The 55,710-nt window shown below is 44.3% G+C and overlaps 5 non-coding genes across 5 annotated transcripts; 2 read left to right on the forward strand and 3 right to left on the reverse strand.

The window, feature by feature from the left end:
- Nucleotides 1-1,159: 1,159 nt before the first annotated feature.
- trnad-guc (transfer RNA aspartic acid (anticodon GUC)) lies at nucleotides 1,160-1,231 on the forward strand. Its single transcript has one exon. It is a non-coding gene; the product is annotated as a tRNA-Asp (tRNA).
- Nucleotides 1,232-22,101: 20,870 nt separating this feature from the next.
- trnaw-cca (transfer RNA tryptophan (anticodon CCA)) lies at nucleotides 22,102-22,173 on the reverse strand. Its single transcript has one exon. It is a non-coding gene; the product is annotated as a tRNA-Trp (tRNA).
- Nucleotides 22,174-22,399: 226 nt separating this feature from the next.
- trnas-gcu (transfer RNA serine (anticodon GCU)) lies at nucleotides 22,400-22,481 on the forward strand. The gene has a single exon. It is a non-coding gene; the product is annotated as a tRNA-Ser (tRNA).
- A 24,788-nt stretch (nucleotides 22,482-47,269) lies between these two features.
- On the reverse strand, nucleotides 47,270-47,351 carry trnas-cga (transfer RNA serine (anticodon CGA)). The gene has a single exon. It is a non-coding gene; the product is annotated as a tRNA-Ser (tRNA).
- Nucleotides 47,352-50,415: 3,064 nt separating this feature from the next.
- trnam-cau (transfer RNA methionine (anticodon CAU)) lies at nucleotides 50,416-50,487 on the reverse strand. The gene has a single exon. It is a non-coding gene; the product is annotated as a tRNA-Met (tRNA).
- Between the last annotated feature and the right edge of the window lie 5,223 nt (nucleotides 50,488-55,710).

A 55,710-nucleotide genomic window follows, 5' to 3' on the forward strand; every position in this document is an offset into this window, starting at 1 on the left:
AACGCCAGATGTCACGTACCAACCGACTCACGAACAGCTCATTCGCTGCTGCTGTCAGCCTTTTGAATGGACTTACCTTGCATTAAGTTGGCCTTTCTCTACATCCTATCTATGACTGGAACACTACATTCTGCACTCTCTCGTTTTCTTCTCTATTAACGGTATGTTTTGTTTGTAGAGCGCGCAAGAATCAATATTTTTCACTGTATGGCTAATGCATGTGACAAAAATAAATCAAATCAAATCAAATCAAATGAAACAACTGATCAGATCACATCAGACTCTGGCGAGTGGCTTGCTTTTGCGCTGCAGGGATTACGTGGTTCGATGTTGCAGACACTGCTTGGAAATCTGTTTGATTATCGAATCCGTGGCCGAACCATGGACAGCAGAGCCTCAATTGAGCTTCTTAAAATTATCATCTGAGATACAGAATAATTAACCTTCAACTTCATGAATTCAGAAACGGTTTGTAAACTTGGTTCATTTTCCAGTGGCTCACGAGATATGCACCAATAAGATTTTAACTGAGGCAGCTTTTATCAAATGAATCGAAATCAAACAACTGATGAGATGATAATAGCCACAGAAATAATTTTTCCATGATTATGTGAGAGTGGGAATGATATTGTCTGTCTTTGCTCAATCTGCACCTATCCCTCGGGCAATGCAAAAGACAATATAATTGAAGAAAAGCATCTCAGCTGTAAAGCACTTTGGAACTTCCAGCGGTTTGGAAATAAAAACGCAGTTCCAGACAAGATAAAAGCAAAATACTGCCGATGCTGGAATCTGAAACAACAAATGAAAATGCTGGGACATCTCAGCAGGTCTGACATCATCTGTGGAGAGAGACCAGCTGAGATGGTCCAGCATGTTCAGATTTCAAGACACGCCGTTTTTCCTCCAAAATTAAAAAGAACATTCAGTTTGAAATGAACGGTAAATGCGCCTTTCTGTCTCCACCTGGTTCTTGTTCTTTTTCATACATCCATCTCATTGTCTTTCCTGCCAATCCAAAAGTCTTTATTTGTTGGTTAAAGCCGCTGTTTGCTGCATTAAATGGTACTCCGTCTTGGGGAAAAGAACTGATCTCGTCAGAACTCAGTTGCCGCTCTGCAAGTGTAAGTGGCAAGTGTACAATGCATCAAGCATCGCTTCCTCGTTAGTATAGTGGTTAGTATCCCCGCCTGTCACGCGGGAGACCGGGGTTCAATTCCCCGACGGGGAGCATGTTGCAATTTTATTTTGTCAAATTGTTCCTGAGTTGTTCTCCAAGATTGAAAACAAAACCCTCACCTGAGATCAACCCTAACCTGAGATCAACGCTCGTTCGATTCCTCAGCATTTTGGCTCATCTTTGATGTGGCGATGCCAATGTTTGGGTGGGATGGACACAGTAAGAAGTCTCACAACACCAGGTTAAAGTTCAACAAGTTTATTTGGAATCACGAGCGCTTGGTGCGCTGCTCCTTCATCAGGTGAGTGGAGGTTGGTTCACAAACAGGGCATCGACAGGCAAAAACACAATTGCAAGGTAATTTCAATTTGGAATGTGAACAATAGTTCGAATGCGAGTCTTTACAAAGAATCAAGTCTTTAAAGGTACAGACAGTGCGACTGGAGGGAGGGATAAACATAAGTTAAAGAGGTGTGAATTGTCGTAAGTCAGGACAATTAGTAGGATTTTGCAAACCCAGAAAGTATGTTGGGGGTTATGTGTCATGTGAACTGAACCCAAGATCCTGGTTGAGGCCTTCCTCATGCATGCGGAACTTGCCTGTCAGTTTCTGCTCGGCGATTCTGCGTTGTCGTGTGTCTTGAAGGCCACCTTGCAGATAGCTGACCCGAAGATCAGAAGCTGAATGCCCTTGACAGCTGAAGTGTTCACCGACTAGAAGGTAGCTCTCCTTCCTGGTGATGCCTCTGTTGTCATGTACGCCCTGATGGTCTCGTGGTTGGGATTCGACGCTTTTACCGCCACAGCTCTGGTTTGATTCCCAGTCTCGGAAACAACTTTTCATTCCCAGAACAACAACATCGGACTCTGGCGGAGAATTTTTTTCATCACTTATTTATTTCACGACAAGCACTCTATTGTACAATATTTCAAATGTTTGCAAAGTTACCAAGAGTATATGGGAAGTCAGGCAAAACTGCGAAGTGTCCCACGTATCAGCGTCGATGTTATTGGCCTCCGTCAGTGGTAGTGCAGAGCAAGATGGTGAAATGATGAAAGTTCCGTCCTTACTCGATGGGACGAATGGTTTGATTTTGCGCTGCAGAGATTCCGTGGTTCTAGTAATCACTGCTAGTCATGAAATAAATAAGTGATAAAAAAGAATTCTCCGCCAGAGACCGATGTGATCTCATCAGTTGTTTTGGGAAGGAAAAATAACTTTCTTAACCGGGAATCGAACCCGAATTAGCATTTTTACCGTGCTTATCCTCCTGACACAAATGGGCATTTTCGCATGATCAATGGTGCTACTACAGCCGATTCGGGAAAGACAAAATCTGCCACAAGTCATGCAAATGAAACTGGCATCTTCTTTTGAGCTTCTGAAACCACATGTTTTCATGGAGGCAAACTCCTGCCTCAAGCTGGTATCCTGATTTGAATCGATTGTCAGCTTGAGTTTTTCATTGGATTAGAAATATGGGAATATGGAATGTTGCTGGTCGATTCACCCCTCAAGCCTGTTGGTCCAAACTTCATCTTGTTTCCGTGAACCTCGACACATTAACTGAACGAATAATCAGTTCACCCTCAATGCGGAGGCAGAGCAAAATCATCACCAACGAAGATGGGATTCAAACCCACGTGTATAAAGCATAGTAGAGGAGCAGTTATATCGTCTTCACCACTCGGCCACCGCGTCATGCTAAAGGTAGCACCAAAGCAACTCTTGTGTTTTTCACGCCCGGAACAAAAACATATTTCTCCCGCAGGATTATGTTGTGTTTCTGCTCTCTCGTTAATCTTGTTTCACTGTTACTCTTCCATTCGATGTAAATCCACAGAAGGCTAAAAAGGAAGACAGTTCTCGTGGCGCAACGGTAGCGTTCTGACTCCAGGTTGGAAAGTTGCGTGTTCCAATCGCGTCAGGTTCACGGAACGGTTCTGCAGTTGGTCTTTAGATTTTGAGTCTTGGTAAAGTTGATCGTTTGCAAATGTTCCCAAAATTATGAATTTCTAAATTTTGATAGAAATGATATTTTAGGGATGCTTCCTGTTCACATGCTCAGTTTATATTTTTGTTTGCACAGTTTTACATCCAGACAAGGTGTCAGGGACGTGATGTGTCTATGGCTTGTAAAATTACAGCAAGATCCACATTCCCAGATATTTCTTTGGGTCGTCGAAGACGAGAACTGACTGGTGGTGATTTATCCGGAGGATAAACACCTCAGGCGAGTAGCAAGGCTAAGAAGGCGGGGCCTTCGTGAATAATCTCAACCAATACAGGAAATGATCCCGAGCTGTTGGCGCAATGAACTGTCTAGCCAACTTGGACAAATGCACAGTTCCACCCACTGTAATAGAGATCAAGTTAATGAGGCAAATTTAATGCTGAGAAATTCAGGATATGCCAGTGGGCAGCGGCCGATCCATCGACCTTTGGGTTGTGGGCCCAGCACGCTTTCGCCGCGCCACTCTGCTCCATACGTCGAAGCCCTCCTGCCTATTACCGTTGCGCGGGAGCCAAAAAAACGATTCACTGTCTCTTTTTATTTAAAAAAAAGACCCACGTGTTGGGAAGCTCACCCTCGTTGGACAATAATACGTAACATCAACCCGAATGTAGCAGACAGAGAAAGACACACAGAAAAGCAGTCAGAGACCATCAGGACACACACACAATGCAGACAGAAAAGATGCGGAGCAAACAAGCAAGATACTGAGCTGGTCAGCTGATTATTTATGAAAAGCTGTTTCCTGTTACACAAAGGTAGGCCCTGTTTTGAAATGTATTTCCTGTTGTGTAACTGTGCTCTCTGCTGCGAAACGGCTCTCTCTGTTGTGGAACTGGGACTCTGCCGCTGACAAATCCTAACTGTGGTTGTTTCAAATTCTTACCTGCTGTGTAAATGTGTTCCCGGTTGTGTAAACATCATCCGCCTTGTGCAGAAGTTTTCTCTGTTCTATAAATGTGTTACCTGTTGCGTGAAATGTTTTCAGTTGTTCTGCGAAGATGTTTTCTGTGGGAAAGCAATGGAAGGGAATTTCAAGGCCGCTGCTGTTGAAGCTAGCTTTCAATTACAGAATTATTTAGGCCGAATAGACTACTTCTGTTTCTGTTTGCTCTCCATGTTTCTATGTATTAAATCAGCGAATTTAAATTTCGCCAACTGCAGTGGTGAGATTTACTCCGTATCCCCAAAGGTCAATACGGCCTCTGGATTACCAGCCCAGTGACGTAACCTTTCATCCGTGTAAACAAAAACAGTCAATTCAGCTACTATTAATCCTCTTCCTGAGGAGATTAGGATTTCCTCTACATAATTTCAATCAACCGATTGATTCAAATTTTGTTCGACTTTTGAACATCAATAATATATCCAGATCAAACAGACATTGTGGAATTGTTCGGACCTAAAAATACCGACATTACTGAGAACTTAATGGGCAAAATTAAAAGGAAATACATTCTGAGAAAGAGCCTTGCAACGTTTGGAAGAAAAAGTGGATTTCAGATGATGAGCGAGAACTCAGTTCCCAGCAAATAACACAGATGCTATATAAAGTGACTGCGTCAGGACACGAACCTGCAATCTTTCGTTACCACGAAATCATTGGCAAGATGGAAGCCAGATACTTTATCCATCATACCACGTAGTCAACACCCGACAACTGCCCTGATATTAGCATACTGTCAATAAATACTGTGATTTTATATTTTTTCAGTTCTATTTTTGGTTGATCCACTGATTCCCAGATCCCCGAAAATACAAAAGAAACCTCCAGCTGCCGCACATTGTGTTTTTCAATCTTGGAAAAACCTTTGAGTCTGTGAGTTGTGAAGATTCATGCAGCGTGATGGATGGAGTATTAATGAATGACTGTAAGAGCAGGAAGGTTCAGATCGAGCTGGACCAAATTTTGGTGACGCCACATCACCACAAACCACGACAGTAAGGATTTGATTGCTCTGGAGTGGGTGCAGTGGCCATTTACCAGATCGTTTCCTGGGATGGAGAATTTGAGCGATGAAGAGATACTGGATTGTGTCAGGTTGTTTTATTTCAATCTGTGAAGGCTGAGTGGAGACCTGATTGAGGTGTATGCGATTGTTAGACTATGCACAGAGTGAATAGGAAGTTGCTGCTGCCTCATAGCACTGGGGATCCGGGTTTGTGTCACTGTCTGTGTGGAGTCTCCACGTTCTCCCGTATTTGCGTGGATTTTCTCTTGGTGAACAAAGAACAAAGAAAATTTCTGCACAGGAACCGGCCCTTCGGCCTTCCAAGCCTGCACCGACCATGCTGCCCGACTTAACTCATCCCCCCTACCATCCCGGGGACCATATCCCTCTATTCCCATCCTATTCATGTATTTGTCAAGACGCCCCTGAAAAGTCACTGTCGCATCCACTTGCACTACCTCCCATGGCAATGAGTTCCGGGCACCCTCCACCCTGTGTGTACAAAATCTGCCTCGTACATCTCCTTTAAATCTTGCCCGTCACACCTTAAACCTGTGCCCCCTTGTAATTGATTCTTCCACCCTTGGAAAAATCTTCTGACTATCCACTCTGTCCATGCCTCTCATAATCTTGTAGACTTGTAGCAGGTCGCTCCTCAAACTCCGTCGTTACAGTGAGAACAAATCAAGTTTCTCCAATCTGTCCTCATAGCTAATACCCTCCATACCAGGCGACATCCTGGTAAATCTTTTTTGTACCCTCTCCAAAGCCTCTACATCCTTCTGGTAGTGTGGACACAAGAATTGAACACTGTATTCCAAGTGAGGCCTAACTAAGGTTCTATAAAGCTGCAACATGACTTGCCAATTTTTAAACTCAATGCCCTGGCCGATGAAGGTGAGCATGCCGTATGCCTTCTTGACTACCTTCTCCACCTGCACTGCCACTTTCAGTGACCTGTGTACCTGTGCACCCAGATACCTTTGCCTATCAATACTCTTAAGGGTTCTACCATTTACTGTGTATTTCCTATCTGTATTAGACATTCCAAAATGCATCACCTCACATTTGTCCGGATGAAACTCCATCTGCCATCTCTCTGTCCAAGTCTCCAACTGATCTATGTCCTGCTGTATCCTCTGATGGTCCTCATCAATATCCACAAATCCACCAACCTCTGTGTCGTCCACAAACTTACTAATCATACCAGTTACATTTTCCTCCAACTCATTTATATAATATTGCAGCAGCAAAGGTCCCAGCCCTGATCCCCGGGGATCGCCCACTTGTCACAGCTCTCCATTCAGAAACTCGATGAAGTTCGTGAGACACGGCCTCCCTTTTACAAAACCATGTTGCCTCTCACGAGTACGTCCATTCATTTCCATGTGGGAATATATCCAATCTCGAAGAATCCTCTCCAATAATTTCACTAGCACTGATGTAAGGCTCACCGGCCTGTAATTACCTGGATTATACTGGCTACCCTTCTTAAACAAAGGAACAACATTGGCGATTCTCCAATGATCTGGGACCTCCCCTGTCGCCAGTGCGGATACAAAGATTTCTCTCAAGGCTCCAATAATTCCCTTCCTTGCCTCTCTCAATATTCTGGAGTATATCCCATCAGGCCCACTTTGTCGACCTTAATTTTTCTCAACAATACCAATACTTCCTCCTTTTTGATCTCAACATGACTGATGCTGTCTGCACGTCCTTTCCCAGACTCATCATCAACCTAGTCCTTCTCTTTGGTGAAAACTGACGCAAAGTATTCATTTAATACCTCACCCAATTCCTCTACTTCCACGCAGAGATTCCCTCCCTTGTCCTTGAGTGGGCCAACCCTCTCCCTGGCTACCCTCTTGCTCTTTACGTATGCATAAAAAACTTTGGGATTTTCCTTAATCCTGCTGGCCAACGCTTTTTCGTGACCACTTTTAGCCCATTGTTAATGATATTTTCTACATCCCTCATCATACAAGGAGCCCTGGTTGTGGTTCCCCTCCCTTTCACCCAAATTCAAATGTACCGAATCTTTGCCTGAAACATGTCCTCCTGAAAGATCACCCATTGTTCTGTTACAGTTTTTCCTGCAAGATTTTGGGTCCATTTGACTCTGGCTCATCCCAGCTCCTCCCATTGAAGTTAGTTCTCTTCCAATTCAGATTGTTTCTTCAGATTGTTTCGTGCTAATGACAAGCTTGTGATACAATGATCACTGTTACCCAAGTGACCACCCACTGACACTTGGTTCATGTGGTCAACCTTCCTGTCAGTCTGTGAGCACAGTAAGTAGTCTCACAAAACCAGGTTAAAGTCCAACAGGTTTATTCGGTAGCACGAGCATTCGGAGCGCCTTCATCAGATAGCTCGTGCTACCAAATAAACCTGTCGGACTTTAACCTGGTGTTGTGAGACTACTTAATGTGCCTACCCAGTCCAACGCCGGCAACTCCACGTCAGTCTGTGAGAGAATGTAATTAATTCTGTATCTGTCATCCATGATCTGCATACAGATTTGCTCCTCTATCTCTTTCTCACCACACCTCTCTTTTTTCCTTCTCTATCACTCCTGTTCACATTGTATTGAATAGTAATTGCCCGGTGTTCTCCATTTCTGAACCGCATTTTCATCATTGCCATTCTCATGTATTCCTGTGTGGAGTTTTGTGCTTCTAACTCACCAACCGTATTCACCACCCTCTGTGTGATTACACGCATGCTTTCTAAACCTGTCCTTGTATTCCTCTTAGATTCCATCTTCATCCACTCCGATCTTATATGGTCCTATTTCCTTCTCTGGATATTCCTCCTGTCTAATTCTATCTACTGTTGCCCATCCCCCTGCCAGTTTAATTCAAACCCTCCTCATCCACACAAGTGACCCTCCCCATGAGGACAGAGGCATTGAGTACAGAATCATGCACGTTTCGCTGAGCCTTTAGAAAGCTCTGATTGGACCACAGCTGGAGTATTGAGTCCAGTTCTGCTCAGCATCCTTGAGGAAACGTGTGAGGATCATTCAGTGGGTGCAGAGGCGATTTGCCAGAATGGTTTCAGCAATGAGGGCTTTTAACCACAAGATTGGGTTGGAGAAGCTGGGGTTGACCTTTTTGGAGCACAGCAGATTGACGGGGAGATCTGAGAGAGGTGGACAGGATTATGGCAGGTGTGGATCAGGTCGACAAAGAAAAGCTGTTCCCATTCTCTGATAGTACAAGGACGAGGGCGCACAAGTTGACGGTTTTGGGAAGACACAGAGAAGGCACGTGTGGAAATAATTTTCATGCAGTGAGTAACAACCTGGAAGTTGGTGCCTCTGAGTGTAGAAGCAGAGACGTTGAAAAATTTCAAAGAGGAATTGCGATTGACATTTGAGGGAAGTAAGCGTACAGGGCTATGGGGATAGTGCAGGGGAATGGGACTGACTGGATTGTTGCACGGAGAGCCACCATGGACTGGATGTGTTTCCTGAGATACAGTTGCAATACCACAATCAGTCAGAGGTGGAGAGACAGACATTGTTTCCATGTCACTCCAACTCAGTACCACTGACAGGTAGATACATAAATCTCCGTCCAAATTTTCACCCACGATCAGGTTGTCAGTGTGTCAGTCCTGCAATGTTGCAGCATTAGCTGCAATTAAATTAAATACCAAATAAGACTGAATAATAGTATAACCCGAGACACAAATGTGATTATTAAAATAAGAATACAAATAAATTTGATGAGTACAGCCAGAGATACAGATTACATACCCAACCTAATGCCTCATACAGTGTATGGCAGATATTATATTCTAACAGTGAAAACTAAGCTCAACATCCAAGTATAAAGTTCTTACAACCAGAGTGAATCATGAAAGCATCAATTTGATTAATAAAAATTGAATAACACTTTCTTTCACTTTGCAACGATTGTGAGATGAAAAGATACATGGTCCTTCCCAATTGTGTTCAAATAGAAAGTGATTTAATACTAGGCCAAGTTCTCAATCATTTCATTAAAACCCACATTAGTGGTTTGTTTCTGTCCTGAAATTTCAATGTGGAATGAACTCAGATTGTTAAACAGTCCCAGAGCCTGAGGTTCTGTAATGTATACCACACTGTTAGAGTAGCAGAACTGACAGATCGAGAACCATTCTCGAGCACATGTCCATTACCAGACACTGACAGTTACAGACTGTTACTGAACTCATTGACAGCAACTGAACTCATCCTCAATGACACTAATCAATCTGAAACACAGATATGGAACCACTCACAAAGTCAGAAATCATCACAAATCCACAGATACTGATGAATGTGCCCACACACTACACACTCCATATTAAAGAATGAGAGTTACAGACCCACATTTTCATACAGGTTTTCCACATTCCCAGGGAGGATCACTGAACTATAATAAAATAATGCCATACTCATACCCAGCATCAGATCCTGGCAGACACAGAATGAATTCCACATTCACATAGAGCACCAGAATCTGGTATGTGTATTCAACATAGTCAAGTACACAGAGACACACTTCTTACACCACTGAAAGAGGATTTTTGGCCTGTCAAGTCCTGGCTGTCCAAGCGAGTAACACACCTAGTGCCACTCTCCCCACATCTCTGCACATTCTTCCATTTCAGGCAATGATCCGATTCTTTCTTGAATGCCTCGATTTGAAGCAACCTCTCGCAAACTGTTTGGACCCACATCTCAGCTCATAATCACTCGCTGAATCAAAACGTTTCCCATCATGTATCCATTCCTTCTTTTCCCAATTCCCTTAAATCTGTTCTCTCTGCTTCTCAATCCTTCCAGCAATGGGAACAGTTTTTCTCTGTCTACCCTGTCCAGACTCCTCGTGATTCTGAATACTGTTATCAAATCTCCTCTCAATCTCGTCTGCTCCAAGGAAAGTGGTCCCAACTTCCCCAGTTTATCTCAATAACTAAAGTTTCTCATCCTTTTCAATGTGATTCACTTACACATGCTTGAGGCTACGCATATTTATATACAAGGTCCGAACAATTGATCCCAATCTCACGCACAGCACCACCGACTGACAGAATTAATCCTACTCTCACAAACAGCGCTGAAGATAAACAGATAGAGAATTGGTGTCAAGGATGCTCAGATTTTGAGAATGATTCCCACATTCCCATTCATTGCGATAAGCTGACGGATACATGTTGAATTCCAATATCAAATTGAGCAGAGAGCACACTCGGTGCCCCAGACTGAAAGGGGGTTTTAGTTCAGATGGGCAGCATGGTCGGTGCAGGCTTGGAGGGCCGAAGGGCCTGTTCCGATGCTGTAATTTTATTTGTTCTCTGATAGCCAAAGAATACACAGTGATTTGCACTGCCAGAGACTGACAATTAGAGGATGGTTCCCACAGAGAGTTGCAGAGATTGATAGGTAAAGAATAAACCCAGCCCCCTCATGGAGTGGCCGAGAAGGACAGTTAAAACATTAATCCCAAACTGGCATAGCATCCCAGGGAGAGAATGAATCCCGCACTCACTCTCAGCCCCCACTAACTTGCAAACACACAATGAGTCTCCAACACAACCAGAGGCAGAATGACTCCATCAGCCACATAGTGCCCGAGACTGTTAGATACAGAATGATCGTCACCTTCACACACTAACAGAGAGTGAGTAAATCCCACACTCTCACGATATCAGCGAGTAGTAAATCCCACACACACACTGTACCAAAGTGTCAGGGACCCAGGTTCAATTCCACCTTCGGTGATTGTGTGGTGTTTCCACGTCCTCCCCTTGTTTGCATTTCGGTGGATTGACCATGCTAAATTGCCCCTTGGTGTCCCAAATATATTGGTTAGCGGTATTAGCAGGATAAATATGTGGGGTTACCAGGATAGGTTCTGGGTGAGATGCTGTGTCAGAGAATCGGTGCAGACTCGATGGGCCAAATGTCGTCCATCTGCATGGTAAGGATTATCTGACAGTTAAGGCTGAAACAGACAAACTTTGGTTTCTCAGAGAATCAAGGAATAAAATGGAGGTGAAACCGAAGATCTGAAACTCTACAAGCAGTTGGCACGCCCACATCTGGAGTCTGCACCCACAGTTTGGAATCCACACTTTCAAAGAAAAATACAGCTCATGGAGAGAGTGCGAAGATGTGTTACCAGGAAAATGGAAGGCATGCAGGACTACTTTATGAGGGATTTAAGAGTTATTGGATTGCAATCTTTAGAGAAGGCTGATTCATGGTTCAGTTCAAGTTTATAAATTGATATATTTTAATTTGACATGGAAGTATTCTATGACAGGTCTGACACTGGGAAGTTCTGAAGAACAAAGGGACCTTCGCGTGTTTGTCCATAGATCTCTGCAGGCGGAAAGGCAGGTTAAGAGGATGGTGGAAAAGGCATATGGCACACTCGCCTTTATCAATCGGGGTATAGATTGCAATACAGAGGGGTCAGGATGGAGTTGTATAGAGCTTTGGTGAGGCCACAGCTGGAATACTGTGTGCAGTTCTGGTCGCCACATTATAGGAAGGACGTGAACGCACTGCAGGATGTGCACAGGAGATTTACCAGGATGCTGCCTGGGGTGGAACATATAATTCATGAAGACATCTTGGATAGGCTTGGCTTGTTTTCGTTGGAGCCTAGAAGACTGAGGGCGACCTGATTGATGTGATCAAGATTATGAGGGGCATGGACAGGGTGAATAAGAAGCAGCTAGCCCCCTTAGTTGAAGGGTCAGCTACGAGGGGACAAAAGTTAAAAGTGGGTGGTGCGACGTTTAGGGGGGATTTGAGGAAAAACGATTTTACTCAGAGGAGGTGACGGTCAGGAATGTGCTGTCTGGGAAAGTGGTAGAGGACGGGTGCCTCATATCCTTTAGAAGTTACTTGGATGAGTATTTGGCACACCATAACATTCAATGCTATGGGCCGAGTGCTGGCAAGTGGGATTAGGTGTGCAGGCCAGGGCATTTCGTGCATCGGCCTCTTCTACACTGTCGTATTCTGTGATTCTATGATACATGGCCTTACTACACAAGCTTGAAAAGTTAATTATCCATAGATAAAGTATTTTGTGTGGGCGTCAGTCTAAACTACAGAAAATTGATTCACAGTTAATAGTCACAGTTTTTTTCCCCGCATAGAATTGTTGATATGCTTTTCCTGATTTTTTGTGAATGCTGAAAAGTGTCGTGACTTTTAGAACACTTGTCAGAAACATAGAGTGTTTTCTATCTATGTATTGTCTGATGTTGTTGTTGCTGTTCTTGTTTTTAATACTGTCACTGTGTTTTTCACTGTCTGGCAATAAATAAACAAAATAACTCTTGCTCGAATTGAATGGTGGAACAGAGTCAATGTGCCATGAGGTCAGTGTCTGTTCTTAATTGCTGTGTTCTTGTTACTGGAAGAGACGGATCCATGGATACTGAGGGAAATAAGGGTGGAAATTGCAGAGGCAATGGGTAAATTTTTTCTCACCCAGCTAGTTATATGAATGGTGCTGGAGGACTGGAGAACTGCAAATGGAAAACACACCACTTCAGAAAAGGTTGTAAGAATCAATCCTATCAGTTCAACATCAGGAAAAGCCCTACGTAATTACGAAAGGTGAATCATATTTAATGAAATTGCTCGATATTTTAATGAGGGCAATGGAAAAGGCGAGGGTTCAAATCCCATTCCTGACATTGTTTGGGAGAGGCAGTGGCATCGTGGACAAGTAATCCAGAGATCCTGGGTAATGGGGACTTGGGTTCAAAAGGGCAGTTGGTGAAATTTTAATTCAAGACAAACCTGGAATTAATTCTCGATTTGTCATAAAACCCCATGTGGTTTACGAATGCCCTTTAGGGAAGGAAATCTGCTGGGCAGGAGGAGTGTATTTGAATCAGCAAGTCCAGAGGTAACAAAAGCATGGATGAGGGTTTCAGGTACAGGTGAGTTCAGGCATTATCAACAACGTGTGAAGTTACACAGCTGGAAATAGGTGATGTTTGTGCTGAAACAGATATGTGGTCAGAATCTAAATTCCGAGTGTAATGATGTGCCAGGGACCAGGGAGTGAGATGGAATCATTGACTGGGAATGGAATTTGTGGTGGGAGCTTTGGTCTTCCAGATATTTAATGGGGAATTCTCCGCTTATCTAGTACAGGATGTCGGATAAACAGTCTAATAATTTATTAAGAGGGATTGGTTCTGAGTGGTAATGGTGAGCATGAACTGGGTGTTGTCGGCAGACATGTGAAAACGAGCACTGTTCTTCAGAAAGTGTCACTGAGGGGTAAGGTGTAGAAAAAAGAGGGAGCCAAGGATAGATCCTTGGGGGATTCGGAAGGTAACAACACAGGAGGGAAAAGATAAACCATTGCTGGTGATATTGTGCTTCTGACGAGAAAGATAAGAATAGGACGAGGCGAGTGCAGTCTTACCAAGCTGGGCAACCCTCGTCATCCCTCTCCACCTGTCCACACCTTTGACATGGTTGGCTGCACCATCATGCTCCAATATATTTCCACTGTCAGGTCACTGTTCACAGCAGATGAAGATGTTAATGTACCTGACAACCTGAGGAAACGAATGAAGAAGGAACGGCTGTGCCTCAGTGAGCGAGTGTAGAGAAGGGTGGAGTTCAGAATCATCATCATCTCGGGTGAGATCAGGCCATTCTTCCCAGTCTGGAACACCCAGACTGACTGTAAGAGAGAGAGAGGCTGTAATTAGAACCAAACAGTGAGAGAGATCCATTCAGAGAAACCAAGCTTCACCCCCAAAGCACAGGACAGGAATATCCCAGTTTCTCTCCTTGGCCTCTGCAATGTGAAATGTTCTAACCCGGTGTGGCACTGAGACCCACACACATAGCACAGGAAGATCCCAGTCTCTGTGCTGATTGGTCTGACTCTACGAGGTTTGCAGCGCCGCCACTGCCTAGACTGGGCAACTGCAGCGTGACATGTTTACACAGGAAGCTGCCATTGGAAACACTCAGCTGCGGTTTTGCAGCCAGGCGGAACGGGATCTCCGCTGCCAAAACCCTTCGCGCATCTGGAGTTCCACTGCTGACTCAGGATCCAGACATTGTCGCCAGATGCCTGATGGGCCCAGAGTAATCCCCGTCCTCTGTCCAATCACAGAAGCCGACCTGTCACCGACAGCGAACGAAACCAATCAGAAATTGAGACATTCTTGGAAACGCTTTTGCGCTGATTGATCCTGATCATCCAATCGGTGACCTCGGTCTGTCTGAAATGTGCGCGAACAATGGAAATGACGCTTCATAACGGCCGGGAGCAGAGCGACCTGCTCCGCTCAACACCCGCCCACAGTACGATTGACATCGATTTGAGCCAATTGAAGAACGCCGCTGTAACACACAAACCAATCGGATTGCGGCGCTGTTGTTCGACTCCAGCAGCGTCTCTCCCAAACCAGCGTCATGCGTCAGACCGGGATCTGCATGTTGCGATCTGTGGCCGAAGCCTCTGAGAAATCAGACAGCTGGAGACGGGTAAATAATTCTTAAAGCGGAACCGTTATGAGAATTACCATTGGACAACCATAATTCTCTTTTGGCTGTAAAAGCAACAACAGGATTGGTGAAAGTCAGAACGTGAGCGAAGTCGAACTTGGGGGAAAGAAGAGAGGAAATAAATGGAGGAAACGCGATAGAAATGGAAGAGGAGGAAAGCATGATCGAGGCAGTGAGGTTTAGAGAAGGAATTCTGGAGCTGAGTCCCAAAAAACTGGAAGCACGGCCATCACTGATGGAGTGAATCGAATCAGGGATGCTCAGAAGGCCAAAACTGGAGGAGTTCAGATACCTCAGTGGGGTGTTGGGCTGGAAATGAGAAAAAAGTTGAAAGAACTGAGGCAATTGAGGGACTTGGAAACACGGGTAAGAATTTTAAAATGCAGTCATTGCTTAACCACGAGTCAGTGTTTGTCAGTGAGCACAGAGTGAATGGGTTAACGGTATTTGGAGTGAAATCTAATCTGTGAAATGGATAGTCAAACGGAGGAGATAGTCATCCACTTCAGCAAGCAGAATGGAGGACATGCCTCCGTCTACATCAACTGTGATGAAGTGGAAATGGTCGAGTGCTTCACATTTCTAGGTGTTCAGGTCAGCAACAACCTGTCCTGCTCACTCCATGCTGATGCTATTGCTCAGAAAGCCCACCAACACCTCTACTTTATCAGAATTCTTCGGAAATTTCGCATGTCCGCTGCGACTCTCACCAGTTTTTCCCTATGCACCATAGAAAACACCCTTTCTCGATGCATCTCAGCTTGCTATGGCTTCTGCTCTGACGAAGATCACAAAAAACAACGAAGGGTTGCGAACGTAGGCCAGTGCATCACGTAAAATAGCCTCCCATCCATTAATTCCATCCACAGTTCCTCAGCAAAGCGGCCAGCATCACCACACACACCGACATACAATCTTCCACGTTTTTCATTTCGGAAAAAGGTACTAACTAAACTTACCAGCTGACTTCACAGCAACATGGGATTTAGAGCTGAATTTGCCTATTTCTGCTCCTTCGAGCCTGCTGTTCCATTGCGGCAGATCATGACAGACCTCTCCCTGGGCTCAAGAATAGCGTTCCCTGCTGTCATCAGGCTTTTGAGTGGACATACCGTTTATTAGCTTGATCTTTCCCTTTACCCTAGCTATGACTGTAACAGTATATTCTGCACCCTCCCCTTTCCTTCTCCCCTATGTACTCTATGAATGGTATACTTTATCTGTATAGCGTGCAAGAAACAATACTTTTCACTGTATCTCAATACATGAGACAATAATAAATCAAATCAAATCAAATGGTCAAAACTCACCGAGTTCAACGGAAACAGACAGGGAATAAAGAGCAGAGAACGGGATATAAATTATAAATTAGGAACTGAGTGACACCAAGCTTCAGTGTGAGAGCCTGTAGACTGCAGGTGGGGAGGATAGAGTTCAGTAGTTATTAGATGCAGAGAGAGAACAAGGAAAGATTGCTATGCATTCCAACAGAGTGAGGATATTGGGGAGGCAAACTGTCAGACTGTGTATTGGGGCTGTAGGAGGGACAAGAGAGGGATAGGCTATAGGATTCCGAGGGTGTTTGACAGAGTCGATGCAGAGAGTTTGTTTCTCCATATGGAAGAGTCGAGGACCAGATGGCATAATCTCACATAAAGGCGCTGCCTTGTTAAAAAATAGGCATTTAGCAATTTCTTCTCTCAGACATTTGCGAACCTGTCGAATTTTTACCACAGGAAGCTGTAGAAGCTGGGTCAGTAAACATGCTTAAAGCTGAAGTAGACAGATATTTTGATCATATCGGATCTATCATGATCTCACGAAGGTGGAGCAGATTCGGCGGGCTGAACAGTCATCTGTTCCCAAGTCTTCTGGTTTTATGAAATCATTTTTTCTTCATTTATTGGCTGATCTGCCGATTCTGGAAAAATAGAATCTGCCACGAGGGCCGCAAATGAAGCTGGCGTCTGCTTTGAAGCTTCTGAAACCACATGTTTTCATGGTGGCAAACTCCTGCCCAAAGCTGGTGTCCTGATTTGAATCGATCATCAGCTCGAATTTCTCCTGCGGTTAGGAATATGAAAACATGGAATAGTGCTGGACTCCTCACCATCCAAATCCGACTCGAAATTTCATTCGTGAATTCCAAAGCAAATCATTGGTTCGCCCTCAATAAGGGAACGTCTCACTGACAAGGATGAGATTCAAGGAGACTCGTGCAGAGCACAATGGACCAGTAGTCCATTGCCTTAACCACTCAGCCACCTCATCAGGAAACGCTTTACCAAAACAGCTGTTAACACCCTTCAAAAATCTGAAAGAAGGTTGGCTTTCACACAGGTCCTGACTCCGCAGCCAGATGTGAAATGTTGGAAATGTAGTTTCTGTCAGTAAATTCCATTTCCATCACAGCAGCTCTGGGGTTGTTATGAATGAACTGATGTGAAACACTTCAACATCACGTCCAACTTGTTTCCACACATTGCAAATAAAACACCGCGGAAAGACTGAAAGATACAATCGTTTGATGTAAAGGCAATTAATTTTGAATATAACCAATAATTTGGTGGTCGGCTTACTCTTGAGCCAGTGCAATCCATGTAATGTATGGACATACAGTTTGCTGTTCGGGAAGGAATTCCAGGACTGCGAGCCAGCCACAGAAACGGGCGATATTTCCTGTCAGGGTGGGCTTGAAGTAGAACTTGCAGATGGCCGTTGTTTTACTCCATCTGCTGCCCTTGGGCATCCAAGTGAAAGAGATCGTGGGTTGGATGGTGTCTCGTCAAGGGTAAAAACAGACAAGCTCAGGAAAGGGATTTGAATGCACGCCTCCAGAGAAAACTGCGACTTGATTACAGCGCCTTAGACCAGTCGACCACCGTGACACACTTGGTAATGGATATACACTCTCCGCACAAACTCTTTTGAATTCCATTTTCATCTTTGTTTTCCTGTTGTTCCCACCAAAATGAATCACTTCATTCTTCAAATGCCACATGTTCTCCCATTCCACCAACTTCCCCACATACTCTGACGTACAATCTTCCACGAGTTCTACTGGAATTTCTGCAGCTCTTTTCACAACCAGAGGACCTCCCAAACCATTTTACTGACAGTAAGGTTTTTTTGAAATGTCGTCACTGTCCAATTGCTGAACTTTTGAACTGATTGTTCAACAATGTCAGAAATTCTCATGTGGGAAATGGGTGGTGAAATAAATGCTGGAGGTGTGGCTCTAAGGTGCAACGGCTGGCATGTTGAACTTCGAATTGTTGTCTGATAAGAGATTCAAAGGCTGTGTGTTCGAATCCCAGCATGTCTTCCTTTACACAAAGTTTGAAAAAGTAGGAACAGGTTTTTCAATGTTCTCTGAAAAGTGAACTGCCGGCCCGAGCTTCATTCTGTTAAAGGCAACTCCAATCACTCCCCACTTTCCCATCAGAGCAACTTCACAGAAATAAACTCATCACAATCTCAGAACAACCATTCAACAGAAAATTCAAATCGTTCCAAAATGTTGACCAGAGTCAGTCTGCTGCTCACTCCTCGGGCAGATTGCAAACTGGACATTTACATCAGCGGGTACCTGCTCAATAGATTTTCTAGAATATTTGTGACAGACAGCTCGAAAGAAGGATGATGTGAATCTACACCACTGAACGTAAAGACCAACACGTTTATCACAGATGAAAGGAGCAGCTCCTGTTGTAGCTTTAGATCAGACAGTGGAGGATTATCGTCGGCGCTCTGTCAGACAGCATGTTCCTTCAGAAAGCTTTCCAACTGGACACATGGAATGGGCGGCTGTGCGAAGACGAGTGGTTCAGAGCGAGATTCTTCATTGACCAGACTGGAGGAAATGAAACATTTGGATGAAATATATCTCAGACACAATGTACCAGAAAATGGCAGAAAGGGAATAAATCTAACATTCACCTATAGCTCCACTGAAAATGTATCCTCACTCAAAACTCGCTCACTCGCTCAAGATCAGAATGTCTCTGACACTCTCACACAGTACTAATGACTAACAGAGACAGAGACTTGAAAATCGAGCTGGATAGGAATTTGGCCACACAGTCACAGGAGGTGAAGTTTGGACACAACGTTTGATATGCTTGAGGAGTGAATAGTAGAGCGCCATTCAATATACCCATCTTTCTAATCCTATGAGAAAGACGAGTTGGCAATTTCAGCAATTATTTGAAAAAACAAGTTCCATCAGCGAATGCAGACAGGCAGGAGGAGATACCTGTAACTCAATGCTCAGACAATGTTTGAAAGGACCTGTGTGTTCCGATGGTCAGTGTTCTGTGGGAAGCTGGGAGGGGTTTGATTTTTCCTCTTAATCTGCAATCCTTCAGTTAGTTCTTTGTGGAGCTGTTTCTGTGTGTGTTTCCGAATCAGGGATGTTGGAAATGATCTTTAGTTTTCTGAATGTTACCGACCAAGTCCTATCTGCTTCTCAGAAGGAACGCTCAGTGAGCTGAGGCTATGTTTCTGAGTTAACAACCACTCAAGCTTTCCCTGCAGCCTGGAACTCAATGACTGAAGAGAAATTGTGTCTTTCAAATGAAGAGGGTGCAGGTTGAACAATTTCCTGTCCTTCCTTTGGTAATCTCCAGAGTAAGTTGCTGGGTGACAGGTGCAGTATTGCAGTGAGGAAAATGGAAAAGAGAATTGGGGCAATGTCACAATCTTGTTTGGTTGCAGACTTCACTGAACGGGGTTTGTGTTGTTTCACTTGGTGAGGGTCACTGACTGCATGTGATTGTGGAGTAGGCAGAGGATGGTGACACATGTCAGTGAGCAGACAAGTCTGAGGATAATGGCGAGAGAGTCATGCAGTACAGAAGAGGCGCCTCAGCTCATCAAATCTGCACCGACAATCCAACATGAAACCTGCAACAATCCTACCCTCCAGCACTGGGCCCATGGTCCTGAACGTTATGACATTTCAAGTGTTCATCCACATGCTTTGTAAACTTAGTGACATTTTCCCGCCTCTACTACCTTCCCAGGGGTTGCAATCCAAGACTCTCACCAAGCATTGGATGAAAAAAAATGTTTCCCTCAAATCCCTTCTAAACTTCCTGCCCCTCACCTTAAAATTCTGCCCCTTGTTATCAATCCTGAAACTGAGAAGAACATCTGCTTCCTATCCAAAATGTCCATAACCTTCATATTCTTATACACCTCAATCAAGTCTCCCCTCAGCCTTCTCTGCTCTAAAGAAAACAACCCGAGCCTATGAAATCTCCCTTCCAGTTAACATCCGGGTGAATGGCATTAGTACCCTCGACAGTAAGATCGTATCCTTCCTATCGTGATTAGACCAGAACTGCAATCAGTACTTAAACTGTGGCCTCACCAATGTTTTGTGCCGCTCCAACATTGCCTTGCTGCTCTTATAATCATACACTCATGCTCCATTCCTGACGCTCCACGATTCTTCACGACTCACAGGGTAAAAGGCTTTTTCGACGTCGAAAAGTATTACGTACGTTGCTGGAGCTTTCCCTTGTATTTTCGGGGATCTGGGAATCTGTGGATCATCTTACAATGGAATGAAAAATAATATTGTCACGATATTGGCGGCACGGTAGCACAGTGGTTAGCACTGCTGCTTCACAGCGCCAGGGTCCCGGGTTCGATTCTCGGGTCACTGTCTGTGTGGAGTTTGCACATTCTTCTCGTGTCTGCGTGGGTTTCCTCCGGGTGCTCCGGTTTCCTACCACAGTCCAAAGATGTGCGGGTTAGGTTGATTGGCCAGGTTAAAAATTGTCCCTTAGAGTCCTGGGATGCGTAGGTTCGAGGAATTAGCGGGTAAATATGTGTGGGTAGGGCGTGGGTGGGGTTGTGGTCGGTGCAGACTCGATGGGCCGAATGGCCTCCTTCTGCACTGGAGGATTTCTATGATTTATTCACATGGTGCTCACGTCAGCTGAGGCGTACGTGCGCTGACCGCATGGCCTGACTGTGGTATTTCTTACAATGATATCAGAAATTTCCACGTTCGAGTCTTGCCGCGGCCGCTTTAAAGCGAAATCTGGTGGAACTTCCTGGGAACCGAGTTTTTTCGCGTCATATGAAGTCCACTTTTTTATTCAAACATTGCAGGTCTCTTTCTCACAATACATTTCCTTGTTATTTTGTCAATAAAATTCCCACTCATGCTAATAATTTTACCTCCGAACAATTCCACAATATCTGTTTGTTCTGGATAAATTATTCATGTTCTCAACGAGAATAAAATGCTTTGTTTCGATCGGTTTCATTAAATTCTGTGGAGGGAATTCTCATCTCCTCGGAAGAGGTTTAATCATTATCTAAATGAACTGTTTTTGTTTACAGGGATGAAAGGTTATGTCGCTGGGCTGGTAATCCAGAAACCCGCACGAATCTTTGGGGACACGGAGTAAATCTCAACGCGGCAGCTGGTGAAATTTAAATTCACTGATTTAATACATAGAAACATGGATAGAAAACAGCAACAGGAGTAGGCCATTCAGCCAATCGAAGTCTGGAATTGAAAGCAAGTCTCTGCAATGGTGGCCTTGTAATTTCCGTCGATTGTTTTCCACAGACAACATATAGAACAACTGAAAACATGTCACACAACAGGAAACACCTTTACAGAACAGAGAAAACTTCTGCTCAAGACGGATCATATATACACAACCGGGAACACATATTTACACAACAGGGAAGAATTTGACACAACCACAGTGAAGATCTGTCAACGGCAGACCCCGTTCCACAAAAGAGAGAAGAGTTACATGTCATTGTCCAGCCAGGGTGAGCTTCCCAACACGGGGGTCTTGCTTGAAATAAAAATGCAATGAACAGCTTCCTCTCTCCCGCGCACGAGGAATTGGCAGGAACCGGAAAACATTCCGGAGCAGAGTAGCATAGCGGAAGCCTGCTGGGCCTATAACCCAGAGGTCGCTGGATTGAAACCATTCTCTTGCTGTCACATTCTCACTCACTCACGTCAAATGAAACATTCGGCTGCTGCCCAATTTTCTCAACCACCTGGTCGAAAACAGATTGTGATAACTGAAGTTACCAGTCTCGTTATCCTTACTCTTTGCCTCAGTTGGCTGGACAGCTTTTTCAGCTAAAAGCTCGGGATCAATTCTTGTATCGATTGAGATTGTTCATGAAGGCCCCGGCTTCTCAGCCTTGCTCCTCGCCTGATGTGCGACTCCTTCGGTTAAATCACCACCAGTTATCTATCCCCTTTGATGACCCCGAGAAACACTTGGGACTGTGAACCTTGCTTTAACTTTACAAGCAATGCACGAATCACATCCCTGACACATTGTTCAAATATAAAAGTACTGAGCATGCGAACCGGAAGTATTCATAAAATGTAACTCCTTCCATAGTTTCGAGATCTGTCATTCCCCATGAGCCTGACGTGATTTGAACACGCAACCTTCTGATCTGGAGTCAGACGCGCTACCGTTGCGCCACAAGCTCACAGCTTTTACTATTCTTTTACATCTGGGTTATGTTCGGTGAATTCAAAACTCAAACAGGGAATTGACTCCCTCTTTTCTTTCTCGGGATTTACATCGAATGAAAGAGTAACAGCGATACAAAATTAACAAGAAGGTAAAAACACAAAATTATCCTACAGGAGAAATGTGTTCTTTGTTCCATGTGTTAAAATCACAGGAGGTGATTAGAAAAATAGCCATTGCATGACGAGGTGGCCGAGTGGTTAAGGCGATGGACTGCTAATCCATTGTGCTCTGCACGCGTGGGTTCGAATCCCATCCTCGTCGGTGGTGCATTTTCTCTTTATTGAGTGTGAACTGATGATTCGTTGGTGTTTTGAGATTCACGGAACCAAGATGAAGTTTGGACACAGAGTTGGACAATCTTGATGGGTGGATATTCCAACTCAAATCCATATTCCAGATTCCTAATCCAATGAGAAACTCGATCTGGCAATCGATTCAAATCAGGACCCCAGCTTTGGGCGGGAGATTGGCACCACGAGAACATGTGGTTTCAGAAGCCTCAAAGTAGACTCCAGCTTCATTTGCGGCCCGAGTGGCAGATTTTGTCTTTCCGGAATCGGCAGGTCAGTCTTTAAAATTCGTGCTGGATTAGCTGGATTGGCCATACTAAATTGCCCTAAATTGTGAGGTGCGACTGTAGCACGGTAAATATGTGGGGTTCCGGGGATGCGGCCTGCGTCGGATTGTTGTCGGTGCAGCTCGATGGGCCGAATGTCCTTCTTCTGCACTGTGGGGATTCTATGAAGTTCGAGGCGGCAGTTTCACTTCTCTGAGAACATTGATACGCCAGTTCCTTATTTCTACAAACTTTATCTAAAAAGCCGACTCCGATGAGATTCTGACCCACAACCTTTGAATATCTCACCAGACAATGATGAGAAGTCCAACATGTCATTCTTTGCGCCACAGAGCCGCAGCTGCAGCATTTATTCCCCATTCCCATGTGGGAATTTCTGACGTCGTTGAACAAACAGTTCAAAAATTGAGCAATTGTATAGTTTCAAAAATACTTCATTGTCATGAAAATATTTTGGGACGTCCTGTGGTTTTGAAAAGAGCTACAGAAATTTCAGTAGACCTCCGATCGGACACAGACAGGTTGGTCAAATGGGAGGACATGTGGCAGATGAAGAATTAAGTGATTCCTTTTGGTGGGAAAAACACAAAGAGACAATATAAAAGAAAGGGTATAATTACAAAACGAGGCGCAGGAACAGCGGGAAATGGGTGGGCATTTGTATAAATCATTGAAGGTGGCAGGACAGGTTGGAAGTGCCGTTAATAAAGCGGACAGTATCCGTGGCTTTATAACGAAAAGCAAGGATCTGATAACAATGTATTGCAAAGAAAATGCTGATTAGCTATTAGATAGCACTTTAGATATTCTCAGCCTTGCCTCTCGGCTGAGGTATGGTAATCCTGAGACTAAATCATCACCAGTAGACCCTCCCTGTTGAGATGGGGATCAGTGGATGGTCATTTGGGACTATGCTGACTTTAACTTTATATCTGTGTCATATTCAGACTGTGTTTTCCATTATCTGCTGCTGTGTGAGGGTTGGGACCTTTCTCATTCTGTCATGGAACTGTGCGTGTACAAGCGATTTGTTCTGACACTCAGCTCCGGGAACTGTAAAAATTAGTTTTGAATTCATTCCGTATTTGCAATCTCGAGGATTGTAAACGAGTTGATGGATCTCTTCATTTTGAATTTCCGATGCATTTTTTTCAGCGTCGCTGACAGAGCCAACATTATGTTTTTATTCATTTTGGGGCTTGGGCGTCACTGGCTGGGCAGCATTTAAGAACAAAGAACAAAGAACAATACAGCACAGAAACAGGCCCTTCAGCCCTACAAGCCCGCGCCGCTCCCTGGTCCAAACGAGACCATTCTTTTGTATCCCTCCATTCCCACTCCGTTCATGTGGCTATCTAGATAAGTCTTAAACGTTCCCAGTGTGTCCGCCTCCACCACCTTGCCCGGCAGCGCATTCCAGGCCCCTACCACCCTCTGTGTAAAATACGTCTTTCTGATATCCGTGTTAAACCTCCCCCGGCTCACCTTGAACCCATGACCCCTCATGAACGTCACCACCGACCTGGGAAAAAGCTTCCCACCGTTCACCCTATCTATGCCTTTCATAATTGTATACACCTCTATTAGGTCACCCCTCATCCTCCGTCTTTCCAGTGAGAACAACCCCAGTTAACCAATCTCTCCTCATAACTAAGCCCTTCCATACCAGGCAGCATCCTGGTAAACCTCCTCTGCACTTTCTCTAAAGCCTCCACGTCCTTCTGGTAGTGTGGCGACCAGAACTCGGCGCAGTATTCCAAATGCGGCCAAACCAACATTCTATATAACTGCAACATCAGACCCCAACTTTTATACTCTATGCCCCGTCCTATAAAGGCAAGCATGCCATATGCCTTCTTCACTACTTTCTCCACCTGTGACGTCACCTTCAAGGATCTGTGCACTTGCACCCCCAGGTCCCTCTGCGTATCTACACCCTTTATGGTTCTGCCATTTATCGTATAGCTCCCCCCTACGTTCGTCCTACCAAATGTATCACTTCGCATTCATCTGGATTGACCTCCATCTGCCATTTCTTTGCCCAAATTTCCAGCCTATCCATATCCTTCTGTAGCCTCTGACAATGTTCCTCACTATCTGCAAGTCCAGCCATTTTCGTGTCGTCCGCAAACTTACTGATCACCCCAGTTACACCTTCTTCCAGATCGTTTATATAAATCACAAACAGCAGAGGTCCCAATACAGAGCCCTGCGGAACACCACTAGTCACAGGCATCCAGCCGGAAAAAGACCCTTCCACTACCACCCTCTGTCTTCTGTGACCAAGCCAGTTCTCCACCCATCTAGCCACCTCCCCCTTTATCACATGAGATCCAACCTTGTGCACCAACCTACCTTGAGGGACTTTGTCAAACGCTTTACTAAAGTCCATATAGACGACATCCACGGCCCTTCCCTCGTCAACCATTCTCGTCACTTCTTCAAAAAACTCCACCAGGTTAGTTTATTGCTCAAACCTAGCTACCGAGGGCAGTTGAGAAGTAATCACATTGCTGTGTCTCTGGAGTCACATTTAGGCCAGACCGGGCAAGGACGGCAGATGTTGTTCCCTAAAGGGCATTACTTTACAATATAAGTTTTTCCGACGATGGTCAGTAATTTCATGGTCATCAGTACATTCTTGATCACAGATATTTTTTATTGAATTCAAACGTCACCAGCTGCAATGGCCCCAGAATATTAACTGAATTTCTGGATTAATATTCCAGCAATGATACCACAAAACCATCGCCTCCAAATTTCCCTCAAACCGAATGCTTTGGTAGGTCAACTCCAAGAGCAGCTCAGGGTGAACTACATTGCTGTGTGTCGGAAGTCACATGTCGGCCAGACCAAGAAACCCTTCCCCATAGAACATTACAGAATCAGTTTTTTTTTACGACAATCGATTCAAGGTCATTAGTGCAGATATTTTTATTGATTTCGAATTTCACCATCTGCCGTGGCAGGGGATGTATGTGTGTGTGTCTGTGTGTGTGTGTGTGCGTGTGTGTGTTTGTGTGTGCGCGAGGGAGAGAGAGAGATTGACTCATTATCAGTCTGTTTGTGAGTGTGGATTACTCCCTTCTTTTCCCTCACAAGCACAGTGCTGCTCCTGCGCTTGTCAAATCCTATGACAAAACACTTCTACCCCTGTGACCCTGGTGGGCGGGTGGGGTTGGGGAGAGGTTTGACGGCAATGCCTCAGGATGCTGAGTGTGAAAACAGCCAATTTTAAAGCATGTGTGTCAGAAGGTGAAGAGTGAACTTGTCTGTGAGAAGATCACAGAACAGCTGTGTCTGGAGCTGTGTTCGAGAGACACGTTTTGGGTTGCCAGTAAATGCACTCCTGAAATGAAGACACAAAATGAGAAACAGGAAATGCTGGAAATATTCAGCAGTTCTGAAAGCAGCTGTGGAGACATATTCCTGTTGCCAGGATCTAACTCTCCAATTGGATACTTCACGTTGCTCAGATTTTACAATCTCAAAATCTTCGTGTAAGGAACAGGTAGGACGGGAATTGGATCTTTGTTGATTTGAGCAAACAGAGCAATGCAGCAATAAGAAGCTCTTCACCCCGCCCCCCCTCCACCCGGCGGCTTCGGGAATGATGGGACTCAGATGCGGGCCTCTGGCTGGGGTTGAAAAATGGAAAAGTACATCGAATTTTAAATGAGATGACAATGAAGATGGAATTTAAATCGACTTGTGCAGACTCGGCTGTCTAACAAGGGAGTCAGGCTGGCCGAGCTGTTTAAGGCGCTGTGTTAAGGTCGCTGTCTCCTCTCGCGGCGTGAGTTCAAATTCCACGCCTGGTATTGCTTTTTCTTCCGACGCCAGGCACCATCCAAACCCGCGAAATCTTCCACCTGGAAGCACAAGGGCAGCAGATGCACAGAAAAAAACGACCATCTGCAAGTCCCACTCCGATGAACACACGCCATCCTGACTTGGAAATATATCGCCGTTTCTGTGGCTGGCTCGCAATCCTGGAACTCCCTGCCGGAAAGGTGTGCAGTGGCTCAGTACTGAATTCACTGTCAAATTCTGAGAGATAATTAATTCTGGACAATAAATGCTTCCCGGGCCAGCGAGACACATGTCCCGTATAAATGAAGTTCTAAAGAAATCATCTCCTGTCACAGGAGGAGCACATCTGAATTCAGAGCAGAAAAATGGGTGTGTGAATCACATCCTGAACATGGCTACTTTTATATCAGATATGTATCTGAACACAGTAAACGGAACCCAGCTCACGATAGGCCGCTCAATCTTTAGCCGAGTGGTTTCACTGAGTGATGTGTGTGATAATCTCTGATGGACAATGTCGGGGAAGGGCAGATTTGAAAGGTTTACTGGGAAATTGGTGCAGTCTCGATTGGCCACTGTAGGGATTCTGTATTTTTTTGACTTATGATTCTATACCCAACCCATTACATCTGTGGAGAGAGAAACAGGTCGGTCTAGTGAAAGGCCAAGATTTGAAATGTGAGCTATCTCTATTTTCACAGATACTAACACAGCTGAAATTTATTTCCGACATTCCATTGTAGTGCGACAAAGACTATCGGGTTCTGCGGCTGAGCTGGTTAAATCTCTTTCAAGTGATCTCTGCTATCGCACAAGGCCAAATATCACTTTCTTGCAAGTTAATATTGTTTTTCACTTTCCAGTAGGTGTTCTGCAGAGATACAAAATAACCACATTTCGATACTTCCCGCAAATATCTCTGCTGTTTATTTAGAGGATACAGGATTTTTCATCAGCTCTCGCTTGAAGTAAACTGCAACAAACTCACTCCTTTTAATGCTCCAAACACAGCTTTCCCCTTTCTCTTAGTGAATTTCTAACACAGTCCGTTTGCCTTAGAATCATAGAATCACAACAGTACTGAAGGAGAACGTTCCGCCCATTGAATCTGTACCGACTCTCCGACAGAGCATTCCACGCAGGCCTTATCCCCAGAGCGCCATGCATCCACCCCGCCAATCTACTTAACCTGCACATCTTGGGAAACAGAGGGGCAACCTAGCATGGCCAATCCACCCAACCTGCACATCTTTTGAATGTGGGAGGAAGTCAGAGCACCTGGTTTCCAGAGGTAACATTCCTGGGTGTCTGCATCTTGAGCAACACTACGTCTGTCTGACACAATCCAGGATAAAGCATCTAATTTCATTCGCTTCCCATCCACACACATTCACTCCCTGCACCACGGTCGCACAATGGCAGCAGTGTGCCCCATCGACACGTTGCACTGCAGAAATTCGCCAAGGCTCCTTTGACAGCACCTTCCAAGCTCGCTACCACTCCAACCTAGAAGGGAAAGCGCAGCACATACATCGGAACAACAACAGCTCTTTGCAGGACACTATTATACATAGAACATGGAACATAGAACAGTACAGCACAGAACATGCCCTTCGGCCCACGATGTTGTGCCGAGCTTTATCTGAAACCAAGATCAAGCTATCCCACTCCCTATCATCCTGGTGTGCTCCATGTGCCTATCCAATAACCGCCTAAATGTTCCTAAAGTGTCTGACTCCACTATCACTGCAGGCAGTCCATTCCACACCCCAACCACTCTCTGCGTAAAGAACCTACCTCTGATATCCTTCCTATATCTCCCACCACGAACCCTATAGTTATGCCCCCTTGTAATAGCTCCATCCACCCGAGGAAATAGTCTTTGAACGTTCACTCTATCTATCCCCTGCATCATTTTATAAACCTCTATTAAGTCTCCCCTCAGCCTGCTCCGCTCCAGAGAGAACAGCCCTCGCTCCCTCAACCTTTCCTCATAAGACCTACCCTCCAAACCAGGCAGCATCCTGGTAAATCTCCTCTGCACTCTTTCCAGCGCTTCCACATCCTTCTTATAGTGAGGTGACCAGAACTGCACACAATGTTCCAAATGTGGTCTCACCAAGGTCCTGTACAGTTGCAGCATAACCCCACGGCTCTTAAACTCCAACCCCCTGTTAATAAAAGCTAACACACTATAGGCCTTCTTCACAGCTCTATCCACTTGAGTGGCAACCTTTAGAGATCTGTGGATATGGACCCCAACATCTCTCTGTTCCTCCACAGTCTTCAGAACCCTACCTTTGACCCTGTAATCCACATTTAAATTAGTCCTACCAAAATGAATCACCTCACATTTATCAGGGTTAAACTCCATTTGCCATTTTTCAGCCCAGCTTTGCATCCTATCTATGTCTCTTTGCAGCCTACAACAGCCCTCCACCTCATCCACTACTCCACCAATCTTGGTGTCATCAGCAAATTTACTGATCCACCCTTCATGTATTTATTATTTATATTTATTTATAAATTGTTTGTTTGTGTGTGTTCCTTCATCTTCTTTAAGGTTCGTTTCGTGTAAATAAGCTAAATATCTAATTGAACAGGATGTTACAGGGTCCCAAACCAGCGTTCTCTGCTTGAACAGAGGGGAGCACAAAAGGATGAGGGCAGAATTGGCTAATGTAGTCTGGGAGCGCAGACTTGTTGGTAGGAAAGCTGAGCAACAGTGGAGGATTTTTAAGGAGATTTTCCTCAGTACTCAGCAAAAATATATTCCTGTGATAAAAAAGGAATGTAAGGAAAGGGATAACCAGCCGTGGATAACTGAGGAAATAAAGGAGAGTATTAAATTAAAAACCGATGCGTACAGTGTGGCCAAAACTAGTGGGGAATTAGATGATTGGGAAAGCTTTAAAAAACAACAAAGAACTACTAAGAAGGCGATAAAGAAAGGAAAAATAGATTATGAAACTAAACTAGCACAAAATATAAAAACTGATAGTAAAAGTTTTTACAAATACATAAAAAGGAAAAGAATAGCTAAAGTAAATGTTGGACCCTTAGAAGACGAGAAGGGGGATTTAATAATGGGAAATGAGGAAATGGCCGAGGCCTTAAACAAGTTTTTTGTGTCGTTCTTCACGGTAGAGGACACAAATAGCTTACCGAAAATTGATGGTCGTGGGACTGTCGGGGGTGAGGTCCTTAAAACGATTACTATTACTAAAGAGGTAGTGCTTGGTAGGCTAATGGGACTAAAGGTAGACAAGTCCCCGGGCCCGGATGGAATGCATCCCAGGGTACTGAAAGAAATGCTAGAAGTAACAGCGGATGCGTTGGTTGTAATTTATCAAATTTCACTGGACTCTGGGGAAGTGCCAGCTGATTGGAAAACAGCTAATGTGACGCCACTGTTTAAAAAAGGTGGACATAATGTGGGTAACTACAGGCCGGTTAGCTTAACGTCCGTAGTTGGGAAATTGCTGGAATCCATCATTAAAGAAGAAATAGCAGGACACCTGGGAAAAAATGGTTTGATCAACCAGACGCAGCATGGATTCATGAAGGGAAAGTCGTGTTTGACGAATTTACTGGATTTTTATGAAGATGTAACGAGTGCGGTTGACAGAGGGAAGCTGGTGGATGTGGTATTTTTGGATTTCCAGAAGGCGTTCGATAAGGTGCCTCACAAATGTTTGCTGCAGAAGATTAGGGGACACGGAGTTGGGGGTAAAGTGTTAGCGTGGCTTGAGGATTGGCTATCTAACAGGAAGCAGAGAGTTGGAATAAATGAGTGGTTTTCTGGTTGGCAGTTGGTGACAAGTGACGTGCCACAGGGATCGGTGCTGGGGCCTCAAGTGTTCACCATATACATAGACGATCTGGAGGAGGGGACCGAGTGTAGGGTAACAAAGTTTGCGGATGATACAAAGATGAGTGGGAAAGCGAATTGTGTGGAGGATGCGGAAGGTCTGCAGAGAGATTTGGATAGGCTAGGTGAGTGGGCGAGGATCTGGCAGATGGAGTATAACGTTCACAAGTTTGAGGTTATCCACTTTGGATGGAATAATAGTAAAATGGACTATTATTTAAATGGTGAAAAATTACAACATTCGACTGTGCAGAGGGACCCGGGGGTCCTTGCGCATGAATCGCAAAACCTCAGTTTGCAGGTGCAGCAGGTGATCAAGAAGGCAAATTGAATGTTGGCCTTTATCCCGAAGGGGATGGAGTATAAAAGCAGGGAGGTCTCGCTGCAATTGTACAAGGTACAGGTGAGGCCGCAACTGGAGTACTGTGTGCAATTTTGGTCCCCTTATTTGCGGAAGGATGTATTGGCCTTGGAGGGATTACAGAGAAGGTTCACCAGGTTGATACCGGAGATGAGGGGGTTAGCTTATGAGGAGAGATTGAGTAGATTGGGCCTGTACTCGTTGGAGTTTAGAAGGCTGAGGGGAGATCTTATAGAGACATATAAGATAATGAAGGGGCTCGACAGGGTAGAGGCAGAGAGATTCTTTCTACTTAGAAAGGAAACAAGAACTAGAGGAAATAAGGGGGAGTCAGTTTAAGACAGAGTTGAGGAGGAACGTCTTCTCTCAGAGGGTAGTGAATCTCTGGAATTCTCTGCCGTTTGAAGCAGTGGAGGTTACCTCGTTGAATATGTTTAAGTCACAGGGAGATAGATTTCTGATCAATAAGGGAATTCGGGGTTCTGGGGAGCGGGTGGGTAAGTGGAATTAATCCACTATCAGATCAGCCATGATCTTATTGAATGGCGGGGCAGTCTCGAGGGGCTAGATGGCCTACTCCTGCTCCTATTTCTCATGTTCTTATGTTCTGATGTTCTTACTGTTACTAACCGAACTGGCGAACGTTGTGCCAAACACTATTAAAGAAAAACAGGATTTGCGATTTATTCTCAAGTCCGTGGTTTTTCTGGGAACCGAGTAAACAGAAACAGCGTGGAAAGATGGCAGAGCAGAAAATGTTGCCGCAACTTTCCCTCTCTGTTGATTTGATGTATTATTGTCACATGTATTAACATACAGTGAAAAGTATTGTTTCTTGCGCGCTATACAAACAAAACATACCGTTCATAGAGAAGGAAATGAGAGAGTGCCGAATGTAGTGTTACAGTCATAGCTAGGATGGAGAGAAATATCAACTTAATGCAAGGTAAGTCCATTCAAAAGTCTGACAGCAGCAGGGAAGAAGCTGTTCTTGAGTCTGTTGGTACGTGACCTCAGACTTTTGTATCTTTTTCCCGACGGAAGAAGGTGGAAAAGAGAATGTCCGGGGTGCGTGGGGTCCTTAATTATGCTGGCTGCTATGCCGAGGCAGTCGGAAGTGCAGCCAGAGTCAATGGATGGGAGGCTGATTTGCGTGAAGGATTGGGCTACATTCACAACCGTTTGTAGTTCCTTGCGGTCTTGACAGAACAGGAGCCATACCAAGCTACGATACAACCAGAAAGAATGCTTTCTATATTGCATCTGCAAAAGTTGGTGAGGGTCGTAGCTGACATGCCAAATTTCCTTAGTCTTCTGAGAAAGTAGAGGTATGGGGGGACCAGGACAGGTTGTCAGTTATCTGGACACCTAAAAAGCTGAAGCTCTGAACCGACGACCCACCTGATCCAAAATTGGAGTTTGCTGGGATTCTAAGCCACAACCGCTTAAAAGCTGACTACCATTTAGAAGTCCAAAACACTACCCATTGGGCCACAGACTTCTACGCACGAAACTGAATTTAGAAGCTCATGTATGATTTTTGACAATGTAGAAACTCTCGGAAAGTCCAACAATCTCGTAACTACAACATCGAGAACTGTGAAGAGGAACTTCATTGATTACAAGTCGTATCAGGACATCTTATGTCTGTGAAAAGCGCTGTGCAAATACACATATTTGTGTCCTCTATAAACGAAATCTGTCCAGCACAGAATGCTGCTCCCTCTCTCTCTCTTCCTCATTCTCCTGGACAATCTCGCAGGTTTGATCGTCTGGAGCCACATTCGAGTCTGCCTGTCACAGTGCTGATCAGAAAGTGTTCCCTGTTCCAGTTAAACACCTGCACAGAAAACAGAGCAAAATAGTGTGGTTGCTGGAAATCTGAAACACAAACAGAAAATGCTGGAAACAGCTCAGCAGGTGAGGCAACACTTTTGATGAATGAAGATTTCTGTGAAACAAGTTCCTGAAGCACTGCACAGCAGCACAGTTTAAAGTTTCCTTTCATCCACATGGACGCTCCATTGTATGATTTTGAACAATTCGAATTAATAAAATTAATTGTTTTTCTAGTTGCTACAGCCTGAAAATCTCTCCCAGCATTGATATCACCCTGAGATGTGTAAATATTGAAATCCATTCTCTTTTTAAAAAAAACACTTTTGGAACTGTGTCCATCACCCGCTCAGTTCTTTGTTAAGGAGAAGAGAATTCAAGATATATTTGGATAAGACAATAAGACCAGGCATAGGAGCAACATTAGGCCACTCGGCCCATCGAGTCTGCTCCACCATTCAATCATGGCTGATATCTTTCTCATCCACATTCCCCTGCCCATTCCCAATAACCCCTGACCACCTTATTAATCAAGAACCACCCTAATTTCCCTTTGACCAAATTTGTACAGAAGCATAAAGAAGGGAATCACACACGGCACTTCATGAAACTCACCGCTAAACATTAAAAAGTGATAGTGTTTAATCATGGATGGGTCTATTTGTTCATTTATTATTCACGGAGAATAAAAAAGGTGAAGCAGTGTGCAATCTGATCAATATAACTCAGCAAGCTGAAACACAATGAGGATTGGGCAGCAGAAACCACCATTGGCAGTGGACAAAGTGGAGGTGCCAATGTTGACTGGGTTGTGTGACGGAACACGAAGACGTGGCAGGGTGAAGGTAAATAGGAAAGTGGGAACGCTAAATGTTTAATGGTCACTGTACAAATAGAATGTGCAATGTAGACTGCAGGCTGGATATTCAATGGGGTCTGAGATGGGTGAATAGGCTGTGGAATCTTGGCATGGTAAAGGTTCAATCGCGATTAGGACGGGTAAAGGTATACTCTTTATTTCGTATCACCTTTCCTCGACCTTCTGAACGAAATGTATCACCTCATACTTTTTTACATTCATTAAATTGTATCTGTCACGTAATTGCCCCATTCCGTCACCCAGTTTATACCTTCTTGACGACGATCAATTTCCTCCTTCATTCGGTGCATAATATTTTCAGGTTTTGCATCATGGAAAGTTGTTCTGAGTTTTGAGATGGGTAAATAAACTCTGGAATCTTGGTAAGGTAAAGGTGTCTCACCTGAAGAAGTGGCTTAGGGCTCCGAAAGCTTGTGTGGCTTTTGCTACCAAATAAACCTGTTCGACTTTACACTGGTGTTGTTCAACTTCTTACTTTGTTTACCCCAGTCCAACGCCGGCATCTCCACATCATGGTAAAGTTACAACATGGATTAGGAAGAGGATATCACCTCTCATCGACCTTCGGACTTCAATGTATCACTTCACACTTGTTACATAAATTAAAGTTTATTTATTAGTCACAAGTAGGCTGACATTAACACTGCAATGAAATTACTGTGAAAATCCTCAAATTAAATGTCATGTGCCATGTGTCTGCCCATTCCAAATGCCTGTCTATATCTTCTTGAAGTCGTGCAACATCCTTCTCACTCAAGTTCATTATATTCCAAGTCTTCCATCATTGGCAAATTTTGAGATTGAAATCTATACACCAAGATATAAGTCAGTAATATAAATCAAGAAAATAAAGTTTCTCTCTATATACCATCCCCAATCAAAGGTAAGTAAAGTTTACTGTGTCCGATGTTTTAATAGGTTTGCACTAATAATTAAGCTGTTGCTTAATGAAATTCCAACTATGCTAAACAGCAATGATTCAAAATGCCACTTGGTTCAAAATAAAATGCCTGCCGGTACTAACATTTTCACTTAAAAAGCATAGCCTTTGCTGATTTTTCGGGATTGAAATGATGAATACAGGGGAAAGCAGCCTATTGATAGATTTGGAAATGATAAGGCCAATGCATTTAGTATTCCTAAATTCCTCCGTCCCAGGTTCATAAGAACATAAGAATATAAGAAATAGGAGCAGGAGTAGGCCATCTAGCCCCTCGAGCCTGCCCCGCCATTCAATAAGATCATGGCTGATCTGACGTGGATCAGTACCACTTACCCGCCTGATACCCATAACCCTTAATTCCCTTACCGATCAGGAATCCATCCATCCGCGCTTTAAACATATTCAGCGAGGTAGCCTCCACCACCTCAGTGGGCAGAGAATTCCAGAGATTCACCACCCTCTGGGAGAAGAAGTTCCTCCTCAACTCTGTCTTAAACCGACCCCCCTTTATTTTGAGGCTGTGTCCTCTAGTTTTAACTTCCTTACTAAGTGGAAAGAATCTCTCCGCCTCCACCCTATCCAGCCCCCGCATTATCTTATAAGTCTCCATAAGATCCCCCTCATCCTTCTAAACGCCAACGAGTACAAACCCAATCTCCTCAGCCTCTCCTCATAATCCAAACCCCTCATCTCCGGTGTCAACCTGGTGAACCTTCTCTGCACTCCCTCCAATGCCAATATATCCTTCCTCATATAAGGGGACCAATACTGCACACAGTATTCCAGCTGCGGCCTCACCAATGCCCTGTACAGGTGCATCAAGACATCCCTGCTTTTATATTCTATCCCCTTCGCAATATAGGCCAACATCCCATTTGCCTTCTTGATCACCTGTTGTACCTGCAGACTGGGCTTTTGCGTCTCATGCACAAGGACCCCCAGGTCCCTTTGCACGGTAGCATGTTTTAATTTGTTTCCATTGAGATAGTAATCCCATTTGTTATTATTTCCTCCAAAGTGTATAACCTCGCATTTCTCAACGTTATACTCCATTTGCCATATCCTCGCCCACTCACTCAGCCTGTCCAAATCTCTCTGCAGATCTTCTCCGTCCTCCACACGATTCACTTGTCCACTTATCTTTGTGTCGTCTGCAAACTTCGTTACCCTACACTCCGTCCCCTCCTCCAGATCATCTATATAAATGGTAAACAGTTGCGGCCCGAGTACCGATCCCTGTGGCACGCCACTAGTTACCTTCCAACAACCGGAAAAACACCCATTTATTCCGACTCTTTGCTTCCTGTCGGATAGCCAGTCCCCAATCCACTTTAACACACCACCCCCAACTCCGTGTGCCCTAATCTTCTTCAGCAGCCTTTTATGGGGCACCTTATCAAACGCCTTTTGGAAATCCAAAAACACCGCATCCACCGGTTCTCCTCCATCAACCGCCCTCGTCACATCTTCATAAAAGTCCAACATGTTCGTCAAGCACGACTTTCCCCTCATGAATCCATGCTGCGTCTGATTGATCGAAACATTTTCTATCCAGATGCCCTGCTATCTCCTCTTTAATAATGGATTCCAGCATTTTCCCTACTACAGACGTTAAGCTGACCGGCCTATAGTTACCCGCCTTTTGTCTCCTTCCTTTTTTAAACAGCGGCGTAACATTAACCGTTTTCCAATCAACCGGCACTACCCCAGAATGCAACGAGTTTTGATAAATAATCACTAACGCATCCACTATTACCTCTGACATTTCTTTCAATACCCTGGGATGCATTCCATCCGGACCCGGGGACTTGTCCACCTTCAGTCCCATTAGTCTACCCAGCACTGCCTCTCTGGTAACATTAATTGTATTAAGTATTTCTCCTGCTGCCAACCCTCTATCGTTCATATTTGGCAAACTATTTGTGTCCTCCACCGTGAAGACCGACACAAAAAACTTATTTAAAGACTCAGCCATATCCTCATTTCCCACTATTAACTCCCCCCCCCTCGTCCTCCAAGGCTCCAACATTCACTCTAGCCACTCTATTCCTTTTTATATATTTATAAAAACTTTTACTATCATTTTTTATATTAATTGCTAGCCTAGCTTCATAGTCTATCCTTCCTTTCTTTATCGCTTTCTTAGTCTCTCTTTGTTGTTTCTTAAATTTTTCCCAATCACTTGTTTCTCCACTATTTTTGGCCACTCTGTACGCAGCTGCTTTTATTTTAATACTCTCCTTTATTTCCTTCGTTATCCACGGCTGGTTCTCCCTTTTCTTACAATCCTTGTTTTTTGCTGGAATATATTTTTGCTGAGAACTGAAAAGAATCTCCTTAAAAATCCTCCACTGTTCCTCAGCTATCCTACCTGCCAGCCTGCTCTCCCAGTCGACCTTAGCCAATTCATCCCTCATCCTATCATATTTCCCTCTGTTCAAACAGAGGACACTGGTTTGGGACCAAACTTTCTCCTCTTCCATCTGAATCAGAAATTCGACCATATTGTGGTCACTAGACACAAGAGGGTCCTTCACAATAAGATCCTTAATTCTACCTACCTCGTTACACAATACCAGATCCAAAATAGCTCGTTCCCTCGTCGGTTCCGTAACATGCTGTTCAAGGAAACTATCCCGTTCAATATCATTCAATATAACAAGTTCCAAATTAAACCGACTACATGGGAAAGTACATTAATATTGAATTCTCTATGGGATTTAATGCTGACATCCAATCATTAATTCCTGTTTGGTCTGCCTCTGCAACAGGGACAACTCATGTTAATCTCTTCCGCTCTGTTGCAGTTCTGGGTTGCGGCCAGTAGATGTCGGCACATTGTCGGCAGGCTGAAATTTAGGCAACTGATAGGGTCACAACAGACAATGTCGAAACTTCAGTCAGGAGTCTAACAACACCAGGTTAAAGTCCAACAGGTGTATTTGGTAGCAAACGCCACTAGCTTTCGGGGCGCTGCTCCTTCGGCAGGTGAGTGGGAGTTCTGTTCACAAACATCTCCAAAGCATAAACTTTAGTCTGCCAGAGTGTGCTAACATCGACTGGCCGCAACCCAGAACTGAAACAGAGCGGAAGATACCTCCATGAACTGTCAGTGTTGCAGAGTCAGATCAAACAGGAATTAATGATTGGATATCAGCATTAAATCCAATAGAGAATTCAATATTAATGTACTTTCCCATGAGGTCGGTATAATTTGGAACTTGGTATAGGCTGGAGCAGTTGACTCGATTAGTTCAGCTGTATTGAAGGGAAATCTAGGTAATGAGACGATGGAGAATGGAATTCAGAGATAAGCAGATGATGTTACATTAAAGATTTGAGCAGAGGATCGTGCGGAATCATGTATTAAGTGCATCAAAAGGCCCAATTTGAATTCGATATCTTCCGGGTAGAATGAGTACAGATTTGCAAAGTGTCTCAGCTGGATTTAGAATGAATATCACACACTTATGTTGTACCGGAGACAGAATACGTCCAGCACCTGTTGAATCTTAGAATAGATACAAAAGAGAGAGAGAGAGACCATTACACCCTTTGTCTGTGTGCTGTCCTGAACAAGAACAACTCATCTCGTCCCTTTCCCAAACATTGTATCATAAACCTGCAAATCATTTCTCTTCAAGTGCTAATTCCTTTCCCCTGACAATCCTGATTTGATGCTGTCTCTGCCACACGCTCAGGCAGTGCTTTCCAGGTCCTAATCTCTCAGCACATTAAAAAAACATCCTTCTCCACTCTGCCAATGGGAACAGTTTTTCTTCATCTACTCTTCTTGGACAGCACAATCAAACCCACGACTGCTACCGTCTAGAAGGTCAGTGGCAGCAGATACATGGGAACACCAGCACCTAGAAGTTGTCCTCCAAGGCACTCACCGTCCTGGCTTGGAAAAATGTCACCGTACGTTCACTGTCGCAAAATTCTGGAACAACCTCCCGAACACGATTCGGTTACGAGCACTGTGGCAGTACCTACGCCTCAGGGACTGCAGCGGTTCAAGGGGGAAGCTCACATCACATTTTCAGGGTCAACTATGGACGATACACTGGTGTTGGGGTTAAATAACAATACAGAAATGAATATTTCTCTGGCTATATTAATGGGCAGCAAAAGTTCAGAGTGCTGTAGCAGAGTGGCACAGCGGAATCGTGCTGGGCCCATAACCCAGAAGTTGATGGATCAAAATCATCCTCTGTTAATACTGATAATAAAATCTCTTGAAATCAACACCAATGCATTTGTGACTTTGACGTGGAGTTTGCAGACAGATATTTACATTCGCTTCATTTCTCTCGTTAAATGCCTCAATCTGCAGTGAATCACGTGTATATGCACACAAGCTAGAAATACTGTGAAAATGCATCAGCATAGAACATAGAACATAGAACATAGAACATTACAGCGCAGAACAGGCCCTTCGGCCCACGATGTTGCACCGACCAGTTAAAAAAAAAACTGTGACCCTCCAACCTAAACCAATTTCTTTTCGTCCATGAACCTATCTACGGATCTCTTAAACGCCCCCAAACTAGGCGCATTTACAACTGATGCTGGCAGGGCATTCCAATCCCTCACCACCCTCTGGGTAAAGAACCTACCCCTGACATCGGTTCTATAACTACCCCCCCTCAATTTAAAGCCATGCCCCCTCGTGCTGGATTTCTCCATCAGAGGAAAAAGGCTATCACTATCCACCCTATCTAAACCTCTAATCATCTTATATGTTTCAATGAGATCCCCTCTTAGCCGCCGCCTTTCCAGCGAAAACAATCCCAAATCCCTCAGCCTCTCCTCATAGGATCTCCCCTCCATACCAGGCAACATCCTGGTAAACCTCCTCTGCACCCTCTCCAAAGCCTCCACATCCTTCCTGTAATGTGGGGACCAGAACTGCACACAGTACTCCAAGTGCGGCCGCACCAGAGTTGTGTACAGTTGCAACATAACGCTACGACTCCTAAATTCAATCCCCCTACCAATAAACGCCAAGACACCATATGCCTTCTTAACAACCTTATCTACTTGATTCCCAACTTTCAGGGATCTATGCACACATACACCTAGATCCCTCTGCTCCTCCACACTATTCAAAGTCCTCCCGTTAGCCCTATACTCAACACATCTGTTATTCCTACCAAAGTGAATTACCTCACACTTCTCCGCATTAAACTCCATCCGCCACCTCTCGGCCCAACTTTGCAACCTGTCTAAGTCTTCCTGCAAACTACGACACCCTTCCTCACTGTCTACCACACCACCGACTTTGGTGTCATCAGCAAATTTGCTAATCCACCCAACTATACCCTCATCCAGATCATTAATAAATATTACAAACAGCAGTGGCCCCAAAACAGATCCCTGAGGTACACCACTTGTAACCGCACTCCATGATGAATATTTACTATCAACCACCACCCTCTGTTTCCTATCCGCTAGCCAATTCCTGATCCAATTTCCTAGATCACCCCCAATCCCATACATCTGCATTTTCTGCAGAAGCCTACCATGGTGAACCTTATCAAACGCCTTACTAAAATCCATATATACCACGTCCACTGCCTTGCCCCCATCCACCTCCTTGGTCACTTTCTCAAAAAACTCAATAAGGTTAGTAAGGCACGACCTACCTGCCACAAAACCATGCTGACTATCACCTATCAATTCATTACTCTCCAAATAACTATAAATCCTATCCCTTATAATTTTTTCCAACATCTTGCCGACAACAGAAGTGAGACTCACCGGTCTATAATTCCCGGGGAAGTCTCTGTTCCCCTTCTTAAACAATGGGACAACATTCGCTAACCTCCAATCTTCTGGTACTATACCAGAGGCCAACGACGACCTGAAGATCAGAGCCAGAGGCTCTGCAATCACTTCTCTTGCCTCCCAGAGAATCCTTGGATAAATCCCATCCGGACCAGGGGATTTATCTATTTTCAGACCCTCCAGAATATCCTGTACATCCTCCTTATCAACTGTAATACTGTCTATTCTACTCCCCTGCAACCCAGTGTCCTCCTCAGCTATATTCATGTCCCCTTGCGTGAACACCGAAGAGAAATATTGGTTCAATGCTTCACCAATCTCCTCCGGTTCCACACATAACTTCCCTCTGCCATCTATAACTGGCCCTAAACTTGCCCTAACCAACCTTCTGTTCTTGACATACCTATAGAACGCCTTAGGATTCTCTTTAACCCTATCCGCCAAAGTCTTCTCATGTCCCCTTTTAGCCCTTCTAAGCTCGCTCTTCAACTCCCTCTTAGCCAATCTAAAGCTTTCTAGTGCACTACCCGAGTGCTCACGTCTCATCCGAACATAAGCCTCCTTTTTCTTTTTAACCAACAAAGAAACTTTTTTGGTGCACCACGGTTCCCTAGCCCTACCAATTCCTCCTTGCCTGACAGGGACATACCTATCACAGACTCGCAGTAGCTGCTCCTTGAAAAAACTCCACATGTCGGACGTTCCCAGTCCCTGTAATCTCCTAGTCCAACCTATGTTTCCTAATTCTCTCCTAATAGCCTCATAATTACCCTTCCCCCAGCTAAAACCACTGGCCCGAGGTTCATGCCTATCCCTTTCCATCACTAAGGTGAACGTAACCGAATTGTGGTCACTATCACCAAAATGCACACCAACTTCCAAGTCTAGCACCTGGTCTGGCTCATTCCCCAGCACCAGCATATATTAGTGATTTGGGTAACGTTGTACAGGGCAGAGTTCCTGAATTTGTGGATAATGTGAAACTTAGAAGTGTTGCGAAATGTGAGGAGGATCGTGCAAATCTTCAAAAAGGACATAGACAAGTTGTTCGAATGAATGGAAAAGAGGCCAGTGGAATTTAAAGCAGAGAATTTTGAAGGGATTCATTCTGGTGAGAAGATTATAGAGACAAAATAAATTAAAGGGTACAACTCCAAATGAGGTGCAGGAGCAGACGGAACTGGTTGTGCATGTATATATGTCACTGAACAGGTCAGGACAAGTTAAGATACGTTTAATAAAGCATATTGAATTCTACCCTTTATGAACAGGGTCATAGAGTACAAGAGCAAGGAGGTTATGTTCAAAAGGTGTAAGACACTAAAACATCCAGCTGGAGTATTGCAGCCTGTTTTGGAAGCCACACTTTAGGTGGAGAGAGTGCATAAAAGGTTCATGAGATTGTTTGTGAATGAGGAACTTCACGAATGAAATGGATCAAAGACTTTGGAATTGTTCTCCTTGCAGAAGTGAAAATTGAAGGAGATTTAATGGAGGTATTAAATGTCATGAATCGTCTGGATGGAGTGGATAGGGACAAACTATAACTAATCTTGGAATGATCAATGATGAGAAAGCAGATGTAACACCATTAGCAAAGGATGGAATAGAAACACAAACAGAACCTTTCTCACACAGTGAATGCTTAATATGAGGAATGCACTGCCGGAGAGTGTGATGGAGGTAAGTTCAATTGAAGCATTCTAAAAAGAATTAGGCTGTTATGAACAAGACAAATGTACAGGATTACAGGGAGAAGGTGGAGATGTTCATTTTCTGTCAGAACATTAATAAATTCTCATTCGTCGCTCATCACTGATTCGAGAGTGAACTGTTCTCTTGTTGCATCTAAACACGGTGAAGTACAGCAATGCTTCAATGACAAAACAGTTGGTGGGGTAAGTCTAAACGGGAGGTAAAGAAACCAAGTTTGTGTTGAGAAGGAAGTGAAAACAAAAACAAGAGTAAACAAGAGGGTAAAAACCAAAACCTGCAAAGAAATTTTGGAAGCAAAATGGAGCTGAGTTTAATGTCTGAAATTGTTTGACTCAGTGCTGCGTCTGGAAGGCTGTAAAATGTTTCATTGAGAGATGAGTTTCTGTTCCTGGAAATTACATTAAGCTTTTCAGTGGAATATTGCAGGAGGCTGAGATGGAAAGATCAGTATAAAGCAAGGTTGAAAATTGAAATGACAGGAGACTGTGAAATCCGAGTGATGTTTATTAACTGAACAGAAGAGTTTCACGAAGCAGTCACTTCCTCTGTGACTGGATTCTGAACTTCCGAACTTACAGACCACAATAATAAAGGATAGACAATAATACCTTCTCCACGATCATCCTCGGAACCGGTGCCCCACAGGGCTGTGTTCTCAGCCCCCTACTATACTCCTTATACGCCTATGATTGTGTGGCGAAATTCCCCTCCAATTCGATTTTCAAGTTTGCTGGCGACACTTCCGTAGTGGGTCTGATCTCAAACAATGATAAGACAGAGTGCAGGAATGAGAGAGAGAATCTGGTGAACTGGTGCGGCAACAATAATCTCTCCCTCAATGTCAACAAAATGAGAGATTGTCATCTATTTCAGGAAGCGTAAAGGAGAACATGCACATGTCTACATCAACGGAGACGAAGTAGAAAGGATCGAGAGCTTCAAGTTTTTTGGTGTCCAGATCACCAACAACCTGTCCTGGTCCACCCATGCCGACACTACAGTTAAGAAAGCCCACCAATACCTCTACTTTCTCAGAAGACGAAGGAAATTTGGCATGTCACCTACGACTCGCACCACCTTTTACAGATGCACCAAATAAATCATTATTTCTGGTTATATCTCAGCTTGGTATGGCTCCAGCTCTGCCCAAGACCGCAAGGAACTACAAAAGGTCATGAATATAGCCCAATCCAACACGCAAACCAGCCTCCCATCCATTGGCTCTGTCTGCACTTCCCGCTGCCTCGGCAAAGCAGCCAGCATAATTAAGGACCCCAGGACCCTGGACGATTCCATCTTCTTCCGTCGAAAAAAAGATGCAGAAGTCTGAGGTCAAGTACTAACCAACTCAAGAACAGCTTCTTCCCTGCTGCCATCAACCTTTTGAATGGGCTTACCTTGCATTAAGTTGATCTTTCTCCACACCCAAGCTCCGACTGTAACACGACATTCTGCACTCTCTCGTTTCCTTCTCTATGAACGGTATGTTTTGTCTGTATAGCACGCAAGAAACAATATTTTTCACTGTATGTTAATACATATGTCAATAATAAATCAAATAATAAATAATACATAAATAAATAACCTGCCCAACATGACAGATAGCTTGATAAGCAAAATAACATGTTCAAAAAAAGAAATATAGAAATCAATCTTACATGTGGAATTTGTGTTTAGGGATCTGAACAGTGAGGACGGAATATGGAACTTATCACACCAACAATTCTAATCCATTTTCCTGTTTCCTCACCAGATGATCTGCTCTCACTGAGGTTGACAGGGATTTCAAGCTTTTATGTCCCACTTCCCTGTTTTCACCCTCATCCCTTCCCGTCTAAAACTATGAAAGTTTTCCCCTTTTCATCACGGCGACACAGTGGTGCAATGATTAGCACTGCTGCCTTACAGCGCCAGGAACCTGGGTTCGATTGCTGGCTTAGGTCACTATCTGTTTGAAGTAAGTACGCTCTCCCTATGGCTGCATGAATTTATTCTGGGTGCTCCAGTTTCCTCCAACAGTCCGAAAGATATGCTGGTTAGGTGCATTGGCCATGCTAAATTCTCCCTCAGTGTACTCAAACAGGTGCTGAAGTGCAGCGACTAGGGGACTTTCACCGTAACTTCATTGCAGTGTTAATGTCTGCCTACTTGGGACACTGATAAATAAACAAACTTCACTTTACCATCTTCCCCAATATTCTTCTCATTCAATGCATCATCCTTTGTCATTTCTGCCAACTCTAGATTGTTGCCACCACTAGAACTCCACTCCCCTCTGCAGTCCTTTCAATTTTCTGAGTGGAGATTTTCCTCTTTACACCTTCGCCCATGTCCTATCAATTAAAGCAATTCCGCCTCCCCCCGCCACCCCCGCCCCCCCCCGATCGAATGTAGTCAATGTCCAACGCCTCTAACATTACTTCCAGATGAAAGGCCAATTTCTTCTCCCAAATTAATCGTATTTGCTGTTCACATCATGCTCTGCTCTGGATTGTGGCGACCAAACAAAGATCGATTACTAACCCTCTGGGATTTCTCCATTCAGTCCAAAATTGTGGCTCCACTTCTGCTCAGAATTCTGGCCCACTATCTTTTTAATTCTTCACTTGTTTTCACTCTGATCTCTCTGTCCTTCGTCTTCTCTCATATTCCAATGAAGCTCAGTGCACAATTCCTGAACGCTCTATTTTGATATCTTCACTTGTTCTCTTTCTATTCATGGTAGCCTTGCACCACCAGTTCCTGCATTTCATCTCTCTTGTACTCTACGCAATCACAGACTTTCTATTTTGTCCCTTTATTTTCTGCCGTTATCAATCTGCCATGTTCTTTTGGTCAAGAGCTTCAAGTTTTTAGGTGTGCAGATTACCAACTAACTGTCCTGGTCCCTCCAGGCCAAGGGAAAGCCCCCCCCAACGCTTCTATTTTCTCAGCAGGCTAAGAAAATTCTGCATGTCCACTCCGACTCTCAGCAACCTTTACAGATGCACCACAGAACACATTATTTCCGGTTGCATCAGAGGCTCCTTCTCTAACCAAGACTGGAAGCAACTACAAAGGATCATGAACGAAGCCCAGTCCATCACACACACCAGTCTCCCATCCATTGACTCTGTCTACACATCCCGCTGCCTCAGAAATGCAGCCAGCATAATCAAGGATCACACAAACCCCCGACATACTCTCTTCGACTTTCCGTTGGAAAAAAGATGCAAAAGTCTGTGATCGCGTATCAACTCACTCAGGAATGCCTTCTTTCCTGCTGCCATCAAACTCTTGAACAGACCTACCTTACATTCAACTAATCTTTTTCTACATCCTAGCCATGACTGGACTACTACATTCTCCTTTCCTTTTCTATGATTGGTATACGTTGTCTGCATGGCATACAAGAAACAATATTTTTCACAAGATACTAATACAGGTAACAACAATAAATTACACCAAAAATCAAATAAAATCAAACTTAAGGCAGGAAGGTGGGCACACTGTTTGGGGGGCACACTGTTGCCTCAGTGCGCCAGCGACCCGGGTTCAATTCCAGCCTCAGGTGACTGTCTGTGTGCAGTTTGCATGTTCTTGCTGTGTCCTCGTCGTTTTCCTTTGGGTGCTGCTGTTTCCCCCCAAACTCCAAAGATGTGTGCCTTAGGTTGATTGGCCATGTTATAATTGTCCCTTCGTGTCAGGGGGACAAGCAAGGTAAATACATGGGGTTACGGCGATAGGAACTGGGTGAGTTGCTCTCTCTCTGCAGGCTTGATGGGCGAAACGGCCTCCTTCTGCACTGCGGGGATTATATGATTCTTCTTTGAAATTGTTGCATTACTTTGAGATTGTAATCTCTGTCCCAATTTTGTACATTTCTTGGAATTTTACGCACATTTGTAGTTTCAGCACGAGTGCATTTATCTCAGCCTCATCCCAGCAACTCCTTTGTCATTTAATGTCTCCTGCCCTCAACGATGCTTTGAAGCCAGAAGAGAAATATTCATGCTAAATTCAGTAATAAGTATCGACCACGAATGAGTTAATATTCTGACACAGTATTTTTGAGGCAGCGCAAGATCACACAAATGCTATAATTTTTACCTTATGTAAGGTTGATATGGACAGAATGAGCGGTAAGTTGAACTTGTTAAATTGCCACAGGTGCCAACAGGCAAACACAAACAATCGGAGACACAGAAAGAAACATATGGAACAATATGTATCTAATACAATCGGAAAGGATGGAAACTTCACCTGATCAATTCATGGTGATTTTGGGAACGAAAGTCCATGTTTTAAACCAGTGGTTAAGAAGCAATGTTGATTTTTGTCCAAATAATGATGAACTATGTCTTCAACGTGGTGCTGTTTCCACTGTGCTGATACTCTCGTCCCTCTCGACGGTACATGTCACAGGGAGGACGGTGCTTTCCAAAAAAACATGGTGACTTATTGCAGGGTGTCCGGTAGATCAGACACACTGCAGCTATTATGGATAAACTATTTCTGTGAAATCATTGATCGTATCTGCTTCCACCACCATCATAGAGAACGAGATTGATCCATTACTCTTCTGGCTGAGTGATGTTGCCCTCTTTTTAGGTCAAACCAAATAAACAAACTCAAATTAAGTCAGGACAAAGTAAAAGGGGCAGCTCCCCAAAAAGGAGGAGGAACAGCCCGAACAGAAATCAAAGTACAAAGGAAACTTAAAAACATCAAGTTAAAATGTGATTATTAGGGTCGATAATGCACCCCAACCCCTGCGGTGCCCAGCGGGCGCGGAAGGCGTCAACCCCGCCCGTGGACACCGCATGCTCCCTCTCCAGGGACACCTGGCCGCGAACGTAGCCGCGGTAGAGGGGAAGACAGTCAAGATGGACGGCCCCCTCGATCGCCCGCTGCCTGGACCGGTAAATGGCGCGTTTCGCCAGGCCCAGGAGCAGGTTCACGAGGAGGTCGCCATCCCGACCCTCCCCTCTCCGCACCGGGTGTCCATAGATCAGGAGCGTGGGACTGAAGTGCAAACAAAACATCAATAAAAGGTTCTTTAGGAAAACATAAAGGGAGTGCAGCCTAAGACACACAACATAGACATGGTCCACGGACTCCACAAGGCCGCAGAAAGGGCAGTCTTCGGAGCCCGTGAACCAGTGAATCCTCCGGTTGTGCGGAACTGCTGCATGCATCACCCTCCACCCCAGGTCCCCGACGTAATTGGGGAAAAAATTGGCGACTTTGTACGTGCCTGAAGGAAACATTTCCAACCATAATCGCTGCGAGCAGGGTTCGAACTTGCGCGGGGAAACCCTACTGGATTTCGAATCCAACGCCTTAACCACTCGGCCACCGCAGCTGCTTATTTGCTGCATTAATGTAACCACCTCAGTAACGTGCATATATTAACTTCATCAGTACCAGGATTGGACAGAGCACAGTGTGTGAGCTGAAATTTGTTCCTGAACTTTTACTTTGTATCTTTGTCTCTGAATTCATTTATGAGGCCAGTGATTTGTTTTTTTTTCTATTTAACTAATTTTTCAGTGAAAACTAATTACGTCCGAAGAGACAATGAAAACAAAAGTATCTCTATTACTGGCGAATGTTACGTTCGCCCTGTTTTGTTCACTCGTTTTAAAATACAAGAGGCCGCCGATAAGGTTCTAAATAAATTATCAATGCAATAGCCGGGCATCGAACCCATATCACCTGCGTGGAAAGCAGCTACTTCCACCATTATACCACCATCGCTCGCGCTGCATCAGCAACCGTTATTCGCGTTAGTTATAATTACGGAACTACCTTCGTTGCTGATTTCATCAGGCACCAGGTGTGCCCGTCGGAAACTGAAATTGGCTTGTCTCGTTTTCGCCACCTTTTTACTATTGTTTCATACTGGGAATTCATTGATCAATTTGGAGGCCTGTTCTTTCATTGAACAAAGTGTCCACTCAAAGTAAATTGAAGCTGAATTTTCCATTAGAAAGATCGTGATGGTGAGGATTTTTAGTGAATTTCATTTTAAGAGTGCTCAGCTACTGTTATGACCTGCGATAACTAATTAAAGACATCAGAACCGTGATGGCCAGGAACTGACCCTAGATCAAATGCTCGCACAGTCACCACTCCACCACCATCGCTCACCTGGTTCTGCCACCCACTCTGTAAGAAAGTTCAGCTCTGACAGTGAATCTGGTTTCCTCCAGGTCCAATCGGAGGATGGTCAGAAACTGTCTGTCACTGTCAGAAACTGCATTATCAGCGAGTGCGGGATGATCATTTAACTGGCTGTTACTGGTTGTTGTGGTTGTGATTTACTGTTACCTGTCAGTGCAAGAACAACACATAAAACTATACAAACACTTAGTTGAAGAAAGGACTTCTCTTGTGGCACTGGGAGTATTTGCATAATGGATGTCTGGTTCTGTTCAGTTTGACGGCAGTCACGTTTGATGCACTTTGATTCTTGTATTTATTTTCCCACGATACCCTTTCCCTTTCGCGACGTGTCGTGTTTATTTGCTCGTTTGCCTAAATGTTGAACTGAAACCAATTGGAATTGGCCTATTATTTCAGCAAGATGCACTTTCTACTCTGAGCGCTCTTTGTTGCAGTCGGAGCGCTGCAGCTGCGGATCTGTGGCGCAAAGAGTGGCATGTAGGACTTCTCATCATTGTTTTATTTAATTTGATTTGATTTATTATTGTCACATGTATTAATATACAGTGAAAAAGTATTTTTTCTTGTGCGCTGTAGAGACAAAGCATACCGTTCATAGAGAAGGAAAGATGAGACTGCAGAATGTAGTGTTACAATCATAGCGAGGGTGTCGAGAAAGATCAACGTAATGCAAGGGAGGTCCATTCAGAGGCAGCAGGGCAGAAGCTGTTCTTCGGTCGGTTGGTAGGTGACCCCAGACTGTTGTATCTTTTTCCCGATGGAAGAAGGTGGAAGAGAGAATGTTGTCTGGTGAGATATTCAGACCTTGTGGGTCAGAATCTCATCGAAGTCGGCTTTTTAGGTAAAGTTTGAAGAAATTAGGAACGGTTGTGTCAATGCTCTCAGAGAAGTGAAACTGCCGCCTCGAACTTCATGAGAATCCCTGCAGGGCAGAAGGAGAACATTCAGTCCATCGGGCCTGCACCGACAACAATCCCACCCAGCCTGTATCCTCGTAACCCCACATATTTACCGTGCTAATCCCTCTGACACTAAGGGACTATTTAGCATGGCCAATCCTGCTAATACGGTGCTAATTTTCATGGCTGAGCTGCCTATTCCAGAAAGACAAAACCTCCCATTCGGGCCGCAAATGAAGCTGGCGTCTGCTTTGGAGTGTCTGAAACCTCAGGTTTCCCTGGTGGCAAACTCCTCTCCAAAACTGGTGTCCTGATTTTAATCGAGTTTCTCATCTGATTAGAAATATGGGAATGTGGAATTGTTCTGGACTATTCACCCCTCAAGCCTGTGTATCCAAACTTCATCTTGGTTCTGTGAAGCTCAAAACACTGAACGAATCATTAGTTCACCGGCAATAAGGATACAGAACAAATGCACCACCGACGAGGATGGGATTCGAACCCACGCGTGCAGAGCACAATGGATTAGCAGCGTGAACCACTCGGCCATGAAATAGTCACTCCGCAATCCATTTTTAGTGTTTTAACATCCGGAAGAAAGAACATATTTCTCCCGCAGGAAAATGTTGCCTTTCTGCTTTCTCGTTAATCTTGATTCGCTGTTACTTTTCCATTTGATGTAAATTCAGAGAAAGTAAAGCGAGGGGCAGTTTTACTCTCTGGTCTCTGTTTGGTTTTGAATTCATCGAACATGACCCTGATGTAAAAAGTAGCAGCTGCTGCGAGTTTGTGGCGCAACGGGAGAGCGTCTAACTTCAGAGTAAAGAGCTGCGTGTTCGAATCACGGAGCTTTTCTGCGTTGGTCTTTGGATTTTGGTTGTTTCCAATTGTTCCTGAAATGATACAACTGTGATAGAATTGAAATTTTAGGGATGCTTCCGTTTCGCATGCTCAGTTTACTTTTTTGCACACTTTCATATTTGAACAATGTGTCAGAGATATGATTCGTCCATTGTTTGTAAAATTAAAGCAAGGTCCACAGTCCCAGTTGTATCTGGGAGGCATCAATGGGGAGAGCTGACCGGTGGTGATTTCACCAGAGGATTCACATCTCAGGCGAGGAGCAAGGCTGAGAAGGCGGGGCCTTCATGAACAATCTCAACCGATACTGGAATTGATCCCGCGCTGCTGGCTGAATAAACTGTTGAGCCAACTGAGACAAATACGCTGTGCTACTCGTTAATGAAAATCAAGCAGGTGAAGCAAATGAACTGCAAAGAAAACCCTGATTTGCTTTTGGGCAGCAGCAGAATACTTCTTTCTGATGGAGTGATTACATGATAGCAGAGGATGGTTTTGATCCATCGACCTCTGGGTTATGGGCCCAGCACGCTTCCGCTGCGCCACTCTGCTTCCTTGAACTGAGCAGCTTGATAGGTGACCTCAGAGGGCAGCTTAGAGTCAACCACATTGCTGTTGGTCGGGGGCCACATGTCGGTCCAGACCAGGTAAAAAAAAAATCATTTCTTAAAGGACATCAGTGAACCAGCTGTGTTATTTTATGAAAATCGATTCGTGGTCATTGGACTTTTAATTCCAGATGTTTTTATTGATGTCAAATTTCACCAACTGCCATGGCAGTGTGAGTGTGTGTGTGTGTGTGTGTGTGTGTGAGAGAGAGAGAGAGAGAGAGAGAGAGAGAGAGAGAAAGAGAGAGAGATTCTCACATAGTCAGCCTGTTTGTGAGTATGGATTAATCCTTAATATTCCCTCATAAACACGGTGATCCCTTGGTCTTTGTGAATTCCTCAGATACACTTGTACCACTGAGACTCTGGTGTGCAGGTGGAGGGTGGGTTGAGGTTTGAAGGCAATGCTGCAGGGTGCTCAGTGTGAAAGCAGCCGATTTTAAAGTACGTGTGTCGGAAAGTGAAGGGTGAACTTGTCTGTGTGAACATCACAGAAAAGCTCTGTCTGGTGCTGCGTCCAAGAGACAACTTTTGGGTTGTCAGTAAATTAACTCCTGTAATGAAGGCACAAAATCTGAAACAGGAAATGCTGGAAATATTCAGCAGCTCCGAAAGCAGCTGTGGAGAAATATTCCTGTTGCCAGGATGAAAGCCTCCAATAGCATAGTTCACGTTACTCAGACCTCTCAATCTTAGCACCTTCTTGCAAGGAACCCGTAGGGCGGGAATTGGGTCTTTGTTGACTTGAGCAAATAGAACAATGCACAAGCCTAGTAAACAGGAGATCTCAGTTTCAAATCCCAGCGAGAGCCTTGGGCCCTTTCAAGTGATCAGTGCAATTGTGCAAGTCGCAATGTCCCATCCTTGCTAGTCGATATTGTCTTTACCTTTACAGTGGATGATCTACAAAGATGAAACAAAAACATATTTCGAGACTCCCCACAAATATAGTCTACTATTTATTTACTCGATCAGGTATTTTCATCATCTTGCAGAAAAAAATAATCTGCAATAAAGCCAATGCTGTAAATTCTACAAATACAACTTTTCTTTTTTTTTTCTCAGGGAATTTTTAACACAGTCGAATGGCCTTACAATCATACAATCCCAACAGTGCTGAAGGAGACCATTCTGCCCATCGAGTCTGTACCAACTCTCCAACAGAGAATTGCACACAGACCTATCCCCGTGTCGCCACGCATCCACCCCGCTAATCTACCTATACAAACACCTTCGGGATCAAGGGGCAATCTAGCATGGCCAATCCACCCAACTTGCTCATCTTTGGACTGTGGGAGTAAACAGGAGCACTTGGTTTCCTGAGATATCTTGCCTGGGTGAATGCAGCTTGAACAGCACTACAGAAGTTGAGCACCATCCAGGACAAATCATCCCACTTCATTCGCTTCCCACGCATAAAAATTCACTCCCTCCACTACAGCAGTGCGCACCATCGACACGATGCACTGCAGCAGCTCAGCAAGGCTCCTTTGCCAGCAGCTTCCAAACCAATGACTACGACAGCCTGGAAGGACAAGCGCAGCAGACACACCAGAATAACACCACCAGGTTGCAGGGCACTGATATTCATTTATTGATTGTAGTTATTTGTAAGTTGTTGTTGTTGCGTTTGTGTGTTCTTTAATCCTCTTTATCTCCCAGAAGAAGTGAAATATCTAATTGAAAAACATGATACTATTTCTAACTCAACCAGCGAACGTTGTATCAAACTTAAAGAAAGCCCCCGGGGTTTGTGATTTGTTCTCGAGTTAGTGGTTTCCCTGGGAGCCGAGGCAACAGAAACAGCGTGGAGAGTTGGCAGAGCAGGAAATGTCGGTGCCGAAGCTGAATCACATCATTGAAGAACCTAACTGTTTGCCACTAATCTGACCCAAAATCCAACGCTGGTGGGTCACGAAACCACAACCTTCGAATGGCTAACTTGCTATCATGTAGAAATCCAACGCGCCACAGAGCTGCGTGACGAAAGTTTACTTTATTTGTCCATATATGGATTTTTGACAACGTAGAAACGATTCGTATTTTCACCAATCTCGTAATTAAAACGCCAAGAACTGTTCAGAGGATCATAATTGATTGCAACTCGTGTTGGAACATCTTATGTCTGTTGAGACAGTTGTGGAAATACACACCTTTATACAGGAAATGTGTCCATCACAGAATGATCCTCTCTCTCTTCCTCATTCTCCTGTACAGCTTGGAGTCAAATCTCGCAGGCTTGATAGTCGGGAGACACGTTCTCCTCTATCTGCCACAGGCTGATCAGAACCTGTTCCCTGTTCCAGTAAAACATCTGCACAGAACACAACGCAAAGCTGGAAGCTGGAAATCTGAAACAAAAACAGAAAATGCCGCAAGTGCTCAGCGGATGAGGCAAAATTTTTGATTCATGGAGATTTCTGGAAAACAAACTCCTGAAGCACAGCACAGCTGCACAGTTTAAAGTTTCCTTTCATCCACAATGGATGGGCCATTCTATGATTTTGAATAATCCAAATTGACAATGCGCATTGTTATTCTAGTGGCCACAGCCTGAAAACCACTCCAGGCATTGATGTCGCCCTTGGATTTTAAATTTGTAAATCCATTCTCTATCTTTTAAAGCTGCAATTGAAACTGTATCTATAACCCATTCAGTTCTTTGTGATTGAGAAGGAGAATTGAAGATATATTTGGATAATTTTCCTTTGACTGAATTTGTACAGAAGCATAAAGGCGGGCATCACACACAGCACTTCATGAAACTCACCCGCTAAAAGCTGACAGTGTTTAATCAAGGGATGGTTCTATTTATTCATTTATTATTAATGGAGAATAGAAAAGTTGGAACTGTATGCAATCTGGGCAATATAACTGAGCAAAGTAAAACACAATGGGGACTGGGCACGATAAGCCTCCCATGGGCAAAAGACAAAGTGGAGGTGCGACGTTGACTGCCTTGTGAGACGGAGCAGGGAAATGTTGTCGGATGAAGATACATAGGAAAGTGGGAATGCTAAATGTTTAATGATCACTGTAGGCTGGAGGCTGGATATTCAATTCTTACTATCCTAAGCAACAGTGATTCAAAATGCCACTTCGTTCAAAACATAATGCCAACCGGCACTAATACATTCCGTAAAAAGCATAGCCTTACTGATTTATATAATTTAAATGATTTAATTTCATTACAGAGGAAAGCAGCGTACTGGTAGATTTCAAAAAGATACGGCCAACAGATTTAGTATTTCTAAATTCCTCCGTCCCGGGTTCAATATAATGTGAACAATTCTTGTCTGTTGTGCCCCTCTCTGATGTCTGAACTTCAGTCTACCAGAGTGTGCTGACATCCACTGGCCGCAATACAGAACTGTAGTAGCGCGGAAAAACATGCACATTAACTGTCGCTGTTGGCCGACATGTAGTTGGTCAAAGAAGACAGAGGGTAGCAGTGGAAAGTGGCGTTCCTCAGGGATCAGTGTTGTGACCTTTGCTGTTTGTAATATATATAAATGATTTGGAGGAAAATGTAACTGGTTTGATTAGTAAGTTTGCGGACGACACAAAGGTTGGTGGATTTGCGGAGAGCGATGAGAACAATCAGAGGATACAGCAGGATATATATCAGTTGGAGACTTGGGCAGAGAGATGGCATATGGAGTTTAATCCGGACAAATGTGAGGTAATGCATTTTGGAAGGTCTAATACAGATAGGAAATATGAAATATACAGTAAATGTCAGAACCCTTATGAGTATTGATAGACAAAGGGATCAGGTACACAGGTCACTGAAAGTAGCAATGCAGGTGGAGAAGGTAGTCAAGAAGGCATTCAGCATGCTTACCTTCATCAGCCGGGGCATTGAGTTTAAAAATTGGCAAGTCATGTTGCAGCTTTATGGAACCTTAGTTAGGCCGCAATTGTTCAATTCTGGTCACCATACTACCAGAAGGATGTGGAGGCTTTGGAGAGGATACAGAAAAGATTTACCAGGATGTTGCCTTGTATGGAGGGCATTAGCTATGAGGAGAGGTTGGAGAAACGTGGTTTGTTCTCACTAGAACGACGGAGGTTGAGGGGCGACCTGATAGAAGTCTAAAAGATTATGAGAGGCATGGATAGAATGGATAGTCAGAAGCTTTTTCTCAGGGTGGGACAGTCAGTTACTATGGGGCACAGGTTTAAGATGCGAGGGGCAAGGTTTAAAGGAGATGCACGAGGCAGATTTTTTACACAGAGAGTAGTGGGTGCCTGGAACTCGTTGCCGAGGGAGGTAGTGGAAGCGGATATGGTAGTGACTTTTAAGGGGCGTCTTGACAAATACATGAATAGGATGGGAATAGAGGGATCTGGTCCCCGGAAGGTTAGGGGGTTTTGGTTCAGTCGGGCAGCATGGTCGGTGCAGGCTTGGAGGGCTGAAGGGCCTCTTCCTGTGCTGTAATTTTCTTTGTTCTTTGTTCTATAACTTCGAATTTGGTATTAACTGAAGCATTTGAATCGACTAGCACAGATGTACTAAAGGGCAATCGAGGTAATGAGACGTTGGAGAATGAATTTCAGAGATAAGCAGATGATGTTACGTTGAATATTTTGAGTAGAGGACCGTGTGGAATCATATACTAATTAGAACAAAAGGCCCAGTTTCAATTAGGTATCTTCCGGCTAGAATATGTACAGATTTTCAAAGTTTCTCAGATAGAGAGAGAGCGAAACAGAATGAGTCCAACATCATACATGTAGAATCTTAGAATGGATACAACAGAGAGAGGGAGAGCATTCGGCCCTTTGCCTGTATGCTGGGCTATACAATAACACCTCAGCTCATCCCTTTCCAAGTCCTTGCCTCAAAACCCTGGAAATCCTTTCACTTCAGGTGCTGATCCCATTCTCCCTTGACAACCCGGATTTGATGCTGCCTCGACCACCCTCCCAGGCAGTGCATTCCAGGCTCTAAACACTCAGCACATTAAAAACCATCATTCTCTCTTCTGGCAATGAGAACAATATTTCTTCATCTCCTCTTCTTAGACTGCACCCACCAACCCACCACCTCTACCATCTCGAAGGACTGCAGCAGTAAATACATGGGAACACCAGCACTGCAAACTCCCCCTCAAGGCACTCACCGTCCTGACTTGGAAATACATTGCGGCTCCTTCACTGTCGC

This window comes from Mustelus asterias, unplaced genomic scaffold, assembly GCF_964213995.1.
Source record: "Mustelus asterias unplaced genomic scaffold, sMusAst1.hap1.1 HAP1_SCAFFOLD_76, whole genome shotgun sequence".
Taxonomy (NCBI): domain Eukaryota; kingdom Metazoa; phylum Chordata; class Chondrichthyes; order Carcharhiniformes; family Triakidae; genus Mustelus; species Mustelus asterias.